This window comes from Tachypleus tridentatus, chromosome 3 (assembly GCF_004210375.1).
Source record: "Tachypleus tridentatus isolate NWPU-2018 chromosome 3, ASM421037v1, whole genome shotgun sequence".
Taxonomy (NCBI): Eukaryota; Metazoa; Arthropoda; class Merostomata; order Xiphosura; family Limulidae; genus Tachypleus; species Tachypleus tridentatus.
Genome location: NC_134827.1, coordinates 87,835,230 through 87,887,720, shown reverse-complemented (window position 1 = coordinate 87,887,720; position 52,491 = coordinate 87,835,230). Strand labels below are relative to the sequence as shown.

General features: G+C 32.9%; 1 protein-coding gene across 3 annotated transcripts; it reads right to left on the bottom strand.

Moving 5' to 3' along the window:
- Positions 1–7,221: 7,221 nt before the first annotated feature.
- LOC143247420 (uncharacterized) lies at positions 7,222–52,069 on the bottom strand. Of its 3 annotated transcripts, none has more exons than XM_076495485.1 (8): positions 52,051–52,069; positions 43,684–44,029; positions 29,308–29,422; positions 23,796–24,025; positions 20,305–20,436; positions 14,320–14,457; positions 10,406–10,668; positions 7,222–9,705 (listed from the first exon to the last, which is right to left on the bottom strand). In XM_076495485.1, the coding sequence occupies exons 2-8, from the start codon at positions 43,748–43,750 to the stop codon at positions 9,370–9,372; spliced, it is 1,281 nt and encodes a 426-aa protein (XP_076351600.1). In that variant the 5' UTR covers positions 43,751–44,029; positions 52,051–52,069; the 3' UTR covers positions 7,222–9,369. The 3 variants fall into 3 exon arrangements, with proteins under 3 accessions (XP_076351600.1, XP_076351598.1, XP_076351599.1); XM_076495483.1 differs by lacking the exon at positions 52,051–52,069 and adding an exon at positions 51,793–51,997; XM_076495484.1 differs by lacking the exon at positions 52,051–52,069 and adding an exon at positions 50,601–50,621.
- Between the last annotated feature and the right edge of the window lie 422 nt (positions 52,070–52,491).

Sequence of the window (52,491 nt, the reverse complement as noted above, 5' to 3'; positions counted from 1 at the left end):
TGTATTTTATTTACTATTTTTATAAGTATTATTTTAAAACTGAATGGAGTTTGATTAAAAAATAAAGATACATGATTTTGCTTAGTTACATTTCATGTAATAATAGTTGATTTTGTTTAAAATATTTTATCAGGTGTATATAAAAGTTATCCGAGTATAATGTTATTGAATTTAATGTGTTATAGGCAAGTACCTTCCAATAGAATCCTTCACTGCAAAGTTGGTATCAGATTTTAAAAACTGTTTATATTATAATCTTCATATAATCGTTTGTGCAATAATGAGTGAGAATTTATCGGTTTCTCTGTGTATTCTCTTATAATATCTGTGAGGTGAATTTATACTGTTTGAGTTTTGCATCTTTGGGTTTTCTGAACTTTACTGTATAATTTACGTTGGTACGTTTTTTACTTTTAAAAATGTTGAATAACCAATAAACTAACCTAACTACAACCAAGTACTAAACTTTATAATAACTACTCTTGTACAATGCTATTAATACTGAAATTGAGAGCTAAAATAATTGTTAAACTTGTAGACTAGATTTAAGGTAATGTAACCTTGTCAAAAGCATCCTCTGCTAAATCTTAAGCCAGTCTACTGACTAAATAAGGGAATAGACCTTCACTCTTAGAAATGCACTCAGTCTTAAAGTGAGGAAAACAATGTTGCTGCAACAGATGTAAAACACAAATCCACTAAGCCTAAACTTAACCTATTATTAAAAAGGTTAAAACGCTTGCAAGGCTGTAATATAATGTTGTTGTTTTTTTTTAATATCCAGTTAAAAGGAATAGATTCAGGGATTTCTAGCATTTTTGTATAACTAGAAGCAAATACGTTCAAGTAGGTCTTGTAATAGAACCATTACAATTTGTAGAGAACTACATAAAGAGGACATAGTGAAACACAGATGTTATAAAGACATTTTCAATATTTTCTAGACACCACATCCACATAATTTTAGTTATAAAACCTTTATACTAAGTAAATGTATTATCTACTAAATTAGTCTATTTAATTTTTCTTTCATTTCGATTTTCAGTTAGAATAATGGTATTTTGGTAGGTTCCGAGATGCATATAACAAACACCTCTCCCTTTATTCTAAGTATCCTGGTAGTTTCTAAGCAACAAGTGAACTTTGAAAATAGCACCTGCAACTATTTGTCAGTTATTACTTTTCCCCTTGTAATTATCAATCTGTTATTTGTTGTAGTTTAAGGGCATGATTATAAAATAGCAAAATATAAGAAAGTTTTGACATAAAGTATCATTTACTTATAATCTGTTATACTTTAGTGTTTGTTATGAATTTCGTGCAAACCAACGTGGAAGCTGTTTGTTTTGTTATTATGCTCAAACTACACAAAGGGCTATCCACCATGGGTATCGAAGCCTAGTTTCTAGCAGTACAGATTCAGACTTACCACTACCACTGGGGTTGCACAAAAGCTATCTGCAATAGTGGTCCCTAATTTAGCAGTAAAAGCCTAGAGGGAGAGCAGCTAGTCATCACTATTTACCACTGACTCTTGGGCTACTGTTTTATCAATGGAATAGTGGGATTGGTTGTAATATTATAACACCCCAATGGCTAAATAGACAAGTATGTTTGATGGAACAGGGATTTAAACCCAAGACCCATAGATTGTGTGTTTGGTGTCCTAACTTAGGGGTTCCAAAACTTTTTAGACCTGCGGAGCTTCTCGTCAAAAAAAAAAAACATTCCGGACCCTTAATAAAAATTATACACTAAAAATAGAAACAATCGGTCACTAGCACCAGATAAGGTTTACTTCAAGCTTTTAGGATATAAATTTATTTAAAATGTCAATATTAAAAAAAATTACTTTTATTTACTTGTTCAAAAATTTCTGCTTGCAAAATTTATATCAGTAAAAGTACAGTATACTTATTTATTTATTAGTGGCTCGGATGGGCTTGCTTCTGTTCACAAAGTCGTTCAATATTTGGAGTTATGGTTGCTACCTGTAAGCGCAAAACATTTTTAATATTTAGCCTGTTTCTAAATTTGACCTTTGTAGCTGTATACAGTGAAAATGTTTGTTCACAAAGATATGCTGTTGGAAAACGCATCAAAATTTCCAAAATTTTTTTACTTATTTTAGATTATTCAATGGCCATTTGAATCCAAAATTGTGTAATTTCTTCCTGCTGAAATTTGTTTTTAAGGTTGGTTGGTTTGGTGTTTTATGGCGCAAAGTAACTAAGCAATCTGTGCCTTGTTTTTAGGGTGTAATTAGTTGAAATTTCTGTAAGCTGTTTTTTATCCTTCAAAAGCAAATCGTTGGTACTCGCAGAGTCAACAAAGGGATTTTGAATTCACAGAAAGTTTTCTAAATGAGGAGGGAAGTACTCACCAAGAGATGTACACAAATCAGATATGTGCTGCAAGACTGAAACTTTTGCATCTTCACTTAAGGAAATTTCATTCATAAGTAACAAACCACTGAGATTTTCGAAGCAGTCAAGTTCTTCCATAAGTATACATTCAACCCAAAGTTTTAGCTTACGTTGAAGTGCCTCCATTTTACTTTGAGCTTTGAAGTACGTTACCCTGGTACCCTGCATTGTAGCATTCACTTCATTTAGATAAGTAAATATATCCGAAAGGTAAACCACTTTCTGTATCCAGCATTTGTCCCTTAATTTGTATGCAAGTTCAAAATGGCATTCAGATAAAAAGAAACCTATCTCCTCACGCAGTTCGTAAAACCGAGTGAGCACTTTTCCCCAAGAAAGCCATTGGACTTCAGTTTGAGGCAGCAAATGTTTATGCAAACTTCCCATATCCTCAGAGAGTAAACTGAAGATCCTCGCATTGAATGGTCTTCATTTTATAAAATTAACTATTTTTGTAACATCACCCAATACCTCTTTTAAGTCTCCTGGCATTCGTTTCATTGCAAGTGCATGACGATGAAGACAGCAGTGGATACTTTCGATGTTCGGAGTTTTCTTTTTTAGGCTTGCCACTGTGCCTTAAAATTTTCCAATTGCAGCTGCAGCCTCATCAGTTCAAATACTTGAGCAAAGCTGCCATTGGATCTCATGTTCTTCTATAAATAAATCGATCAGTTTAAATATTTCTTCGTCTGTTGTTTGAGTAGGCAAAGCTTTGCAAATTAGCATGTCTTCTTCAAAATTAGCTTCGTGAATAAACACAAGCAACATCGCATAACCTGCTACACCTGTTGATTCATTCATCTGAAGCAAAAAAGTTGGACTCGCTTTATTAATTCCGCTAAGCAATTTGTTGACATATCTTTGACTCTTCGAGAAACCGAGTTGTCAGAAAGGGGCACATAGTTAATTCTTTTAAGAAATTTCTCATCAATAGTGCACTCTACCAAATCTTTTGCGCATGGTTTTATCACATCTTCTGCAATTGTATGAGCTTCACCTGCTTTCGCAATACGGAAACTAACACGATATGAAGCAATAAGAGTACCTTTATTGTTCTGATGGAGAAACGAATGAAATGAAGCTTTACTTGCATTTAACTGCAAACACTTTCTTTTGAAATAATAGGAAGTTGAATTTTTTAATTGAGAGTGTTTGGTTTCTAGATGCCGTTTTAACTTTGCTAGATGCAAATTTCTGTTACCCAACACTGTTCCACATTCAACACACAACCCACAAGGTCCATCTTCATCACCTGTACATGTAAAACCATATTCAACAAAGCTGTCATCACACTTTCTTTTCTCTCTTGTTTCGCTACTTCTGTCATCATCCTGCGTTGAAGTGTTTGCACACGACGATAAATTCGTATTAGGCCGAGGAAGATTTTTTACTCGCATCAGATTTATTACTGGTATTCAGCCACTTATCCGTTACAAGGGTGACAGCTAATTATTAATTTGTCTAAAAACGTATTCTTATATCTTTGGCACATCAAAAATATTTTCATGGACACAAAATAGATTCTCAATGATTGTTTGTTTGTTTGTGAAATTCGCACAAAGCTACTCGAGGGCTATCTGTGCTAGCCGTCCCTAATTTAGCAGTGTAAGACTAGAGGGAAGGCAGCTAGTCATCACCAACCGCCACCAACTATTGGGCTACTCTTTTACCAACGAATAGTGGGATTGACTGTCACATTATAACGCCCCCACGGCTGAAAGGGCGAGCATGTTTGGCGCGACTGGGATACGAACCCGCGACCCTCGGATTACGAGTCGCACGCCTTAACACGCTTGGCCATGCCGGGCCCGTTTCTCAATGAAAACTTGTTCAAGCACTCGAGTTTTATCATCATACAATGACTTGTTGACCTAAAATCAGTATTGCCATAACAAAGTCAGAAATAAAGATTTGTGGGAAAAAGGCTAGGCCGCTAGAATAATATATTTTTCTAAAGGAAAAGGGTGACCTATTATTTTTACATATTTTCTTTTGTTTCGTAACAGAAATTTTTAAGCCAAATAAAATATTAAGCCAGATCTAACGTGTGTTTAAATCTCAAACAAAATGAAACACGACATCAAGGGGGCGCATGATGTTATAGAGCTCATAGGTACCTAGTTTGCCTAATTAGACTACAACGAATCTAACCTAACTTAAGAATTACCAATTATAATTGTCATAAATATGATTATACTTCATATAAATATACTTTGAACTTGAAACAATTGATACTGCATCTAACTGCATCACAATGTTTCAAATTTGGACAAATTTAAACTATGACGTCACGTTTCATTTCTTTCGAGATTTGACCGCTAATCCAGATCTAGCTTTTAAAATACAGTTGGCATCACTACCCAGGGTTGACCGATGTTTCATACGAAAATTGCTAGGCTGTCTTGCATCTCCAATGATGCATGTGATCTTGGGATGGTGTTATATCTATTAGCAACCAGTGGTGCCACTGTCGAAGTTAATTGAGATTGCATGAACACTTTTACCGCAAGAACTTCCCCTAAGCTAAATAAAATCGTCTGGCGTTAGGCAGAATAAAATATCAAAAGGCCCAATACACGATAAACGTGTTATATTAATGATATGTTTTATTCTTTTGTATAGTGTATTCCGATTCAATTTTATAGCTTTAGGAAAAAATATTAATATTATAAAATTTTTTCGCGAAGCCCCAGATAACTATGGCGGAGCCCAAGGGTTCCGCGGAACATAGTTTGAAAAACTATGCCCTAACTCACTGGCCATGACAGGCAATACTCTTTAGTGATAAACCTACAAGACTGAATAATGAATAGTGTGAAATTCAATCAGAAGATAATAACATATAGTAAATAAAATACAGAAACTGAAAGATTTATAGTCTTGTCTTGAAACGTGTTTAGAAAACTTCAAACGCTCCTTTGGAAATGTTACCTTCATTGCTGGATTGGAAAAGTTATATTAATTTAGTTACGAAGTAAAATGAATCTCACGGCATTAAATTACATAGAACAATGTAATGCTTTTCAGAGAGATTAAATGCACATAAAACAACGCAATACCTTTCAAATATATTAAAATACACAGTACTGTGCAAAAGTGTTAGGACGAGAATATTTTATCATTCTTCCAATTTTATGAGATAATTTTTCCATACCATTACAGTAAGTTACAAGACTATGGTAATGCTTCAGTGATCCCCGTTAAAAAATGAATGAACTAGAGTGAGAATACTTATCATTCTTCAGAATTCTCATATATTTGTACCAAGAACATGTCATAAGGTTCTGCAAGAATGAAGATACTGATCAAACTCAATGTCTCAAATAATTGTCATGGTATCTCAAGCAGTATCTTATCTATATAAAAAGAAACTAGCATATGGTACCAGTACATGCCATAAGAACTAAATTTAATAGCATTCCACAAATAAACCTTGACAAGAAATAAGTGTTTAACACAGTACATTAAGTTTTACTGTCATGCCACTGTCCCAAAAGCATAGAGAATTGTCAGTAGAACATATCAAAGCTTTAGGTGATGCAGGCTGGAATTTCCAACAAATTGCTGCAGACTTGAAATGCTCCCCAAACACTGTCAAATACACCCTAGATCATGAGACTGAGACAGTTAACTTTGAAAATAGGAAAGGAAGAGGTAGAATACCTAAACTCAGTGATACTGATGTTAAGTATCTTTGTTTCTGCAGTCTTCAGGACAGAAGGAAGACTTCCACTGATTTCAAGCACAAGATAAATGACCATGTACCCAAATGGCAGTAAAGTGCCCAAATATATAGTACCAAGAAGACTCAATGAGAATGGAATATTTGTTCGCGTAACAGTTAAAAAAAAAACTTTACTTCAATCTCCAAATATTGTCAAGAGACAACTTTTTTTTAAAGTACAAAATCTGACTGCTGATGATTGGAAAAGAGTGTTATGCATGAATGAGTCCAAGTTTAAAGTATTTAGTTCCAAGTGTAGGTTGTATGTATCAGTTAGCAAAAGAAAGGTGAAAGATACTCACCTCATTGCATAGCACCAACCATGAAGCAGAGGTAGAGGGCAGTGTGATGGTTTGAAGATGTTTTTCTGCTGAGGCAATAAGAGATATTTGCAAAACAGATGGAGTAATGGACCAGTACAAGTACCATCAGATCCTCATCTCTTATGGTATATACAATGATTTGTGTATTATTTGTAAAGGATTCATCTAGCAAGAAAATAATGATCCAAAACACTTACCCAAACTATGCAGAAATTACTTAAAGAAATAAGCTGCTGGAGTCATTGAAATGGTGCAATGCCCCAACAGAGCTCTAATCTCAATCATAATCAAGCAGATCCAGGATTTGATAGATCAAAAACTTGACAAATCAAAAGTTACTTCCAAAGGACACCTTGACTGAATATGTCGAAACAATGCCCGAAAGACTGTCTGCAGTTATTAAAACAAATGGAGGACACAAAATATTGTTTGCTGAACTTGAGCACTTCCATCAAGTGTTTCACCTGCAATTTACCTTTCATTGTTCTTTGAAAGTAAGCCTGGAGTTTAATTTTTGACTAAGTCTTAACACTTTTGCAAAATACTGTACATAAACCAACACAATACCTTTTAAATACAATGAATACACATAAAACAATGCTTTCTATACAGTTAGAAAACAAAACTTTTGTGTTATTATAGAAGAAATTATATATTTTATAATTATTTGAGCATAAGGTCTAATTACTCTGAAGTAGAATTAATTTTAAAAAGCAGGAGAATTTATTAGATGCTGTTGAACAAATGGAAAAGGAACAACATTTTATTTACACAAAAAGATCTCTACAAACACCACCTGCACTTTCAAATGCACAAATATTCCTTCAAACAGTTAATCTATTTCTACTAGGCACATGTGCAAATAAGTATTATTGCAAATAGAACATTGATGCATGTGTACTTATGAAAATAAAACATAGTAAAGCCATTGTGATTCTGTCTTGATAAATGTACTACTAAATAAAACATCCTTTTTGACATATAACTGTAATCTCAGAGTTCAAGCATGCACCAGTTCAAAATACAGAGCACAAATAAGCATATAAAAGTATCACTCACAGGCTAGTGGATTTGTATATTTAACAATAATACCATGTCTTGTCAAAGTGTGCAGTTAGAAAAATATATACTTCCATTACCTTGTCATACGAGTTATGTAAAAGAAGCAAAAATTGTTGTCATTTGTGAAAATTAAAAACCATCCCTGTGCAATTCCACAAAGAAACTAAATATTTAAAAGTAGATTGTTTTCATCCACTTTTTAATGTTAGTGGAAAACTCAGTTGATAAATGGCTACTTTTAAGTTGGAATCTAAAAAGGAGCCATTTTCAAATATTGTATGTAAATATATCATACCTGCTACAAATTACCATTTTGTTTTTAGCCTTATTAAAAACATGACCACAATCATGCAAAAATGTCTTCATGATGATGTGGTTGAGGTAATTATAACTTTAAATTTGTCAGCAATAATATTTACTGGCATACTTATAAATTTTATTACTACTATTAATAATAACACTGAACTTATGAAAGCTTTAATAAGAAACATTTTACATAAAGACGCATCTTTCCTCAAGTTCTTTTATGTATGATGGATGCACTACATGTATTCATATTACTTAAAAATATTTATTAACTAACAAGTTCAATATTAAACCCCAAGCAACATGTTCATAGGAGTAACCTTCTTATAAAAATGCATATAAACAAGTTTGTTAGGTATATTCACACAAGTATTGTACTATATATATCATTTACTTCTATTTTTAATAGCATCAGTTCACACACACACATGTACAATTACCACAACAACAACAAATTCACAAGACAATTTGGGCTTCAATTGCCAGCCAGAGGTTCACACAAAGTAAAATCACTGTTTACTATATGTGAACGTACCTCGTTATTTAACATAAGAAATAATCACCGTTCAACATTTTACCTCGAATGTTAAGAACAACACAATAATCCCCAACATTTTTCTAGTTATAATTATTATTACTTTACAATGAGATATTTTGTAAATAAAGTGTTAATGCTGAAACATCAATACAGTGGCTTCAACTATAGTTGTTCAACCACAAATGTTAACTGAAGTTGGTAACAATAAAAAACTTACAACATGTGAACATAAAGTAAAACTGTCCTTATTAATATTAAACACTAAGAAAAATAATGTGCTAGGTTAAACTGGAGATGTCAAAGAGAGAAAAGCACAATGATCTCATTGGTATAAAAATAAGGATTTTGGCACCTACTGAAGTTTTCTAGAGATAATTCTTCATCCTTGAATGAGAAGTTTCTTTTTAAAAATAAACTGGAGTATTTAACTCACATATATGAAATAAAACAAATGACTGACATTTTTAAATGTCTATGACTATCTGTGAGAATGAAGTATTTCAATCAATGAAGATCAAGTGAATTTAGAAATTTTGTAATATTTTATTTTGTACAAAAAGCTAAAAGTTCTTGAAATATAAAAATGACAGAACACAAAATTACACTTGTGGTGATGTTCCTGGTTTTAAGGTTGAAATTTGTGAGACCCACAATATTCCACAGAAGCAGCTGTATTGTAACTATATTATTTTGCAGTCTTTGATTAAGTAAAGGTACATTTTGAAGGCATTTAAGGTCATGAGAAGCACAAATTATTAAGTTGTTATTGGTAAATTTTGACATTTTTTGTAGTCTTGAGCACCTCAATTTATCACATGCAACAGACAAACTTTAACAAGACTTTTAGTGACTATGAGCATCCACAAGTTATTACTTTCCTACAGAAATGTATTCTTTCTGTGGTTTTTACCATTATACGTTACACTGATATACAAGTTATTAAGTTTTCCGTTTTCTGCTACCACAAAGAGCCCAGTTATCAAATTGCTACTTCAGAGCTCCAACAGCATTTAGTTCTTCAGTTGTATTAGTTGAAGAAGTGGCCTCTGCTAATGATGTACAGTTTATGTTTTCAACACTGCTGTAAGGGGGAGGAGGGCCACTACTTGTTATGAGTGTTTCGGAGTAGGGTGGAGGTTTGGGAAGGTGGCGAATGAAGTGGACACCATTCCCCACACTGTAACTAACAATAAAACTGCCATGCGAGGACAAAGTACATGAATAGGGATTTAAGGGCACTTGTGAGTGATCAATATCAGAAGATACATCTTCCAGATCTGCATCTGACACGTGGCTTCTACCTTCCTGGTTGTTTCCATGATTCTAGAACAAAAACCAATTGATGAAGACCAATTGTGAACAGCATTTAACTGAACTCTTTCTGTAACTTTAGTAGAGAAACAGAGGAAACAAAAAAATAAGTTAAACACTGTACAATCAGAAGTCAACAAGATTTAAAAAATTAAAATTCTGATTTTTTTCCAATTTTGTAGCACTGTTTTCAATATTCAGAGACAGAAATATTTATTTTCAGATAAAACTACATGAAATAAATATTATACTAGAAGACAGACTACTTTAACACAGTAAATTTTAAATGTCAAGTTACTGCTATGTCTAAACATTTTCATACACCCTATAAAAAGTTCTCTTATTTGCCTATATTTTATAAAAAAATATTTCAACTAGTTTATTTGTACACAGTTTTTCTTGAGAAACATTTTTTCTACATAAATTTAATGTTTTGGATAAATAACAATAAAAGATATAATACACAAAGACAATGTAGATACGTTATACAACCAAAACCATTGAAACAATTTGGTGCCTTTGGTAATGGAAATGGAATTTCAAAACAAAATCAACTGTGTGAGGCAAAGAAGTACTGTAAAGCATTAGTTCCACATGAAGAGGTTTGACTATAAGACTATCTATGTTATGATAAAATAAATACAAGCAATTCCCATCTACTGTCACACTTACACTTTCATAAGATAGATTTTCAACTAAATGAATTACTTACTTGTAAGCTGGCGATGGTAGATCTTCTCTCTCCAAACCATGATCTCCACAGTCCAGTTCTGTTTGTAGAGCTACAGTGCCTCCTGGAATGGAGGGACATAGCAGATTTTCTCATGTGAATGCGGCAGATAGCAACCACCATAACAGTTGTTATGAATATAAATGCAATGGCACAGCTAACGATGGTGTACACGGTAGACTGGAGGAAGCTAAGGTTTCGATATGGTTGGTGAACGTTTGATGCAACTACCGACTTTTTCTGATCTGAGGTTGCACAAAATACAAATGCATGAGTCAACAACCTTACAAAAATAATACCTCAGGGTGTTTGTTTCTTTAACATACAAAACCTATAAATCATTAGCACTGAATGCCACATAGACTGAAGAAAATACATGGATATTTTTTTAAAATAAAATTCAGGAAAAGAGTAAGAAAAAAAAAAGACAAGGTTTTTTTTTAATACACAGGGATGAAAATAGACAGGATCTGAAAACCTTTAGAATTTCCAGAATTTTCATCTTTTAAGGAACTATTTGAAGTATTTGAAACAATACATAACCAAATTACATCAATTACTACAGTATAGTCTGTAAAAAATGTACTACCACTCTCACCATATAGTATATATTCTTAACCTCATATTTCATAGCTAACTGAAGTAAATAATTTTGTGAAATTAAGCATGACCAATAAAGAGGCAGCAAAAATACAGTCAAGGTAGTCAAATGTTGGTGAATTCCTTTGTGAGCCAATCAAAATTAAGATCACTCATGATATAAATTCATTTCATGTTCATAAAATAAATATTGAAAACAATCAGTTAGATTAACAATTTATAATATATAGAAAAGTTAATGCACTTTATTAACATTATGTTCCAACAATAGCTTCTATGTTATGCTGCTCACCAACAAAAGTATAACCTGACATTATTGTTAATCACTGTGATGAAAGTATGAAACAAAATCTCTACACAACAAAACTGCAAAAATATCTAAGGTTTAGGTTTTGTTGATTAAAGAAATTTGTTTTTATTTAAAATGTTGGTGATACAGTAGAAAATAGCTTAATTCAGAAAAGATTTAGGTTTTGAACTGAATTAATATTTTTATTTTTATGATAAATTTTATGCACTTGGCTCTGGTCTAGGTGATCCAACACTGTGTCTTTATTTCAGATTTATTATATCAACACTCACTATACTTGTGAGGTTTCATCCCCTCACAGTGCCCTTTCACTCTGTAACAAAAATACAGACAGTAATCATGCTATTCTATTTGGATAGATGCATTTTGGCTTTTATGACTCCTCTTATTTCACAATATCAAGAACGATTTGACAGGACACATATTGGCTTTTACATAGGTTATATTGATATATTATTTTCCACTCTTTTATATACAGTGTAAATATCCAACACTAAAACATCAATTCATTAATAAGCCTGCAACGGTTCAATAATTGGCAAACTTATTTCTGCAGTTTAAATTCAAGTGTTAGCATTATATAGATCACTACTTTAATTCATACAGATGTGAACATTCCCAGCATACTTAAAAATATCTTATTATAAACTTAATGATACATGTCACTACTTCAACTCACACAGATCATACAGATATAAACATCACTAGCATACAATAAAAACACAAGTTAATATGTTATTCAAAGTTGAATGACATACATCAATACTTCAACCTACACAGATCATACAGATGTGAACATTTCTGGTATACACTTTTTAGTTTTTCCAACTGTACCAGATATGATAAAAATGAGTTACAAAACCAAACAACAACAACAAACACAAAATATTATGTTTAAATACTAAATCCATCTCTCTCTAGCCAGCACTTCACAAACATCCTGGGTTTTATACAAGCCAACCCATAGACTAAAGCTAGTAATTCAAAGTTTCAGTCAAAATAATACTTCACACAAGCACAGTGGCACGTAGATCTATGTATAGTATGGCTCTGAAGGCACATTGCCGAGGAATGCAAAACATTAATCAACTTCCACCTGATCATTATTGAGGTGCTCGGGAGTTTTATGAATTACATATAATTGCTTTAGTAACAACCATTAAGAACAAACTTATTGATATCCTTGATAACAAGAAACCCACTTGAAATAAAAATATATCTCAGAATGGAGAGAACAATGTTTCAACCTTCCTGAAGATGACCTAGGAAGGTCAAAACTTTGTTCTTTCCTTATCAGTAAAAGTGTTAATACTCATACCAGCTGTTCTGAGACAAACTCATTGATATATTGCTAATTATTTCTTTTATAAAAGTCCTGTTGTATATCACACAGGCCTCCACCTATTTCTCTCAAAACCATGAGAATAAGGCCTGTTTATCTTAACACATAACTGAAGTATTATAAATCTTTACCATAACTAAGATGACCTAACTATAATAAAAAAACTGAGTGATTTTTCTAAGAACTGCAAGAACATTTTGACAGAAAGTACAGCTTTACAAAAGTATTGTTTCTGTTAAGAATACATTAAATCATACACACACATGAAAAAAACCAAAAATATCCTAGTTGTGGCAATTCACTAACTTTTCAACATGTTTTCATTCATGTCTAATGTTTGTAGGTGACACCTATATAGTTCTGAGAAGAATGACAGATGTCTCATTTACAGGGTGGTTAAAAAAAATATCAACATTGAGAATGTTTTTCTTCTCTCCCTTGCAGTTGACTGAAGTGGCAACAAGACTGACTTTGAAGCAAAGAAGAAAGGTTGCTGCTTGGATGGATGTCTTTCAGTCACCCACAGTGGTTCATCACAAATACAAAGAGCATTTCAATTGTAATCCACCCTTGATAGTCCTGTACACGTGATAACGTTTTTTTAAGCACCCTGTATGGGTCTGTTTCTCAGGTTTGATTTCCTAAATATTATTTCATAAATCTCATTTTTCTGAATTTACCTTTAATTTTCTTTTTTTGTGTATGTACTCAACATTTTCCATTTATATTGTAAATCAAATAGTTTTGTGTATTAGCCTGGGTCTTAACAATATAACTATTTATCCACATACAAAAAGAAATCTTCCTTATAAAAAGATAGATATCTATTTCAATACCTTTTTTTAATAAAACAAAAACAATTTAAATGTGTCTGAACAACTTTTAATTACAAAGAACCTTTTCACAATAACACAGTAATTACCTGTCTTTGAATATCATCACAAAAAATTAGAATATTTATTAATATTAGTAATCCTTCCCAATATTAAAAGTCTTAAAATGTATAAAAAACACAAATAACTTTTATATTAACCAACAGGTTAAGTTACTAAGTTAACCGTTAAATTAACTAAATTTTGTTAGAAAGAGCCTTATTTTAGATACAGAAGAGTATTCAGAAAGATATGAAACCAGTATTCAAAGCTTTTCTGTATTTGTGGTTTTATTTATTCCTTTTAAGTAAATAGTAATAAATAGTTTTTAAGTATTTTTATGTTGTTTTATTTTTATTAAACTCTTCCCTGGGCAAAATGTATACAATTCCTTGTGTATATACAGTTTACCATAACAAACCCTAGCATGTTTCATGTTAAAATAACAGATGTGAGAATAAGTTTCATAACAGAAATAATCCAGCCCTATGACCAAGATGGTAAATTAAATTGATGTTAATTGGTCTCAGAAAATTGAAATAATCCAAAACTAGCATGATCATGAGTTTTACCTATTTTGTAAATTAGAATAACCAAATTATATGCTACATCATTCAATATCTTTAATACTGTTGTATTTGTTGATTTGAAGGTATCTTTCAAGACAAAATCAATTGCAAATAAAATAATCTGAACAATGAATTATAATCATAAACATAGTAACATAGTTCTTTATGGAAAAAAATACAAGTAAGACTACTTAGATGCTTACCTATTGGAAAAAACTTTTGACAACATGAAACTCTGTAGTTCTTTGGACAATCTGAGCTTAATAAAGGATTGCAGCATCTTTCTACAGGAATACATCGTCCATCTTCACACGTAATTTTACCTTCACATGGATTCTTACCTGGAAGGATGATATTTCAAACTTGTATAACTTATAAGCTGAAACATACTTTGTCTTATAATGAGAGCCTGATTTCTGAATATATTTTAAAGCACATGCTTTCAAAATTATGTCAACAATTAGTAATTTCCCAAACATTAACAATTAACAGGTTTCTATGAAACCATAAAGAACAAAACCAAAAAATAAACCTTCTAATAACAACAGTATCAAACTACACTTAAATATATAGCAATATACAAATAATATATTTGTATAGTGTATATGTTTTAAGTAATATTATCATCATGCATATAATTATAAATACTTGTATTACTTGCATGATTTATTAAAGGTCATACCCACATCAAGGTACTATTTATATGTATGCAATAATTAGCCTAGTCATCGTTTAAGCTCTACCAACACTCACCCCATATGCAAGACTTGTGTTTGCTGCTAATTAGTTAACAAATATATTTCTAAAAAATTTCTACATTATTAAACTATATCTCTACAGCAATTAAAAGTTAAAATATGGTTATCGCACTGAAAGAAACTTTCATCTAGTTCAATTTATTTTTTAAAAACTGAATTAGTTCTATAGTCTTATGAGATACCAATGGGATTGAATAATTGTCAGGGAAAGCTGTTTGATTCTATTGATCAAGATTATATATGTTTTTTGTGTTTAGAAAAAAACAATGCAATAATATAAAAAAGTTCACACACACAATTTGTTTATGTTGTGTAACCACTATGTTACACGTTCCACAAAATAAGCAACTGATGAAAAGCAGTAATTCTCAGATTACTAGTCAAATCACTCATGACTAAGTTTTCTTTTTTTCCCATAAAATAGGAAATACAATTTCAACCAGGAACATTTTTTTCAATTTAATAAAACAATGTGACAATGGGATACAACATCATAGTTACATCTGTCCATTTGTAAAAGTACATTATTAATAGGTAGTCTGATTATATTACTTTTATGTGGTGAAAAACAGGAGCATAAATGAAATAGCAAGCTCTCAGGTATTTCAAGAAAGAGTTTTAATGTTTCTCTATAATAATAAAGACACATTTTTTTAACTTAAAAAATCATGAAAATGTAGTTTTTCTTGTTACTATTGGTCTTTTATGAATTCCAATAAAATTTTTGTCAGTCAAATATTTGTTTTAAATCAAATTATGCTTCAAATATGCATGTATTAAGCAGTAAAAAATAATAATTAAGTTGAAGGACTTGCTTTTTACAATTAGCTGGACACATAACTCATCATACAATTTTAAATTATTTTCAGACCTGCAAAACTTCAGATTTTGTTAAATTTTAACATGAGCATCATGAACCAGAGGCACTTTTTGCTGGTGATATTTCTAACCCATTGTGACTTTTGTCTGGTTTTCTAAAAATTTTACAAGCTGAGTCCTTGCACTACAAAACCAGTTGATACATACAATTTTTACACTGATTTGCATAATTTACAGATTAAATTTGAGTAGACTGACATCATTTATGTTAATCTTTTAAAGAGCTTGACATTATGGTTTAAGGCACTTGCTGTACCATTAAATGACCACAGGATGAATAGTCCATAGATATCATGTAAATGTAAATGGCCCAGATGCAAAGTTTTTTTTATCTTGTAGTTGTTAGGGTTATTCTTATAATGGACTGTCTTAGGAAAAAAAGTTAGCTCGGAAACTAGGTGGGAAGCAGCCAGCAAACCCTTTACAACTGGGGAAACAAAGAAGATGTCATTTGCTATGTGGAGGCAAGTGATGATTACTTGATGTGTTACTGGAAGTGGAAAACCCAACTGAAGTTCTCCAAGTTTGAGAGAAAAAAAAAAGTTTAAAACAAAAGTAATGGTATTCCCAAAAATGGTAACACACCATTCATGATGTATGAAATGCCTTTGGTTCAGGTAAAAGTGAAAAGCAGCAAAAAACTGCTACATCTTTTGAGTCACTAGACTCAAATAGGGCCATTCATGTTTGTGAGGACATACTTTTCAGTTTGTTATGCAACTTTGCCTCAAGATCCAGAGGATTGATGACATCTGTAGCACAAAGAATTCTCAACTGTGAAAAGCCTGACCCCACAAAGCACATTATACAGATGCAAATGGCTTTGCTTGAACAGTGTTTACAAAGAAAAGCTTTTCCTATAACTACCTCTACTGGCTTAAAGTTCAAGTAGATGCATTAATTGATTCCTTCCTTACTAAGAAAATTTTTAAATAAGCTAGAAGGGATTGTCCTGCAGTAATGAAGCAAACAGAGATTAAACCACCTACCTGTCAATTTCAGTGATAGAACTTATTTCTTCCAAAGGGTATTAAATTTATCCAATCACCTCAAAATATCACTACTTTATCATAAGGAATGCAGAAGATAACAACTGATGTAAAGGAGCTGCATTTACTGCACCTTTGTTGTTGAATAAAAGAGTGTATGTATATGCATAGGGATTATCTAGAGACTGTGCCTGATAAAATTTCATAAGGGTCATTTGAAAAAATTAATCAGTTGTCTCACACTGTCTGATGGGTTATGCTTCTGGAATTTTTCTCTATGATGTGGAGGTTTTTCCAGCAAATAATGTATACCATTCACAATCAAAATTGAAAAGAAATTGTAATAAAATCTCTGGAAATGATTAAGCATTTTCCCATATATGACTTTGATCAGCATATTGGTGTAGACAACTGCACAAATCCTAATACTTATTACAGTTTGAATAGCAGCTCAAGTGGCAATTCTCACAGATTTTGCAATTGTTGTCAAATCCCATTTAAATTTATCAGTTTTTGTAAAATAAATTGAATTTTGATCATGAAGATGATTCCAGACTGAAGTTCAAGTTACACATTAGATATCAAACAACAGTTACAAAACCAGTTGGATTGTACCACTCAAATACATGAAACTCTTCAACCATACAAGTCCTTGGTAGTAATGGAGAAGATGACGAAATATCAGGTACCATATTTTCAAAAGAAGAGACTTCAATACTATGGAAGAAATGTATGTCATGGCATGGAACCATGGTATACACTCGAAGTGCACAAAGATATACGAATAATGGGGATGATGTTCCTGGATATCTGATCAGCTATTAAGATCACATTTCACCTATGGATTCAAAGCAGGACTGGTTTGCAGTTCTTTCAATTTATGCGAGTATTATGATGCAGATGAAACAACTTGCTTTGTATTACAAAAATTTACATTCAGTCAGACAATGGAAACTAAATGTTCAATTGAAATATTTTGTGCACAACAAGATCCATGATGGTAAAGGATGCATCAATGGGCATTTTACTGTTGCAATGAATGCAGTTAGGGTTTTTGAATATGGGGTACAGCATAACTTCCCCAATGGAAATAATTCATACATTGCAAAATAATGATGGTTTGACTAACACTAAAATTTTCCATTTTACAGTGTGATGTTATTGACGCCCTGACAAGTTCATATAAAGATGCAGTCTCTTTCTAGCCTCTTAAACATTTTAATGAAGACAGAGTTATTGACACTGAGCTTTATGTTTTTGAACATTCAGGTCATGACTATGTGAGGATTGATATAATGGACTTGCAACATCCATTTACAATTGAGGCACAGAGAAGTATTCATGGAAATATTCTTGGGCTTGTTGAAGTTGTTGAAAACATAGAAATAGGTAAAAATTCTTCAGACAAAGAAGATGTTATCATACAAAATACAAATTAAGAGACAGTGGTTGATGAGGTATACAAGGAAGAATACCCTTTGAATCTGGAAGATAAAGTTTGTTTTGGTGGATCACTGACTTCCTGTAGCATTGTTCATACACCAAATTCAACAAGATTTGAATACCTCCTGTATGGAAATAATGAAAAATGGAAAGTATGTAATGAAGATGATAGAACAGATGCTCTCAATACTTTCAAAAATGATGTAGAAGATGAAGCCATCTGTCAAGTATGTCAGTGATGATAGGAGTAGCAAGAATATAACAATTAGCATTGGTTAACACTGGTCGTATTGATTTTATTCATATGAAGCATGATCCTTAGGTTCTCAGAAATTTTGTATTTCTCTACAATCATGTTTGCTACACTAAACTGAGATAACATGGATGATACTGTGCCTGTTAAATGCTGGTTGGATGCAATTCCCAAAGCATGGAGAAGTGTATGGAAAAAAAATTTAATCTTTCAAGACAAACACTGAAGCTATATTTATGGAATATGCTGATGGTAAATGAAAAAATGTAGGGCCTGGGAAAATGTTTAAGAGACTTTGTGCTGAGTTTCTAGATAGAATTGACCTTCTCTCTGAAAAGTACAGCAGTATAACATCTCTTTGACAGTAAAAACATTGAACTCTTAGTATTGCCCCAAGAGACATTTAGAATCCACTTGCAGATACAATTTAGCATCTTGTATGAAAGAGGCCAACAATGGGCCATCTGTGCTCTTCGCACCACACATACTGAAACCCAGATTTTAGTGTTTTACACTTGCAGACTTACCACTGAGCCACTGGGGATGGGAAGACATCCAAACAGGAATTCTACCTTGAGGTAGCTCATTGAAACAGAAGTTCCATTTTGTCACCTCCAGACTTACTACTGAGCCACTAGGGGTGAGGAAGTTCTTTCAAACAGGAGTTCCATCTGATTACCTCTAGACTTACAGCTGCACCACTGAAACAATTTTAGTTAACATTTTTTGTAACAGAATTATTTTTCTGTCTTCTTTTTTTGAAAATTGGGTGCACTTCACACCTGAGAAGTGATCACCAGTTGGGATACACTTAATTTGTTTTCATTTAAAACCTATATTTTAAATGAAACTGGTCTACCATAAAAATATTTTAGAAGGACCTACATTAACATTACCAAGAAAAAGAAATTTAATTGAAGCAAAATTTCAAGTGGAGGACTTCAATTTTCCTGAAAGGCACTAAAGAAGCTTCTGTTGAAGCTGTTTGAAATGTTTTCACCAGTGAGTACAAGCATTCATGTACTTATTTAATAGAATTGTGGTCAGTTTTAAGTTTTTCAAAAGCCACACAATGATTAAGTTAGGAAAGGCAGCTAGTCAACACCACCCACCATCAGTTCTTGGGCTATTCTTTTACCCTTTCAGCCATGGGGACATTACAAAGTTAGTCAATCCCACTGTTCATTGGTTTTCATGCTTATTATGAATTATGTACTAATGCTCAGATGGATGCATTAAAAACATTTTATTTATACATGCATTTTGATAAGATAAACTCAGTTTTAAGCCCATGAGCCATCAGTTATATCAAGATTCAGCTATGAAACAATAAACTTAAACTTTCTTGTACAAGAACCTAACTGATGATTTTTGTTGTTGTTGTTGCTTAGTAACATTCTGCATGTACTTGAAACTGAAATTTACTATACACCAGAGGTAAAAATAATAACAGATGAATATTTATAAGATACTTGTGCATAATTGGGTACTTTGACACTACATTATTTTACTTAATTTTTAGATTAACTAGTTACTGCTAAATATTACTTGAAAGCAGTTTCTAAACCAAAATCATAATGGATAATTAAAGATAAACTTAAAACACTAACAAAATTATCTTTGAACAATTATAACATGAAAAAAATTACAAAATATTATATTAACCTTTAAAAAAAAATTTTCAGCATTTTTATCATTATATATACAAAATCTTTACACATAAGAACAAAAAGAAGTAAATATTATTTGCCAAAAACCTTCATACATTTATACATGAAGAGCAATGTTAAACATTAACCTTCAAAATCAATCAACTAAAACACATACTGATATTTTCATAATTGTACTGGACAAAAACAAACTCACCACATAAATCAGGATCTTCATCACTTCCCCCAGGACAATCCTCAAATCCATCACACACATATTGGGGAAAAATACACATGCCTTTTCCCATGTTCTTGCATGGGAAAAATGCCCCCAAGCATGTATTCTTTCCTAAAACAGAGTAATAGAGTGTTAAGTTTCTTTTGCTTCATAAAATACGTGAACAAAGATTTGAGTTTCGAACTGTTACACTTTGATTCATCACTGATGATTCAATGGCTCTAATCATTGTAACACATTTCCTATGAGTTATGACACTATTTCTTGTCACTCTGTTATGAAAGATGGTCTTTATATCTCAGAACAGCTGGTACGGGTATTAACACTTTTACTGATAAGGAGAGAGCAACGTTTTAACCTTCCTAGGTCATCTTCAGGTTAAGAAAGAGAGAGTTTGAAAGTGACCATTGATAGACACGTCTTTAGGAAGAGATTATATATGGGTAATGGATTATAGGGGGTGTTGTAGGTGGATGTTAGGTTATTAATTAGTATAGGTATAAAGGCATACCTTCATACTGGCTTAATTTTGGTTTTAGTTGCTGTATAAGTAGGGCTTCTTTGATTTTGCATTTGTTTATATTTGTTTCCCACTTAATATCTGGGTGTTTTCTATGGTTATGTTGTGTTTATTTGATTTGCAGTGTTCAAAATTATGTGAAGGTGTTCTTTGAATCTAGTTTCTATTTTTCTGCTTGTTTCTCCAATATAGACGTTGTGGCAGTTGTTGCAATGTATCTTATAAATTATGTTGGTGTTGTGTTTGTCAGTGTAGTTTTTACATAGTATGGACTTTAGTTTTGTACCTGATGTTTGAATAAATTTGGTGTTTACTGGAATGTTGTGTTTTAAGTTTTTTTCCAAATGTTGGTTATTTTTTTGCTGATGCCAGGAACATATGTTATGCAGCAGTATAAGGTTTTGTAGTTTGTTGTATCTTGGGTTTATTGTTGTTTGTTTGTTGTTGGTCTAGGTGTGTGCATATAATTTATTCCATGGTTTTTGGAGGAAATTTACTGATATTGATGAAGTGTTATTTTGTTGATTTCATTGTTAATTTTATCGGATGAGCATCGTGTTTTATGGCTGTGTTTATTTGGTTTCTTAATATGTTGAGTTTTTGTTTTGTTTCATGTGCTGAGTCCCAGGGAATGTATAATCCAGTATGGGTGATTTTTCTGTAAATTTCTGTTTTGAATTGTGTATCAGACCATAAAGATGGTCTTTATTAATTGGTTCGTTGGTTTGGTGTTTATTGGCACAAAGCAATTAGGCTATCTGCACCAAACATCAGGTAAATAGTTAAAATTAGTAAAATTCATAAAAAGAAATTAAGGTAAAACAAAACAAAGTTTAAAAAAAAAATATATAATTAGCATTAAAACCAATTTTTACATCTAGTCTACAGCTCTAAGAGAAAAAGTACAGTAATACAAGTTATAAAGGACTTTCTGTAGCATAATTGTAATTATCATAACTTGCCAGAAAGACTGTCAGGTAAGTTCAAAACCACCATTAGTCACCTGAAGTTGACCTTTCCAGTCCTGATTCTGAGTTATTTGAAGTTATGGCCATTTTCAGAAAGTAAAGTAATATCAGTTTCAAGACTTGTAGCAAAATTTTAATTATAACCTGCCAGGATGACTAACAATGTTAATCACCTAAAGTTAGCCTTTCCAGTCCTATTATTAATTAATCATTTAATTTTTAGTTCTTATCAATGCATTTTTAATCAAAGTTTTTAATAAATTAAACCTTTGATTAATATGTGTTTCAAAACCACTTTTTGATCTTCAGCTGATCCATTATTCAGAACTCTCTCTAAATATAAATATAATCATCTGATGTTAAACCTGAAGTCAAGTGTTTAAATATTAGCTCTGGAGATAAAATATTCAATAATACATTGCTGTCTAATAAAAATAAGACAAACTTCCAGTAATACAAAAAATAAACAATTCTTTAACTTTATATATATTCCATGACCTATCTTTCCTTGCACTAAACTTGTGTATTATACACTTCTTACTATGTATATAACTATAATGTTGTATTTGCTGTGATTTTTCTTTCAAAAGATCAATATATACATCAGTACTAAGTGTCTTATTTTATTGGAGGGCAGTGCCACTTCAGAGGTAAAACATTTATTAATAACTCAAGAGTGAAAGCAACATTTAAAATGAATTTGAGATAACATGATGTTTGACGCTAGTTCAAGAGATAACACAATGTTTGACGCTAGTTCAAGAGATAACACAATGTTTGACGCTAGTTCAAGAGATAACACAATGTTTGACGCTAGTTCAAGAGATAACACAATGTTTGACGCTAGTTCAAGAGATAACACAATGTTTGATGCTAGTTCAAGGGGTAACACAATGTTTGACGCTAGTTCAAGAGATAACACAATGTTTAATACCAGCACAATAGTTACTATGATGTTCAATATTAGCAAAAGAGGTAGTATAATTAATACTAATTTAAAAGACAATACAATGTTTAACATTAGCACAAGAGACAATACAATGTTTAATATTAGCACAAGAGGTACTATGATGTTTAATACTAATTCAAGAGGTAATATAATGTTTAATATTAGCACAAGAGGTAATATGGTGTTTAATAATAGTTCATGAAATAATAACAATGTTTAATGCAAGTATAGTACAGGAACAAAATGTGTTCCATCGTTTTAGTTAAAACACACAATTTGAAAAATATTTTCATAATTCCCATTGTAGATGAAGTAACTTGCTCAAACAAGTTACTAAACTTTTGTTTGCTCTATTATATTTTGTTTATTGAACACTGAATTATGAATTTCTCTTAGTACAAGCTTCATTCCCACAGAAATGATGATGACTACCTTAGGTGAATTTGCAAGTTTTTGTTGCACCATTAGAAAGCAAGAAAAATTGTTAACAGTTAGGAGAAATTGTCTACTTTAAGCATGTTGTCACTTTATGTTCTTTAAATGCAATATTTAATTAAATAAAAATTTAGTGCAATAGTATAATAAAAGTTGTGTTAAGTGTCATCAGTTAGTAGATTAGTGATCAGTGATGTTGAGAAAACCCACTTGTTGAGAAAATATATATGTAAAAACAGCTTGTTTGGGTTGAGAAAATGTTTTACGTAGAGGAGCGAAGAAGGTTTGCTCCTCTATATAAAAATTTTCTCAATCCAAACCAACTGTTTTGACATATATAGTTAGTAGATTAGATAAATAATAATAATACAGTAATACTATTTCACTTATAAAAATTGTCACATATCCTTTAATGTTTGTTTAGAAGTAGTTTCTTGCCAATTCAGTAGAAATACAATATAAAACATTTGTTCATTGGTCAAGGTGGATGAAAGTTAAAATTCTTACTGCTAAATATGTAAAGCTAAATGTAATGCAATATTTAATGCCAATTCTATGATTAAAGAATTTTAACAAGTTCCAAAGCTATAAAACCTACGTGACTGAACAGTGACTGAGACAGGGTGCCTCACATTAACACTCTCCCCAGTGACTTCACAAATGTACAGACCAGAATCTTCCTTCTGTAGCTGATGTACTGTGACTATTAGTTCATTACAACCTTGGAAATAACTTATTCTTGCTTTCTTGGACACCAGTTTGATAGGTAACGTCCATGTAAGTGTGTACCTACAGGTAAATTCTGTGGAGCTGCTTGATGGGTACTCTCTATCAAACACAGAAAAATTTGAAAAATGTCAATGAAAATGTATTCCTACAAAATAATTGAAATCATCAACAAATTTATTACTGTTTTTACCTACAAGCTTGCAACAGTCTATTATAAGAAATAAATAATTTCCTTCTTTTTAGCTGCTTTATCTTTATATACTGTAATAAATTACACATTAAGATGCAGAAATAAAGCCAGAATCAAATAAAATGTATAATTTTCCCATAATAAAAATGTATTTCCAATAAGTACTTACACCCTGTCACAAGGTTAGCTATTCCCATTCAGTTCTGACCTCTATAAACAAACCCTTTCTTTATGCATTCCACAAGTCTGCAAGTTTAGCAACAGAGAGCATATATTGATGATTTTAAAGTGAAATTATCATGGACTGTATTGTAATTGCACAGCAGGAAGAATAATTCATCTTATCAAATTATATACAAAAGTAACTGAACCAGTCCATGTGAACTTTGATGAAAAATTACCTAAATCTCTATAAATAATCATGGTAATCAACAGCATAATGAATATTTGTGTATGCATTTTACTTGTTTTAATACAGTTTTGAAACAAGTGAACTGTGTGTTATTTATTTATTGCTGAAATGTATTGTCAACATGAATTCAGCTCATACATATGAAACCTAAAAGGGTACTTTTACAGAGGTTTTCAGAACCATTTCTTTTGATTAGGGTTGTTCAAAGAATATTGAGGTATAATCTTATAGCTTTGTTGAGTATTAATATTTTGCTTCTCACATTGGATTTATCATCCAAGGGTTTTCTTCTTTTTGCAATATCAATAGATCTACAGTTATTCAATTCATACAAGATGCCTGTCATGACTGCATATGCTATTGTTTTTGTTTATTTTTAAATTTCAGTCAAAACTACATGAAAGCTATCTGCACTAGCCATCCATAATTTGGCAGTGTAAGACTAGAGGGAAAGCAGCTGGTCATCACCTTTCACTGCCAACTGTTGGGCTACTCTTTCACCAATGAATAGTGGGATGGCCCACTTACCTTATAATGCCCCCATGGCTGAAAGGATGAACATGTTTGGTGTAAAGGGATTAGAACCCACAACCCTCAGATTATGAGTCTAGTGCCCTCACCACCTGGCCATGCCAGACACACATATACTGTTCTTGGTGTTTGTCCTCAAACAGCATTTTGAACTGCTGGATCAGGTGTCTGTAATTATTGTTTTTCCAGGTGCAGGGAACTTTATAAATAACAATTTTTTAGTGTTTGCTCACTAAAAAGAAAGATCTTGGTTTCAAGAATGAGTTATGTTCTGTTGCTTTTATAAGTTATTTGTGTGATAAATGATGTTGGAAAACTTAGGTTTTTAATTTGTGATTGGGGGGGGGGTAATGACCCTTCAATTGGTTTTGTTTTTTCTCATTTTCATAAAACTTGCAATAAACCATAAACATTTGGATTTCTTAGTCACGATTTGGTTGCCATTTCAAAACACATCTAAGGATTCTTTCCTAATATTCTCAACAAAGGTAGATTTATAATAGAGATATTTGTCTGTAATAGTTAGTTTTAAGTACATAGAAGCTTAAACCTTTCACTATGGGTAGGTGAATTCCACATAGCCCAAACCCATAAAGCAGTTATACTCTAAATATAAAATATATACATATCTTTACAAAATTTTGTAGATTATCAATAAACAATACAAGACTTTAGTACATATTTTTTAAATTAAGTTTTAAGATTTTTTATCTTATTGATTTACTCGTGCATTTTTTCTTTTCAAATGTTGACTATTTAACATGCAATGTAATTTTGATTTTAAGATTAAAAATGCTTTTAAGCATCAGAAAATGTCAAATTTCACATGTAGAATATCCATATCCTTCAAATAAAATGTTTTTTTCTAAAAAACTTTATTTTCTATCTGTTTTTCCACTGCTTTATCTCATAGATTTTGTTGATCTAACCAACCTTATACATACCATAAAAAATTAGAACAGATATAAATTATGCTCTTTTTGTTCTAGAATGTCTTCCAGTTACAACATAAAATCACAAATATTTATTTTAAATAACCAAAATCTCATAAACCATACATCTTTATGTATATTTTAATTTTACTGACCCTTCAGCTGTTTCTGATTAGTTACAGAAGTTGCAATGATGCAATGCATGTGCATTGAGGTTACCATACCCAATATCACAAAACTGACCTTTAGTCTTCACAAAGTGACCTATCTTAGCTGTGTCCTAGTGCACCAGTATTGTAGAATGGAATCAGATTTTAATTATAATACATATATATTATTATTATTTGCAAATTTCCTAAATTTCAATTAGCTTTCTTAATATAGAGAGCAGTAAATAATGAAATACAGAAAACAATGATCTCTTCTATTTCCAAAGTTTATACTCACTTGCTGTAATTTGCTAAGCCCTGTCAAATTTTGCATGTGGAGGATGTGAAACAAAGCAATTTGTTTTAGATATCAGATAAGTATTTTAAAATTTAAAAAAATCATGAATTGCTATATCAATACATAACACTCCACTACAATTTATCAGGGCTAGTAACTAAGCTGTATTTGGTCTTAAAAAGAAATGTCTAACTCCATTATCTCTTACCTTTCTGCTTCAATTATAACATGAAAAGGAAGGTTTTTCCACTTAAACACTTGGCACAAACTGAGAGAACCACGTTTAGGATATTCTGAGCTTTTAATTGGTTGTAAACTCGTCAGAGTCCAAAGTAGGTGTATGTAAACAAGCATTTCCAAAAATGGAAGACGTGGGTATGGCCACCTTATTTACTTCACAAAGTAATATCTCGTGGAATAGAAAAGTTAGGTAGTTCTTATTTTATATTGTAGCTTGTGAATATCAGTAATTTGAGTTTACAATTCATAAGAAACCATCGACTTTCTAGTTGGACATGATAAATACCTAATTTGTACCACAGCTGTATTAAACATACCACATGGCACACAAAAACTGATACCTGGGAATTGATTTAACATTTACTTTTATATTAAGAAATTAACTAATGTATAATACTAGAGCTTCAGTTATAATCTACAATTTGATTCTAAACTTATTGGCATACATTCAATACAATTTTGTGGTGACATGCCCTTTGACCCCTACCTGTAGCAAAAAGGTAGTGATATGGCAGATGAGAAATTTTCAAGTTTCCTTCACAATACTTTTTTTTAACTAGAAATAAAAACAACATTGGACTATTTCACATAAGAGCAAGTGTGAATGACACAGATGGTAAATACCTAGTTCTTGTATGGCATTTTATAAACATTCATCACCTGTGGCAAAGGTTACCAACCTTCTTCTTACACATGCACTAGTGATATAGCTGTGCATGACATCCGCTCTCCTCACTATAATTTCACAATTTCTTATATCACTATGAATTTAAATTTTACCAGTATAGAAGATGTAAAATATATCAATAGCTACCTGGTAAATATCAATACGTGAAGAAATCTTCACAACTAGTTTGTGGACAGTACTTGATACTTTAAATATTTATTTGCAAGTTAGAATAACTGAATTAACTTGTTTAGTTAATCTCAAAAATTAACTATAGTTGGATGTAATGCGTCACATCTTAAATTAAAACACACGCAATATACTTTTAATTAAATTAATATCTACAAAAGTTAACAAGTTATAACATTTAGGCCTTAATGTCTCTTCTTTAAAGATCTTGCAACCTTTCAGTTCAAGAACAGAGTGAAGCAATACACTTCAAAGTGTTTAAATAATTTAAAAGAAGCTTTAAATTACCAAATATTCTTCATATGTTAATCACTATAAACACACGGGCATATTATGAAACAAAATATTTCTAGAATAAAATTAACTCCTCAAATAAAATTTGGACATAATCAAAGGCAGTCTAATTTGACTACAATAGGGTTATTTTTTTCTAAAAAATTAAAGCTCAAAGTAATTTAGGGACTATTTTCATTTTTCACTCTGAAACTATAAATGAAGTCTAAAGCTTACTGCTTGTTTTGTTAAGTCCAAAACAATACAATGGGATATGCTGTGCTATCCACAGGTACTGAAAATAGTTGTTTAGCATTATAAGCCATTAAATATACTGTTGAGCAATGTAGGGGAGCAATCTATGCAGAACGACTAAGAAACAAGTTATTAAATTTATATTAAAAACATAAAGAATGTGAATTTGAGGCAGAAACTTCACCCAACTTTCTTCAAAAAACTTAACAACCTGAATCCTTATGTAAGGGCTTTTGATATCTATTCATAAATCAGTAGTGTATTATATACAAATAAACACTTTACCGTCAATATGAAATTAGAGAAGTGTTTAAATGCACAAAAATAGTACTTAAACACATTTCTAACTTCTTTTCTTTTAACAAGACTATGTTAAAAAACAAAACTTTTTAGGAAATAATATTCCAAATTCAATAAGAACCAACTAAATTATAATAGCATGACAGTTAAGTAAAAAATAAAACATCAAATTTAGGGAAATGCTGTTTGTGTGTTGTTGCTTCAAAATTTTTTACAATGCTACACAATGGCTTCCCTCAATAGTTACCCTTGCTTTGAATTGATAAAATTGAGGGAAGAAAGCTAATCAACATTACTTGCTGCCAATGTTTACTCTATGCTGGCAGTGAGATTTAACTGTCACTCTTACAGTACACTCACTCCCTAAAGTTTGAAGCATGTTTCTATGGTAATAAGTTACAAAAAGCCATGCTTCTTCAGATTTTTGATCCAGATACTCTAACCAGTAGGTCTTGCCTTGCTCCATATTATTTGTGCACCACCCTAAAATTACAGTTACTTCTAAACAGCTAAAATAAATGTTTATCATTCATGGCATGTTTTATAACATTATTTCAGAATTATAAAAATGTATAATATTAAGCTTAGAAAAAAATAACAACTAAGTTATAAAATGCTTTAAGCTAAAAAAAAAAAGGCCAGAAATGTAACTTGTTTTATTTTTATTCTGATGTTACAACTGTTTTACAACTTTATTGGGTTTAAACACCATAATTATGATAGAATATTATACAGATTTAATGACTTAGAGCTCAAAATGTATTAAAACCAGTTACATACTCTGATTTTTTTCTAAATAAGGAAGCATATAAATGTGGTAAGTACTACATTATTATAAAATCTAGATATTTACTTTGATTGAACAACTATAACTGTCACAGGATTCAGTGCTAAAATTAAGATAATACATACAAAACAAACATCAACATTCAAGACTTAACCAACCTTATTTGAGCAATATTTTCATCAGTTACTCTGCACACTAAATTCAGATCTTCATTTACTCTCTTAGTAATGCTGTCTTCTTCAGGAGATATGGTAACAACAATATTATTTTCACCTAGTAAAACAAAAGTAAATAATACTACAAATAACCAAAAATAAACTTCAGAAACTTCAATGTTTGATTATCTGTTATTCAGAAAACCCATATAATATTAAAGTTTAGACAAACAATTTTACATCTTAAGTTTTCCTATATAAAGTTTGTTTTTTTAGCAATTGAAGACAGCCAGGTACTTTCATTCCAGACAACAGTAAATTTCTTAGATATTACCTGAATAAACTATTTCATAGTCAACAAATGTATAGTAATACAGATTGTTGAATCTGAATTTCATTGAAAGTTATAATTTTTCTATTCTGAAAATGTATTTCTGATTGGTACTTCTTTCTTTTCACAAGATCAGCTATTCTTGTTCACTGCTGTCCCCATACATGTAAACTTTTCTTTCATGCGTCACAAGCCTTTGGATCCCTTCCTATTGTTATTAACTGATTCCAACTTCTCTCATGCAAATTGTCATGAATCACCACTCCACTAACAAGAGCATAATACACTTCTGTGATGCACATAACTCCCTCTATGCACCTCTACTGACCTATCACTTCAAAGTTGGGAGAAGATGAAAGCACAGGAAGAATGTAGATGAGAAGTGTGAGAAGAGGGAATTACCTATTGGAAATACATTTTAAGTATAGGAAAATTAAAACTAACAACATGGTACTTCCCTCTATTCACAAGATTAGCTAGAATCCCACATCGATTAGGAAAAGAAACCAGTGCAAGGGAAGAACAAATGTACCCCCTCAAAAGCATCTGAAGGATTCCCCCATAAAGGAAATAGTCAGATTGATAAGATCTCAAGAAGGAAATCACACCATTTCTGACCAGGTATACTCTTTGTTCATCCATAAAGGGTGAAGAAAAAAGATTAGAGCATATAAGTGTGAGAGAACTGAGGGAGGATTAGTATCTGAACCCTTAAATAGATATACACCAGTCAATACTAACAAAAAGAAAGGTTGGAAAACAAAGGATCAGCCCCACTATGTAAAGTGGCTAGGGTGCAACAGACCACACTCAGTAAGTTAACTTCATCCAAAACCTATGCTGCTTGGTACCAACATCCATGTGGGGGTTGGATGAAAATCACACTGTCTTCACCTCAAGACCCAGAGATCAAAGGGAATCTAGAACCACTCCAGCCCTAAGGCATGACATGTTATTTGAGGAATATATCAATTCAGGAACCTGACGTCTTATATTAAACCATGAGAGAGAGGAAATATCATTGGACAAAGGCACACAAGGGATAGCAAAAGGACAGAACAAGAACAATTCCCTCTTACCTCTGCTATGACCTGCAACACAGGGAGAGCACAATCAAAGGAGGAAGATAGGCAACCTCGAATATGCATGAAGACTTAAGTTGACTGGTTCATTTTAAATCAAAAACCCAGCCACTGGGTACCAATATCTGTGTCAGGATAGGATGAGAGCTCCCAATTGAAGGGGTGAGCTGCAAGTTGACGTCTCATTCTGTAGCAATTGTGTAATGTATACTGAAGGATAGCAAGCCGGCAACATCTACAGAACATCACTGCCTTATTATGTACTGAATGGTAATATTTTTAATGTGTGGAGCACATACAGCAGGATGCCTTAATGGTCAATCACCCCAGTGGTTTGGAAGTGGCAAGTGGTAAGGACTCCCATACTCCACTTAAAAGAAGGGGGATGAAAAAGCAACTAGGCTTTTTGCACCATACAATTGGTAAAAAAATACTAAATATGTAAAAATGAATCATGTCAAAACAAAACAGAATCCAATTTTTTAATTAAAAATTTAAATAGAGTTAAAAAGGCCAATGGCTCTTAAAAATTTAAAAACACAATTGAGGTGGACAATGTTGTAATAACAGAATGACAGTACAATGTAAGCTCTTGTGACTTGAGTGCACCACACATTGGTGTACCAGTCTCAGATAAAAGAAAATAATGAGTTAAAAAAATGTGACTAATGAGTAGTCTAGCTAGGACAACTACCTCCTTCTGATCCTTAAGGAAGCAAGACAACCAATGTCCAATAGAAGATTTTATCTGGAAAACTTTGTCATCATGTTGCTCACTGTAACTGCCAACTGGCATGGAGATGAGCCTTGAACACAGGGTTATAGTCCAAGTATGGAACAGGCATGGCCATGCTAGCACCACAGCATACAGACTTAGATGAGGTGTCAGTAAGCTTGTTTCTGCAAATATCAACGTGGTCCAGTATGGAGAAGAACTGGATAGAAATTAATAATAAAGAGAAATGAGACAGTTGGTTTTGAATATTGACAAGAACAGGGAGAGAACTAAGAGAAGCAATTACAGGACCAATAGAGAGCTGAGCAAATCAGTATATATCATACAGTTTGTTTACTGTATAGCTTCTATGTGATCCAGGGCAAAAGAAATGGCATACAGTTTGACAGTGAAGACAGAAACTGTAGAGGGAATCCTGTGTGCAACCACTGAACCACAACAAATCAAAGTAGAGCCCACAGAGTCACCTGATTTTGAACCATCCATATAAATGGAAATGGAAGGATAATTTGAAAGATGTTTGGCAAATAGAAGACAGTACTTCCAATCAGGAGTATCAGCCTTCTTCAGCTTGCTCAAACAAAAGTCACATTTGGGGATGGTAATAAGCCATGGTGGGATGGACTGACCAGTGAAGACAGCAACATCATCCAAGGACAGACCCAATTCAGCCAACTGTGCCTGGATATGAGGGCCAAAAGGGGTAATGACAGACTGTATATTCTGAAAAAGCATAGCCCATTGAGGAAGGAAAACACAACCCCAGGTGGAATGTTGTTGTAAGGATCAAAGTTTTGCTGCATACAGTAAAGAAGTTTCAAATGGCAGAGGTGTAGAAGAGGTTCAGAAGACTCAGTGTACAAACTCTGGACTAGAGAATTGCAGAAAGCCCTTATGCAGAGACAAAGCCATTGATGGTGAACAGGGTCCAAGGTCTTCAAGGCTGAGGTTCTGATAGAGCTGGAAACCAGAGATCCATAGTCCAGTTTCGATCAAATAAGGGTACAATAGATTTTTAACACAGAACATCGATCCACTCACCAAGAGGTAGAAGAGAGGACACGGAAAACGTTCAGTGTCCTTGTGCACTTGACACATAGCTGCTTGATGTGTGGAATAAAGGTCAGCTTATAATCAAAGATAAGCCCCAAGAACATTTCCTCAGGGACCAGGGGAAGCACAGCTTCTCCAAGACAGGGCTCAGAATCAGGGTGAATAACTCATTGGCAGCAGAAGTGCATGCAAATGGTTTTAGAGTGAAAAAAGGTAAAACTGATTGAGGACAATCTCTAGCTACCACTCAATAAACTAATGTTCAACCACTAACATGAGATGTGGAAGTCATTGACATAGAGACCAATTGCAATTGTCAGGGGGAGTGGTCCACTGAAGGCATTAATCTTTGAAATGAAATGTTTGGCATTCAAAACACAACCCTGAGGGGCTTCAAGTTCCTGTAGGAAAGAATGTGAAAGTTTTAAACCCACACTGACTTGGAATCTCCAGTACATTAAAAATAATTTATAAAAATGGGCAAATGGCCACACAACCTGCATGAGTGAAGTCTCTCATGATGCCATTCCTCCACATAGTAGTACAAGTTTTCTCAAGGTAAAAAATTACAAAAACAAGATATTACTGCTTGAGAAAGGTTTCCCGATTGATGTTTCAAGTCAAATCAGGTGATTCACACTGGATTGCTGTCATCAGAACTCATACTGGATAGGCGATAGGAGGTTGTTTGATTTGAGGAACCAAACAAGATGAGCATTAACTGTCCTCTCTAAGATATTAGAGATACAGCTCATCAAACCAATCAGTTGGTAGTTTGAAGAAGTCTCAGAATTCTTCCCAAACTGAAAAAAGGGAGGACAACAGCTCAAGTTTAGGAATCAACTTTTTCCATCATCCATTTTTTATTCAAATTTGATCATCATCAACTGCACTGCCTCATGTCATTGCTAATGTCAAGCACTTTATCGCTGCCACAGACTCCACCCATTTTGTAACATCAGTCTGGTTTAGATGTTTGTTATCGAGCGTGTACTATTTTGCATGTGCTTGCAAACATATTTTTATTGTGCAACCTTCAAGTGTTTAAATATATTTTGTTTTTAATCCCATAATATGGATAAGTGGATAATTCAAAAACTAAATAATCCAGATGATGGTGAACACTCAGAAAATAAAGACAATTTAATTAATTCTGGCATTACTGCTGAAAAGAAAATGTTGCATGACTGAAAAAATGTGAAACAAGAATTTAATTAAAGTTGGGAATTGAAATTTGCAGTGATTGAAGCAAATAATAAGCCAGTTTGTCTTTTGTGTAACAGAGTTTTTAGAAATAGTAAATTATACAACCTTAATCAACACTTTAACAATTGTTATGTGTCTGAAAGCACAACTTCATGAACAATAGGGAGGCCTAAAAAGATTTTTATCACAGATAGAACTAGTTTCATTAGCTAGCTATAAAGTAGCTTGGATTCTAGCTCATAAAAGAAATCATTTTCTGATGCTGAACAAGTAAACGAAATATTGATTGTGGTCATTGAAACTCTGTTGGAGAATTATAATTCATAAATAAAAGATGACACTGTTCAAAAGGTAAGTAATTTGCAATTAAGTCGAAAAACAATTGCTTGAGTTGGTATAAGACAGAAAATCAGTTGCTTGAGCAACTAAAAGACTGTTAGTATTTTTTTTAGCACTAGTTGAGTTAACAGACGTTAGTGACACTGCACAGTTGATATTTTAGGTTCGATATATAACTTCAGAACTTCAACTGAGGAAAGAAATGCTTGGCCTTTGTAGATTATGAGATTGAACTTGTAAAAAAAACATCTTTGAAAAATTTCTGGAAATGTCCAAAAAATTCAATCTGGATTTTAAAAAACTGGTTTCTGTCACAACAGATGGTGCTCCCACCATGACTTAAGCAAAATTAGGATTTGTTTATCTTTTGAAGCAGCATTTAATTGAAAATAATGTGAAGTCCACACTGCTATCTTTCCATTGTATTTTGTATCAGAAAATTTGTGTGCTCAGTGTGCTCAAAAAGTGATAAATTGAAAAAGTTGATGAACATTGTTGTAAAAATTGTGAATTATATTAGAAGTGTAAGTTCTCTCATCCATCGACAGTTTCTCAAGTCTTTGAAGAAAAGCAGAGGAAAAGTCTTGGAATGATTTACTTCCTTATTTCCTCAAATAAAAGGGTATCTTGTTGAAAAAGGTAAGACTGAAAATTTCCCTGAAATTGAAACTTTGTTATGGCAGTGTAATTTGCACTTTCTGTGCAACATGATGGCTCACTGGCTCAAAAATCTATCTCAAAAAGTTGAATCACGTTTCTCTGAACTTAAAAATTTGAAACAGATATTTGAATTTTTCCATGATCCATTACAATTTGACTTTGGAAATTTCAGTAAAGAACTTACATCTTTTCTGTCTTTGGATAAGTGTGGATTTGAAGACTAGATCCTTACCCTGCGAAGTGTAGAACACATAAAAGGTAAACAAAAATGTTCTATCAGAGAGATGTGGCTCACTGTTCTGATAAACGAGAATCTTTCAGATTTAAAAATAACAATTTCAAAATTGCTATCAAGGGCACTGCAGCAACACCAGGGTTTTGTGAGCACTATACCCAAACACTAGCATCAGACACAATGTCCACAACATCCACTGAGAACATCCAACACTGGTACTTGGTTGACCCTAGCCAAAGTGGACCAGCTAACTGACTCTAGGGTCGGCCACCCCAAGACTGCCTGTCTACAGGAATTCAAAGCCAAAGTGGTGTGTTAGAGTTGGATAACTCAACCACCTGTATCCTCTCCTCTCCTTTGTGGGTCACCATGCACAGCATACACATGAGTGGATGTTCAGACCCCAAAGGAGGTAAACTAAAAGTACAGAACCTTCTCTGCAAGGTCTGCTTACCACATACAGAAATCCAAACTGAGGAGCAAGAATACGGAATGGAAAGCCCAAGTCAACATAGCTATACAGTGCACTGGTTGGTTGGTTTATTTAGTGTTTTATGGCACAAAGCAGCTAGGCTATCTGTGCCAAAAGTCCAGTAAAAAGATAAAAGTAAATATAGTAAAATTCATAAAAGGAAATGAAGGTAAAAAAAACAGCAATTAAAAGTATAATGGCATAAAACCAATGTTGACATCCAGTCTACAATGTTAAGAGAGAAATTACAGAAAGAGCAGTTATAAAGGACTTTCTGTAGCATAATGGTAATTATCATAACCCACCAAGAAGACTAACAGATAAGTACAAGAACCACCATCAGACACCTGAAGTTGGCCTTTCCAGTCCTGAATCTGAGTTATGTGACATTACAGCCATTATAAAAGGGTAAAGTAATAAAAGTGTTAAAAGACATGCAGCAAAATTGTAATAATAACTTGCCACGATGACTAACGGGTAGCTCAAACAGCAGTGTTAGTCACATGAAGTTGGCCTTTCCAGTCCTGGTGTCGAGTTATTTAATGTTACTGCCATTTTCTAATTTCAAATCGAACTTTAAAAGGGAACCACAATAAAAAAGGTTTAATGAAGAAATATGAAACACTTAAACGACATTAAAAAGATTAATAGCCATTAAAAAACTGAAAACTTTGTCAAGGTGGACAGTGTCACCGTCACCAATAGCACTATCTAATGTTATGGACAAACCTTTGGACAGAACATGTTTAAAATAGTGCCATCGTTGAGAGTTGTAACGATGGCAAGAAAGTAAAATATGGCTTACACAAACTACACATTGGTGCATCAGTTCCAGATAAAAGAAAACGATGAGTTAAAAAACTGTGACCAATGCGTAGTCTAGTTAGAACTTCCTCCTTCTAATCTTTACAGAAGCAAGACAGCCAAAGTCCAATATAGGGTTTTCTTTGGAAAAGCTTGCTTTTGTGTTGCTCACTCTAAGTCGACTGTCAGCTGGCACGGAGTCGAGCCTTGAATACAGGACCATAGTCCATGTATGGAATAGGCAGAGTGGTGATAGTACCAGAGCAGATAGATTTAGCTGCTGTATCTACAAGCTCATTCCTGCGAATACCAATGTGGCCTGGTATCCAAAAAAACTGGATAGAAGTAGATGTTAATGAGAAATGGGGCAGTCGGCTTTGAATATCAGTGATAACAGGGTGTGAGACAAGGTGAAGCGATTCCAGGGCCAGTAGAGAACTAAGTGAGTCAGTATAAATAGTGCAGTTGGAGTACTGCTTAGCTTCAATATGATCCAGGGTAAGAGAAATGGCATACAGTTCAGCAGTGAACACATAAGCTGTAGAGGGGATTCTGCATGCAACCAACAAACCGCAACAAACCATGTAAGAGCCCACAGACTCACCTGATTTGGAACTATCCTTATAAATTAGAATGGAAAGATTGTTCGAAAGATGTTCCGTAAATAAAAGAGGGTACTTCCAATCAGAAGTATCTACTTTTCTCAGATGACGTAAAGAAAGGTCACATATGGAGACTGTAATAAGCAATTGTAGGATGAGCTGACCGGTGGATTCTGCAATGTTATCCAAGGACAGACCCAATTCATCTAATTGCGCCTGGAAGCGAAGGCCAAAAGGAGCAATGGCAGATCGTCTGTTCTGAAAATGTATGGCCCACTGAGGAAGGAAAACGCAACCCCAGGTGGGATGCTTTGGTAAGGAAAGAAGTTTCGAAGAATAAAGACAGTTGCAAACAGCAGAGGTGCAAAGAAGGTTCATAATATTCTATGTATAAGCTCTAAACTGTGGATGTGCAGAAAGCCCCAGTGCAGAGTTGAAAACCTTGATGATGAATGGGGTCCAGCATCTTTAAGGCAGAGGGTCTGGCAGAGCCATAGACCATTGATCCATAGTCGAGTTTCGATCGAATAAGAGATGATATATCTTTAACGTAGAACATTGATCTGCTCCCCAACTGATGGTAGAGAGGACACGGAGGATGTTCAGTGCTCTTGTGCATTTGACCCGCAGCTGCGCTGAGTGTGGTATAAAGGTCAGCTTACAGTCAAAGATAAGCCCCAAGAACTTGGTCTCAGGAACCACAGGCAACAAAACTTCATCGATACGGAGTTCAGGATCAGGGTGAATACCCCTTTGGTGGCAAAAGTGCATGCAAACTGTTTTAGAGAGAGAGAAATTAAAGCTGTTTGCCATGGTCCACTTCAGTACATGATCGAGGGCAGTTTGTAGTTGCCGCTCAATATATCTCACGTTCGACGACTGACACAAGATGTGAAAGTTGTTGACATAGAGCCCGTTTGCAACAGTGAAAGGGAGTTGTTCAGTGATAGCATTAATCTTTATAATGAAAAGTGTGACACTCAAAACACAGCCCTGAGGGACCCTAAGTTCTTGTAAAAAAGAACAGGAAAGTGTCAAACCCACATGAACTTGGAATCTCCTGTCCGTTAAAATTTTTTTAATAAACATGAGTAAATGGCCACGTAACCCATATACATGGAGGCCTCCCAAATCACTATACCTCCATGTTGTGTCATAAGCCTTCTCAATGTCAAAGAATATTGATACAAGATGTTGTCATTTGAGAAAGGCTTATCTGATTGATGTTTCAAGTCAAATTAGGTGGTCCATGGTGAAGTGCTGTCGTCGGAACCCACATTGGGTGGGCAAGAGGAGGTTGTTTGATTTGAGGAACCAATCAAGACGAGCATTAACTATCCTCTCTAAGGTCTTACAGAGACAGCTTGTCAAAGCAATTGGACGGTGGTTTGAAGGACTCTTGGGATCTTTCCCAGGCTCAGAGAAAGGTAAGATAAGAGCCTGGCACCAGGCATTAAGAAAAACATTCTCCTGCCAGATCCGGTTAAAAACAATTAGAAGAATATCAAAAGAAGCAGGAGATGGATGGCGCATTATGTCATAGTGTACATCATCAGGTCCAACAGATGTACTACCATACAGATGAAGGGCCATTGTCAATTCCACCAGAGCAAAGAGACGATTATAGTCAAAGAGACAGTCAGTTCAAAAGGAAAGAGGTAAACGCTCTGCCCGAGTCTTGATGGCCAAGAAGGTGAAGGAACAAGCAGAAGTGCCAGATACCTGGCAAAAGCATTCACCTAGAGTATCGGTGATGCTCCGGACATTAGCTACCTTTTGGCCATGATAGAGTAAGATCGAGAGGGGGACAGAATTGTTGTGCCTACTGTCTCTCAAACCCTGTTCCATATGACTTTGGAACTGGTGGTAGAAGATATGTTAGTTGTGAACTTAATCCAAGATTCCTTCTTGCTTTGACGTCTTACCCACCTAGCATGTGCACGGGCCCGTTGGAAAGCAATGCGGTTTGAAAGTGTGGGATATCTATGAAAAGTATCCCAGGCCTGTTTTTGAGCCTTTCGTGCCATGTAGCAGGCAGGATTCCACCACGGACGAGGATATAGTGGAAAACGTGTCGAGGGTTTAGTAATACACTTGTATAATAAAGTCAGTTACTGCTGCCACACAGTCGTCTATTAATGGCTGACAGACGATGGCAGGATCAAGTTGTGCGAGAGCAGTGAAAGTGGACCAGTCTGCCTGATCTAGCTTCCACCGGGGCACGTGGGTAGGGTGGCATCAACCATGGCCAGTCTCTCTTAAAAGTATAGGAAAATGATCACTGCCTTGTGGATTACTGTCAACCTTCCATGAAAAATGGGAGAATAATAAAGGGGAGCAAACTGAGAGATCAATAGCGGTAACGGACTGACTAGGTGCATGAAAATAAGTGGAAGGACCAGTAATGAAAAGAGAAAGGTTGTGATCAGAGAGCCTACGCTCTATCAATAACAGCACTTCCCCAGAGGGGATGATGTCCATTAAAGTCCCCCAGGATAAGAAAGGGAGACAGCAACTGTTCAACAAGAGTATCAAGGTCTGAGTGATCACATGTCTCTCCAGGTGACAGATAGAAAGAACAAACAGTGATGGTATTACCCAGGGAAACACATATGGCTACAGCTTCCAAGGGTGTGTTGAGTGACAAAGACAGGGTGGGCACATGCTGATCAACCAACAGTGCCACCCCTCCATGTACTTGTCCATCACACAGCCTGTCATTTCTGTACAGAGAAAACTGCCGAAAGGTGACTGTATCGGCAGGTTTCAGAAATGTTTCTTGTGAGGAAAGATATACAGGTTGGTAGGAAGCAATCAGTGTTTTGATGTCATCCAGATTAGAACGTAAACCTCAACAGTTCCATTGTATCAAGTTGGCCATTTTTAATGATGTGAAAGCAAAGTGGCTGGAGAACCCTTCTGTTTACGACCTTGTCTTTTTTCCTTACTGTCCTTATTCAGAGGAGGTCTATCGACCTCCATGAATCCTGCCCTGGATCGATTGGGCAGGTCTTCATTGTTGGAAGGGGATTCCAGTGACTGAGGACGTAAACGAATGATTGTTTTGCATCTTGGGGTGGGAGAAAAAGATGTATCTGAAGAAATGCCTGTATATGGAACCAAAGGATGTGGATCTTGGGGTTTGTTGGAATGTATGGGAGGAACAGAGATGGGTGTAGAAGTTGATTCATCAACCATGGAGGTCATAAGGCTTTTCATTTGTATGGATGAATGCTGTTAAATACACCCAAATGGACAAGGTATTGGGTAGGACTTGTGCAATGTGATTAACTACCCAACCTGAGCAACCACTTCAAGAAGGTGATGAGTATAACTGACCAGCTCCAGTTCAGAATAAGCCAGTCATCTGTATAATAATGGAAATATAGCCCCCAAGGCATGAAGATGAAGAGCAAAAGCCCTGACCATCCAACAGAAAACATAAGGTACAGAAGCTAGGCTGAAGGGTAGGATACAACTAGTACACCATCCTGTGACAGACAAACCAAAGATATGAATGAGACTGTGATAAGCATTGGAGACATCAATCTTGGTTATAAACATACCTGGAAAAACAGAGCTCACTAAAAACTGAGATAGGACTCTATGATTAAATGTGGGAGGGGAACAAAGCAACTGAAGTGGGACAGATTTATGACAGGCTTCCAGTCCCCAGTCTTCTGGGAAGCAACAAAGAGTCAAGAGTAAAATACAAGTAACTGAAAAGGAATAGGTTCATTAGCCTGTTGAGTGAGGTCCTGAACTGCCTTTTACAAATACTGGGATTCCAAGGTGGAAAGAAGAAAATAGGAACAAGAAACAAGAGAGGTGTGGCAAGAAATGAGATATTAAATCCTTCTGACCAAACTTGAAGAACCTTAACATCATTGATAAAAGGATGCCAATGATGGCAAAAGGCCATAAGTCTAGCTCCTACTAGACCAGAACCCACCAGTTAGTCACCAGTACTGTTCACAACATGTGTGTTGTCAAAGAAAACAATAAGCTGTGGCACCTCAAGAAAAAGGGACAGGTAAGGACTGGGAAGGGGAAGGACAGGAAACCATAACAGGTGTCATAACTGGATCCAAATGAGAAAAATGAGCTACCAGATGAGAAAGAGTAAACTGTTGTTGTCCCAATGGCACCTGAGATTTTAAAGACTCCAGAATCATATCAAAGATGAAGCAAAAATGGGGCTTTACGTAAATCTTGGAATTAAAATATAGGTAAACAGACCTTCAATAAGACACCATCCTTACCAAGAAAGTTCCAATAGAGAAGCCACTTATGTCATGCCAGAGTTGGAGATGACAAATGAGTCAACCTGAAAGTAGGAAGGAAAAGAATGTCCTCAGAAAATCCCTAAGAATTTTGTGAAGAGCCTCTGATACAAGTTAAATAGTGCAAAATACTTCAAAAAGAGTTGTGAGGGTAAGATGTAGTCGGGAAAAGTGGTAAGGGGTTAAACTGATAGGAAATTCAGAGCCTGCCCCAAAAGTTGGTGAAACAGAACTCAACAGTTGTTAGTCAAGATTAGTACAGTTTGCATGATAATAAGTAATGACAGACTGATCCAAGGTCTGTGGGGGATGAGGCATGCTAACACCATCATTTAACTGAGAGGCAAACTGTTTTGTACGGACCTCAATGTCAGAGGAGGAGAATACAAAATAGGTTTTGGAAGAATGTTCATGTGGTAAGAAAGGATGTGTTTCATAAGAAATAGGGATGTCAATACATCTATATGTATCTGCATCAAGAAACTATTATAAGAAAAAACTTCAAATGCACGAAAAAAAGTTAAAAAATATTAATTGTTAGATATATAATGCCTAAAGCCAATAAACTGAGCTAAAGATAGGTAGCTCGTAGGAGATTACTTCATAATAAGATTGATAATGCACTAAATGATCATTTTAAACCAGCCTACTTATAATAACGTAACCTTGAACTGAAACTTCGTGGGAAGTTTGACTGTAATAGTGCATATTCTAATTTATAATGCCAAGGTTAATAAGTCACATTAAGACTACTGAAAAGGTAAATTTCATAGCATCACTTTATTATTGATTCTTCATGAATTTTTAAACCAACTACTGTTTTAAATTTATCAGTATTAACAAGAGTTTAGTAAATGATGACATTATTAATTATAAGGCAACAGACTCATGGAACAAGTCATTTTGAACAAGCATTATTTGCTCAAGAATGTGCCATTCAATCATAAAGTTTTGTTGATTAAATAAATGACCAAGTGTTTCAAATACAAGTTTCATTACTTAACCATAAAATCATAAGATAATGACACAAGAACTACAATGGTTTGGTGGCAGCTTTGAACAAGAAAAAGTCTGCTAGAAGAATTTCTAATATAAAACTATGCATTAGTTTCCAGTTTCAATCTACTACTTCAAAAAAAAAAAACACTCCCAAAATGTTGTTTTGGTGCTGATAAGTATTTTCAAAGATCCACTCCATTTTAATCTTTGTAGCCACAACAATAAACATCCCTAGCACGTTTCTTATCACTTTCATTGGTTGAGGTCAGATCAATCGTCTGCCAGTTCTTGAATGAACTAAAGCAATGAAAGCAGTTACAATGAAATCAACAGAATATCATATTCTTAATGTTCCTCCTGCTTCAAAGGTTTTTGTTTTGTCCTTTTCTGACTGGCTTCTAATGTTTTTAACAACCTTTCTTTCTGGTACTTTAACAGGAACACCACTGTTTCTGTATCTGTTGTGTATGAATTTCACACAAACATCAATCTTCCAATTTTGAGATTATCATAAACATTACTTTTGGACATTCTTACATAACGTATTCAAAGAAGGTATGAGCAAAAGTACAGAAGGTATAACACTTGCTAATTTAGCACTTAAAACAGGTCTTTTATAGGTAAATTAATTTGCAAAAATCAATGTATTTCACCCAAAATGACACAAATGAGGTGGGGGTGAGAATTCATTTACAAATGAACATTTATCTGAAGGATGTGAGCCAATGAACAGAAAAGTTGTATTGTTTGATAGTTCTAATACTGCATTTTTGTTGGAAGGAAATCAAATCTGAATACTTTTCAACAGTGGCTGAATAAAATGATGGCCAAAGCAACCACTCATTTCACTATGATTGACTCCTGATTATAGAGTTAAAGTTTCTTTAAATAAACAACATACATTCATAATTTTTCAGTTATACTTGTAATTTGATAAAAGTGTTGGTAAGGCAGAAATATGTTCATTTAAGTTTAAAAACATTAATAACATGGAACATAAAAATACATTTAAATCAGAAATAATGTGTGTCTAAACATTTTTGAGTTAACTACATTTCTTATTTAAAAAGTACAACACAAACAAAATACAAGACTTAACAAAATTCCAGTATTCAGCATTTACAATGTTTCTACAAGGTGCTTCAATAATACAAGCTGTACCACACACCATTATTCCTTCAACAGAGAACTGTTGTACTTAAAATTCTTACAACTAGGAATCATATTATGGTGTTAGAAAATATATTTAAGTTTAAAATCTTACTGCAACACTTTTATAATACACTTCCTTAAGTAGAAAGAAACAGTTTTCTTTCAAGATGTTTATTGTGTGAAGATCTATACAAAGTTCAGTTTTTACTGTACAGAAAGGGTTTGAATATGCTAAAGAAATTGTCAAATTATCAGTTTACATTCTGACTGGGAAAAAGTATTTATAAATGTAAAAACCCTACAATTATGGGTATTGATTATGTGTGTATGATAATTAATAACACACTCAAAACATGCAATTTTTTAACAGTTGAAAATTAGTTACGTATTCTTATCACAACTGTTTTAAAAGCAACTCTACTTACCACCAAAGCTAGTTCCAAAAGAGCTAAACATCAAGGTGAAACCAAAGACATTTAGAAAATACTTCATTTTTCAGCACTGTAATGGTTTTCTCATTATCACACTTTTTAGAACTACATCAGTTAAAATAAGGCTGATATTTAACTAACAAAAGGTGTTCATAAAGTTTTCTAATTACATACAAACTGGAAATAATATGCATATAGTTATTACTGTGGACTAATTTCTCACAAACTTCAAGGGAATTTTTTGAAGGCATCCACTATTTTGAATAAACACGTACAAAGACTCAGGGCTGTCCTTTGGTTGGAAATGTATCAAAAAATAGTGTCTTGCTGCATAAGTGATCTGTAAGCAAAGAAAGTTTCAAATATGTATTTTACATATGCTTATTGGATAACATGTATACTTTACTCATTGCACTAACAAATATTTTTTTTTTTCGCATTGTAACAATTTCAGAAACATACCCATTTCCATAGTTTTGGTAAGTCTAAATCACTTTTAATCTTACTGAAATCCTCATGAGCAAACATAGCAAGACTTATCTTACACTGTAATATTTAAAATAATCTTATTTTCAAGTGCTCAAATAAACCAAGCTGAAAACAATAGTTTAAAATGACTATTATATTTTTGCATATCCTTACAAGATACATATTTATTCAAACTAAATTATATCACACTTTCACTTCTACTATAACTGCTGTATGACATTCATAGTGAGGGTATGTACCATGTGCTTTTTTTCATGCCTTTACACAAAATGCAATTTTTTTAAATTGTTGTTTTTCATAGTTCACTATGTAGACACAGTGAGGCACTCAAGCAAGTTACTAATTTTACTATTCCTGACTAGTGTGCTAGCACTATGTGTAAACCATAGCCTGTTTACATGGTTTTCTTTCAAGAATAATGAAAACATTTAATTAAGCAGACCCATTCTTGTCTCTAGCAAATCAAGTAGCAATTGCATCTTCCTCTAGACTGCTGGGGTAATGATACACTTAGTATGCACCTTCTACTAGCTAGTTTAATTTAATTACGCAGAGCTATTCTAGTCTATAACAAATCAAGTAATACCTACCCCTTCCACTAGCTAGTTGAGATAACATGTGCTTACCATTATCTTTTGTGTGTCAAAAAGCTGAAGTTTATTGATATACTTAAGCCAGTGTTTGGGCTGAAAGATAAGGATTTGTGTATTTTTCATACTGTAAAGGTGGAATGTGTTTAACTTTAAGCATGAGCTAATAAAGCTCTTGCACTGTATTTTTGTGTAACATTTTCTTTTGTTTCTTACATGAAAACTTTTAAAGCTTTTGCATAGTATAGAAATTGCAAAAGTGATATTTTCACTTTCACTCACAGAAAGTGCTCATAAGACTACAGCGTGCCTCAATGTTTCAGTTGCATTTGCTTTAAGTGAATAAAGGCAGAGTTCATTCCTGCTAATCATGAAGTAATGTGCAGCAGTTGCTCCATGCATAGTTTAAAGCATTTAGTTTCATAGAGATATTCAAGCTGGGCCTTAGCGCTTTCCCAATATTTGGATAGTGTCTTATAGTGTTTTGTTATTTAAAGTTGGCTCACTTTCATTTAATGTTTTAGTTTAATCTATGGGGAGGGAGGTACATGTACTACTAAAAATAGGTTTTGTTACCCTCACTTAGCAGCTCTTATTAATACTTTTTTTTTATAAAGCACACAGTAACTTCCAATAGCATATTATAATTTATTGTAAATTGTGAACTGTTACCAAATATTGTTTTGTGTCTAAATTTGTCTCTTTCCTCAGTTACCAAAACAAGTGCATTCCAAAGTGTTAATAGCAGGGATACTATATTCTACAGTTAATCTAAAAGTTACCACATATTTTATACAATTCTCTCTCAAATATATAAAAGAAAAAGAAAGTTCCCTTATTGTTATCTAGAACATCTAAAAAATTTTAGATTTCTTTTGTATCAATAATGACAAAACTACCATTAATCCTTTCAGTATGGGCTCACTCTAATACACAGGAGTTCATCTACACATTTGTATGTTAGGTATTTGCAATATAACTTTTCACACAGTATGTGTATATTCACAAACTTTGGCAAACTTTTGGTAAAGATCACATGTATTTTCTATACAAAAAAAAAACAGATTTTTGAATGAAATATTTTAAATAAAGATTTGTTTGTGAAAACAGTCTTTCATTAATAGTCTGAGTGCAAAGTGATTTTGTGTTATGATTAAATAAAACTATTTTTTGTCCCAAAAATCGCAAATATTATTTGTGTAATTTCTAGAACCTCCTAAATATATTTCAAATGTTTGTTTTCAGTAAGACTTTACATTTTATGTTATTTTCTATACTCCATGTAGAGCCTGTCATTTGACCAGCATTGCAAGCATCATAAAATAATTAGGAAATAAATATAAATTATGCTTTTTTAATGCCAGAATGACTACGTATTATAACATAAAAAATACAAATGTTTAGTCTAAGTAGCTTAAGTCTCAAAACATTTTATATATATATATATATATATTTATTTATTTATTATATTGATGTTAAAGTCATACCTACCTAACATTATGTAATATGCATTGATGCAGTGCATGTGCATTCATGTTACATATCCAGTAATATAAAACTGACCTTTAATTTTCCGTGTTGGCTGTGTTTTAGTAGACTAGTATTTTATAATATACAGTAACATTCCAATTATTAAACATTTATATATTTATATATATATATATGTAGATTAATACTGTTTAGAAATAAATTATTAAACTTATTTTTCTTAAAATATAGAAAAACAGATAAAGAAGTAAAGCAAACAATTATCTCTTCCAGCTACAACCTTTGAACTCAGTTGCTGCTGGACACAGGTTGCTAAGCCTTTTAAAATTTCTCACATGGGGGATACCAAACAAAATTTTTTAAAGTTTTATGTATAAAGCTGAATAATCAAAGTCATAAATAATTACACTAATACCATGGAATTCCACTATAATTTATTAAGCTTGGTAACTAAGGTATATTTAGATTTTAAAAAAACATGAAACTTTAAGCAGACTAAAGACACACCCTACCTCATAGAAACATTGGATCAAAAGAATGTTAGCCTTTTCACAGATTAAAATGGCTGAGAACACCACTATGGGAACATTTTAAACTTTTGATTGATTATTCATATGTCACATATTGAAGTAAGTGTATATCAGGAACTTTTTTTTTAAAAAAAAGGGAAAGTAAAACAGTGCAACCATGTTTGATTCAGTACATAAGCCATACCTCAGTAAAATAAAAAGATATAAGGTCATTATTTTATATTCTAGTTTGTCAATACTAGTAATTCAAGTTCTTAATTTGTACAAAAGTATAAGCTTTGTATTTTGACATCACAAACATCTAATTTTAAACAGTGCTGCATTCAACATACTACATGACTCACTAAAATCTGTATTTGTGTTCTTTTAATATTTACTTTTAAATTGAGAAATTAGCTTGTATACAATATTAAGGTTTGAATTATAATATACAATTTGATTCCAAACTTATTGATATAAATTCATAAAATAGTAGTTCAATAAAATGTTGAATACAAGTCAATAAACGTGATGACATGGCCTTGACCTGTGACCCAATGAGAAAGGGTCAATTAAATTTAAGGTTAAGTATTTATTAATTACTGACTGCTATAATTATGTGTGTGTTGCATAAGCTGACACCACTGTTATGATTATTCTTTCCTTTATTGGAGTAAAAATGATTGATTAGCAATTATTGGTATGTTCAGATTTGAGAAACATTAAAGTTTCTTATACGATCATAAAAATTAATAATGGCTCTTAAATTTTTATGATAATCAAAGTAAGTATCAAAGGTTGACCACTGTAAGTACACTCATAAGATTTTAAGGACAATTTCTGTTGTCCCACTTTCATACAGGAAACCATATTTAAAAAAGTATAGTTTAAAAACAATGTCATTGAACCTGTATGTTTCAACAACATGATGAAAAAACTACAAAATAAAATAGAAAGAAATGGCAATATATCCTACCCATTCCTCTTTTATGTATAAAAACATGATGACTATGGTAAGAGCAAACATTCTAATTGTTAAGGTAATCTCTAGTTACTAAATATCAATACTTGAAGCTTAATGAAATCTGATCTTTTATAGGAACTGACAAATTAGTAAAATTAAGATTTTCTAAAAATCATTTGTTAAATTCCAATTTCAGATGTTTCCTCATTTATCAGTAACAATTTTATACTAAAACCTATATGCAAGATAAAATGATATATCTGTCTTCAAGCCATAGCATTCATGTCGTTATTCAGCTTACAACAGTACATATATTTATCCTTTTATTTCGAAATGTGCTGGATATATTGTTAATAACTCAGAATATTAAATGTACCGGCAGAAACACAACTAAGTGTACTCCTTTAAATTATTTGCTTTTTCTATCTAGTGTAAATGAAATGCGCTATAATTAGTGTTTAAAATAGGTACCAAGATACAATCACAATGTTCATAAACTCCTCACTAATAACCTGGAACCAATGTTCTTACAATGTGCACAGCTTTGGTCTCCTCATTTATAAAGAACACATTTTCTTATTGAAAAAACTTCAGAGGAGAGCTGTGAGGATGGTTCCAAGGAAGGAAAGATTATCTTGTAGAAATACATCAAGATATCTCAATTACTTATTTTACAGAAACAAAATATATAGAGATACCATCATGAGGGGACCCAAACTTAAGATTTGGAAAATATACTGTGTTTTTACAACAGAACAACTGGTTACAGAGAGAGTTAACATTATCAGTAGTGGAGATCTGCAGTTTAATTTTTAATGCCTAAATATTTCCAGCCAACCAGAGGTATTTCACCTGGTAGCAATTTCCATCTTAAAAAAATAAAATACTTAGAGTTCAAATTCAATCAACAGAAGTTCTAATAATTTATTTTTTTAAATAAAAAGAGCTTTAGATGCTAATTCTGATTTTGAGTTGATTTCAGTTCACTCTTAATGAAATCATCAGTGCCAAGAGTTCCCAAAGTTTTTATGACATTTATTGCTCTCCAAGAGGAACATCATAACAGTTTTAATTTGTCCTTGTCAGATATTTTTGTTACAGCAAACAAAAAAATATTTAACAAGTTTATGAAAGGTCAGCTTGGTGACAGGGTTTTAGAAGGTTCTTGAACAAATTTGCTACATTTTTTTCCCCCACTTGCAAAGGCTTGCTTTATTACTTTATACTTCATTTGAATTATGACAAGGAATGTGTTACATGCAACAAGGTTAGTTAAGCTTAGTTAAATCATTTTGCATTTGACTGTATCAAATTTTGTTTCTATGACAAGGCCACTGTGGTTTTATTCCTTACACAAAAATTAAAGAAAAAAAAGGACCTGTTAATCCATACAAGCTGTCCCATACACTAAACTATACCTTAAAAAAAATAATACTCAAAGCCAACCTCATCATTTAAAAATATCAAATTTTCTTTTAAAATCCCCTAAATGTACAAAATCTATCATATTGGAATAAAGGTAGTTTAGTAATCCAACCATCCAATCAATTCCCTTAAAATCTTAAATGCTTCATCAGATCCCTTTCTAGCTTCTTTTTTTGAAAAAAAACAATTTCAAGTTTCTTAACATGGGCAAAAAAAGAAAATTTCATAAGCAAGTACTACATTTCTGAAACCTTAATATAAAGTTTATCATAACTTTCACCAGTTTCATCTAATAGTTTAAAACAAACTCCAACTAAGTCTTCTCCCCTTATGTCCACTAAAAGAAACTCAAATACATTCAATCTCCATGCTATTCTCTTTGATATCCTCAGTTTAAACAGGATCAAACTAATATTTTACATGTAAATCCCACTCTCTTCCATCAATGTTTTTTGTACTTATACCCCTATTGTGTAACCTATAAGTCTGTATTTAAAAGAAATTTGTCATCACAACTGTCTACAGTTAACAAATTTCAAGTTATTCTTATTAAACTAAAATCCCCTGCTCCAACTAGTGTTCTGAAGTCATATTTCTTATATATGTGGCATTACACTGTAAAAATTTGGCCTACATCCTTAAAACTACTACTGTATTTTGTTCCTATACTATACTTTTCTTGCCATCTTATTTTTTTCTGCATTCAGTTTATCCTGGCCCTTACCAAGTAAAGTGAGCACAGAAAGGCATCAAAAAGAAATGTAAAAGAAATATATATATATATCAATACAAAATCTCTTAACTAACAATAAGAAAAATTCTTTACTTAAAATTTTAAAATGATAAAAAAGTTATTATATACCACATAATATAAACAACATAAAACAAGAATACACTGTTTTTCAAATCAAAAAAGTGATCAAGTTTAGTTTTATAAAATACACAATTTATGTAAAACTTAAAATATTGTAGAATGAGATGGAAATTAATTATTAAAATTACAGCAAAAGCTGTTTTTATTGTTTTATTTAACAAAATATTACAATGATACCTTTTCAAAAATTCAACTTTGAAAATTTATATAAATATTACATATAGAAATAAGATATTTTATCTGGAAAAAAACTACATAATTATTGAAAGTAATTCTACAGAAGTTCGTTGTTTTCCCATACTATTTAACAAACCTTATAACAGGTGTGTGAAATTCACACACATACACAGGTCTCAAAGAACTAATAGGGGAATTAAAAAATTCCCTAGAAAATAAAAGATGAATTTACACTTTTTTTTTCCTCTTCTCAAGAGCAAGTCTGAAGAGGCAGCCATGAAAGACCAAATTGCATCTTATTTTCTATATGTTGTGTACCTCAACACCTTCATAGATTTAATTTTTTTAGTGAAACTAATTTACTAAATATTCCTCTATAAACATTGTTAACTTACATAAGTAAAATATCGAGAACCAACCCAAAGACACTCCACTAGTAACAAACATCCAGTTGACAATATTCCATTAATGACTTTTTTTTTTCCAACCACTTTACAGTTCAATTAGCTGAACTGATTTTCTTAGTTAATCCTTTGTTTAGTACCTTATTAAAAGCTTTTTGGCAACACAATAAGTCCACATCCAGACATAAAGTAACATACTAAAAAAACAACAATAATTTCCTTTAGTGAATCCATATTGGCTTTCTCTTTTATTATAAATTGACAACATTTTAAACAGATAAACAGGATCTTATTACCCTATCAAGGTTGTCCCTTCCAGCTCCTAAATGTAACACCCCTTATTACTCATGTTCTGATACAATATTTTCTTAAATTTAGTTAAATTTTCTGCCTCCATCACCCTTGGAGGCAGATCATTCCAAAAAGTCTACCTCCTTGTTTCAAAAGCAATAATCTCTAAACTCCAGAAAACTCCTAGCTGCCAAAATTTGTATTTATAGCCTCTTGTCCTATTATTTTAACTGGCAAACACAAATAGCTTGATGGATCTATACTATCAATATCCTTAATCATCTTAAACACCTCAATCAAATCCTCTCCCATGAAAACAAGCTTAGAGTTTTTATTTAGTCTTTCCTCATAGATAATCCCACCAACCCAGGTATAATCCTAGTGGCTCTTTTATGAACCTTTTCCAACAAGTCAATGTTCTTTTGAGAAAGGAAGCCCCAACCTGTATACAGTACTTCAAATTAGACATTGCTCATGATCTATACTGTGTTTCAGTAAATAAGCTTTTAAATATATAGCTTGAGTCATTAAAATTTAAAAAAAAAAAAGAACTGGAATCAAATTAATAAGAAAGGCAAAAATCAATATACACAAAATAATTCGATTTTCGTGGGCCAGAAACAGGGAAATTGTTTATATAAAACTTAACTTCGGTAATTTACAACTAAATTTCTGTCACTGTATCATTTTTATTAGTTAAAGGTTAACTAACCCTAGTGTAACGCTGCCTATATATTAATTATTATTATTCCAAATATTTCTACTCCGGAAACAGTTGTGTTTTACTCATTAATCAATTCAACCCACCCTTTCAAATACAGATATATACGATAAGTTCCTAATTTTTGCTAACACTAACATATTAAAGTCTTGCAAATATATCTTTTCTTACCACAATGTGCACAAACAAAACGCCTCTAAACATACAAAATTCCAAATGCGTCAGCTTTTAAATTAACTAAAATAGTAACTCGCTAGACGGCTTTAATAACTTGTTACGTCAGGCTTAGAAGTTAGTTATAAACTTGTTTGATATACTCATCCTAAGAAATCTGTAATCTCGCTACCATACTCTCCCTGCTAAAAAAGAAAGAAACATTGCCAGAAAAATAATACTGGTACCATCAGCAAAACATATATAAAGCCTTACTGTATTAAAAATATTTAAATCACAGTTAATAACGTCGATAGTAGATCTCAGGTTATCGATTTTCTTTAACTACAGCGAAAGATATTAAAATGTTTAAATGTAAAGCTACAAAAATAAGCTATCTTTGAAGTCCTCCCGCGAGTATCAATACCCAAATTGTGAGGTATGCGCCCTCATACTTACCATCGAGAAACTAGAAGGGTCAAAGATATAATAGAAAATCGTTCTTAAAATCAATACGAATTCTTAATAACTGTATTGTTGTAAGCTATATTTTAATTTCGATATTTCTTTACTAGAGGAAACGTTATTACACCCTGAGAAATGAACTACAGGATAATTAAGAATCTACAAGTTTCGTGTAGTAAGTGGAAGACGAGTGATTATATAAAATTTATAGATGTTAGTGTCTTAATCAAGTAATGAGTGAGTGATTCAGTT

What these genes read in the sequence shown, in the direction of transcription:
- LOC143247420 (XM_076495485.1), bottom strand. Translation starts at nt 43,750, where the DNA reads ATGAAGTATTTTCTAAATGTCTTTGGTTTCACCTTGATGTTTAGCTCT. An exon ending in CTCAGTCACTGTTCAGTCAC is followed by an intron (nt 20,437 to 23,795) that starts GTAGGTTTTATA and finishes ACTCTGTTTTAG; the next exon opens with GAAAGAATACATGCTTGGGG. An exon ending in TGAAGATCCTGATTTATGTG is followed by an intron (nt 14,458 to 20,304) that starts GTGAGTTTGTTT and finishes TCATCCTTCCAG; the next exon opens with GTAAGAATCCATGTGAAGGT.